The sequence below is a fragment of the Littorina saxatilis genome, linkage group LG12 (assembly GCF_037325665.1).
Source record: "Littorina saxatilis isolate snail1 linkage group LG12, US_GU_Lsax_2.0, whole genome shotgun sequence".
NCBI lineage: Eukaryota > Metazoa > Mollusca > Gastropoda > Littorinimorpha > Littorinidae > Littorina > Littorina saxatilis.
In genome coordinates this window covers 34,758,985-34,831,073 of record NC_090256.1, presented here as the reverse complement: position 1 = coordinate 34,831,073, position 72,089 = coordinate 34,758,985, and the positions used below count along the sequence as shown (strand labels likewise).

The following is a 72,089-nucleotide window of genomic DNA, read 5'->3' as shown; positions in this document are numbered from 1 at the left end:
AACCGGAAGCGCAGCGCCGAAACGACTACCGCCTTTGCTCTGAAACACCCGTGCTCTCGGATTAGGATTGCAAGCGAGGGAAACAGAACAGGAAATGCAAGTTGTGACCATGCCCCTGAGAACTGTCTCCCAAAAGGGAGTGTCCGGTCGCCTCACGAGGGCTGTTGGACCAGTTCAACTTACCGTCCATGCCGACCACGGCAGTAGACGACGAAAACCAGGAAGTAGATCCCTGGAAAACGTCACAGAACGCCACGGAACGAGTATCACCCACGAACGGGGGAAAACGACGCTGGCAAACGGCGTAGAAAGCAATTCTTCTCTCCCAAACTGCGGAACTCTGGAAATAAAGAGCTAAGCAGTATAGACACCAGAGCACCATGCTCCGATGCCTAAAAGAGGGACAGCAAGAAGAAAAAGAAGACAAAAACAAGCTAACCTGCCCCCAAACACATGTACATTTGGGGCAGAATAATTAACGGACATAGCGGTAATACCTGCTTAGTCCGAAACAACAACAAATACCAAAGGTCTGGAAGACCCATGACATATAGGCCTTGCCATGTTTAACACTCTCAGCCAAGCTGACCCACAAAAATGGCGGCCAAACAAAAAGTTGCTAGAAATGTACAAGTCCAAACAGACAAAAATTCAGCAACAACGAAATTCCTGTCAAACTAATGACCAAGAATGAAAGAGTTTACCAACTAACAAAGCAGAAGGCAAGTACGAAGGTAAAATAAAGTTTACCTAACCGTCATATAGGCCTGGCCACATTTTAATGCTGTCAGTAAAACTGAGCAACCAAAAAAGGCGGCCAAACAAAAAGTTACTGGAAAAATTTTGCAGTCCAAAACGGACGAAAATGCAGCAACTACAAAGAAATTCCTGTCAAACTAATGACCAAAAAGGAAAGAGCTTACCAACTAACAAAGCAGAAGGCAAGCAAGAAGGTAATATTAAGTTTACCTCAACATTACGTTGGCCTTGCCACATTTTACCGCTGTCAGCCAAGCTGACCAACAACAAAAATGGCGACAAAACAAAACAGCTACTGAAAACACAAGTCCAAAACGGACAGAAGTTCAGTAACTAACAGCAAAAAATTCCAGTCAACAAAGACAAAAGGAACGAGCTCACCAACTACAGAAGCCAGCAAGCAGGATAGACAGGTAACGTGGCCGGCAGGTGTCAACCAACACAAGAGTCAGCCACGGGAGTGCGAAAATCAGACAACCTTCTCTCAAGAAGCTGAAAAGTCGTATGATTGTAGCCACGTGGAGATAGAGGATGTGACGTAGGTCATGCCAATGGGAGGTAACTCACGGAGTACCTGCCCATTGCCAGGGGCTATTTTAGCCTTTTTGGTGATGTGGTTGCTTCCCTTTAAAAATGTTAGACGGGTAAGCGTTTTCAGTACCTAGCATCTCAGACTGTGTCAATGCTATATGTGATTCGGAATAAGAATATGTAATTTAATTTATTTTTAAGCAACACGCTAACTAAATGATAAGCTTCCTAAAACATGTTGCAATGATAGTTCAAAAGGTGATCTTCTGAAATGAGTCTATCGAGTCTTTTCACTGTCAATGGTAGAGTTGCATCTCTGGATACTGATCAGGCAAAGTCGCAAATAAAATCACTGACCAGCTAAAGTAAGTGATTGTGGTATCCCAGAGAATGATGACGTTCGATGTGCATGTTAATAAAAGAAAAAGGCATTATCTTGAGCTGACATTCATTTATGCAGTGTCCAGTGACTATACTCGATACAGTCGGAGCAGCGCAGTTGCTTGGGCATTTGGAGTTAATGGTACCATGTACTGTATCTATAGCCTGCACCCGTACGAAATGAACATATATGAACATATAAGAGACATATAAGAAACCTATAAGTTTCTTATAAGAAACATATAAGTTTCATATATGACAAGCAAAAAGCTATGTATGTCAGTTGTAGGAATAGGTTTCTTATAAGTCTCTTATATGAAAAAGACCCCAATTCATATAAGAATCATATATGAATCATATATGAGAACCTGCACTTCCAGAAACCTATAGTTCTCTTATATGTTTCTTATATGAATCTTATATGACTCTTATATGAATCATCACTTAGTTTCTGCATGGGAGAATTCAGGACTTAGAAAAAATATTGGACAATGCTGAATTACTGGCAATACTGGCTTTCATATATGTTTCATATATGAACAGGAAGTGGATGGTTTGCCTTGAGCATTATCTCCCCCTGACTCAACGGCCATCTTTGTGACAGCAGCTCTGTGAGGATGTTTAGCAGAAAATCAGTGAAAGAGCAGGACTAAAATACAAAGTTCTTACAGAAATAATTGGACTTGATGTATGAACATGTGAAGAGAATGTTTATGTCATGCTGATGTTTGTGGGTGGCTGGCAGCCCAACCAACCCAACAGCTTGACACTGACAGGTTAAATTTGTGTTTTTATTCAAAATCCAGAATTTCCCTCCATTATTTGTTTTACTTTACAGTTCTGGTTCTGCATCAGGTGATCAAATCATGTTTACCAGCACTACTTTGGTTCAAGCAACAAGAAACTGTGACAGCTGTGCATATTCAAGAAAATTATTTGTGGCTTTAACTTGTTTGTTGTTTCTTGTTCATAATTTCAAGTTTCAAAGTATTGGATTTGAAGAGGACAATGCATGTCTTACTCCTCTTCTTGTGACCAGTGATTTAGAGATCTGTTTGTTTTTGCCCTCAAAATAAACACAACTTCAGTAAAGATATGTATATATACTGAACCAAAAGGTATTTTGCAGTTGGATTCATTATAATTCAAAGTCAAGACAGTTAAATTGGGTTAAGCAGGTGTTATTTCTCTTGTAGGTCAAGGTCGTGTGTCTAGTATGAGACATATAAATATCATATATGAGACATATAAGAATCCTATAAGGGAGATGTAGGTTTCATATAAGATTCTTATAAGTCTCATATATGAACATTTCATATAAGAGACCTATAGCTTTCTTATAAGAGAATATAAGATTCATATAAGAGATATGAGCTCAGGTTATAGGTTCATATATGATTCATATAAGTTTCTTATAAGAATTTACCTCATTTGCATTTAAAATACCTATAAGCCACATATATGAAATTGTCATACAAGACTCTTATAAGAATCTTATATGAAATTGGGTCCAATTTCTTATAAGAACGTTTCGTACGGGGCAGCATCGTTTCTATGCCACAAAGAGTACCCACAACTTGCCAAGAAGAACCTCAAGAAACATTTACAGCCCGTTAATTTTCCATCTTATTCATCAGCAGCAGTGAGATCCCCTCACGCGATTTCTGTGCACGCGATTTGCCAAAAATAACTTGCCCATTTCATGTAATCGGCAGCTAGTCCGTAACATTTTGTGTCCAAAATAATTGTGTTTGTATATCACTTTAGCTCCATCTTATATGTTATGATCTGTCTCAAGCATAACTCAGAAAATGCTTGAAAAACTATACATTTTGCTGTAACTTATCGATTATTTCAATATTTATTCTTTCTAGCATGTAGCTGCCTTGATACTCAACACATTTGAGAACTTTAAAACCCAAAATTGGCAGCCAATTTCGCGAGATGGGCAAGTTTTAGAATCCTTTCCGCATTTTCAGCAAAACTCTGGCAAATTTCACGAAATGGGCATCATTTTACCAATTAGCAGAACTAAACATAGCAACAAAATTATTGCTACAATTTAAGCATTAACTCTAGTGTCATTTCATTCAAACTTTCTCTGCCATTTAAGGCCATCCAATTGACTATCTGGCACACTTTCCAGATCAAAGATTTTCTTTAACATGGATCACGTGACTACCACCCAAATAAGGGTACATGACTACCCCCAAAACCGACGTGACAAAAATGGAAGGGAACAATTAAAAATCACCGAAAAATTAAAATATGCACAACTTGTCAATGATTACATACGAGGAAAAATCAAAATCAATTATCTACCCACAACATGTTGTTTTGTTTAGCTGGCTTGCATATTTCGTGTGTTAATTATGCTATTCCTACTGATGCTATTCCTATCCTGTTTCCGACAGGCAAGAATTGGCGAGTGAAGTGAGGAAGTACCGTTTCTTGGGCAATTCTTGCCACAAGGAACGCTGGGATTAGGCGAGAAAACGCCAGCATGCCGTGGAGGGGCTCGCTGCGTGAGAAAAAATGGCCACCGAACTGCTGCCAATCAGATTGGCTGTTCATGGTGGTTTATCGAACAGTGTAGACATTACCTTTTCGGTATCAACCAACGATTTTTAATTCTGGCGTAGCTAGCCATCCCACCGTTTCATTATATACACTCTCGCCTAAAAGAAACACGCATCTGGTGTCGATCGCATGAGGGGTCAAACACAGGAAGTTTAAGTGCTGCAATTTTGAAGGGTGCCATTATGAAAAGTGCTGTATTTCAGCAACTACGCGGTGTACTGCTTTGAAACTTTCAGGATACAGGGGTGGGACTCTCTTGTGATAAAAAAAGAGGAAATCCCTTTTTTCTAGGGGGGTTCAGGGGCATGCTCCCCCGAATTTTTTTTAAATGGTACACAATTTAACTCTCAAGCCTCCAGAGTGAGTGTTCCGTTCCATCTTCACTCCTCGCGTCTCCATATCTTTCAGTCAACAAGTTATAGATACATGTACTGTGATGAAATTGGACCCGGAAAAATAGATTACTCCAGCGGAATTCGTAAGTTGTGTCCGCGTAAATCCGCGGAAAAGTCCCATTCCTGGGATATTATGTCTACAAACTTGAAGTACTTCGATTAAAATTTGGTATTCTTTTAGGTATTTGATCAAATGTTATGCAATGTAATGCAACGATCACAAAAGATTTTAATGGACTCTCGATCGAAACAGAGTTTAATTAGGAGGTAAGCTGGGATAAAGCAGACTAAACTATGACTCCATAGTCCCTCCAACATACAGGTCATGATTAAGTGTCTCCTTCAGGTAACACTGCGTATCGCAAAGAATTACCTTGTGAGTTAGCTCCTCCAACAGCTGTATGCCATGGGGTACAAACTCCAAATGTGCGGGTGATATCTTCAGACCAGAATGCCTGGTAAATCAATCAATGACAAGAGTTAGTAATTCAGAGCATGTTTGTTTGTGCACACACAAAATCATGTATGTGTGCACGTCCATGATACTGGGTAACTGTTATAAAATCAGTAAGTTACTAACTTTGCTGGTCTTTAAACTTGGTCTCACAAAACCTTGGACTCAGTTGATGGTTTTATGTGATACATACACATTTGACTAAGCCTACCACAAATCAATCAACAAAAGAAAATCATAAAAGCTAAGATGTGCTTCTCCCTTGACAAGTTTGAAGTATACAGTGGAACCTCCGTTTACAACCCCTCTCTTTTACCGGTCCCTCAATATTACGACTGACTATTCTGACGGATTGTTTTCTTCTTCTTTGTCTTCGTATTTCTCACCAATATTACACCCCCCTCTCTAATATGACATACAAGCTGAAGCCTCGTTTTTACATTTAGTCAAGTTTTGACATTATATATATATATATATATATAGAGAGAGATATACATGTGTATATATATATTCCAGACCTGTATCACTTTTATGTCTTTCTCGTGACAACAGATGTAAACATCCTTCAGTGAAGATTTAGGCATCTCTTTGAAGAAGTCCTCAATGGCACTGAACATCGTCTGAGCAACCCTGTGTGGAGGGTATTTCAAGTTGCCAGTCCCAAGAGATGGAAAGATGATGCTCTCAAACCTGTTGGCACTGGCAAGGGTGAGGCAGGAATGTACGTGAGCCGTCAGTGTTTGAAGCAGCGAGTTTTCTAACTCCGAAGTCTTTCCACCCTAAAATTTAGAGGAACAAATTTAATGCTCAAAATGTTCAGGTATGACAGTCTGGAATTTGGAAATACTCCGCAATATAAAGACAGCGTTTTTTGTTTTATAACATGAAGGGATGTTCTTACTGTGATCTTTATGCAAAACTTTCTCACTAACTGTGATGTAGATATGTAGTTGGAATAATTATCCAACATTGTGTGGGGAGGCACACCTAACAGCTCATTCTGAAAAGAAAATCTAAAAGGACAAAATGTTGATATCCACATGAGGTGTTACATGTTTTCAACAGGTTTTAAAATTATTACAGATCAGCACTTAAATTAGTAGAGAGATGGACAATCGAAAATTTCACAAATAAATTTTCATTTGATTAATATACTTACCCAAATCTCATATATAGCAATTTACTTCAGTTTGAGTGCTAGACGTTGAACTACGCTTCCCTGGTTACCTTAAAGGGAAACAACTCCTCTAAAAAAACGTTGTGACTGACATAAGATCACGTGGTCCATAAGGGTAAGCTCCCCTTGTCGCCGTGGCGCGGCCATCTTATCCTCATTCCAGCTGATAAGCCTTAGGAAACTTATAGTGGGGTAGGAGGGAGGGAATTCACTATGAGATTTGGGTAAGTATATTAATCAAATGAACATTTATTTTTGAAATTTTCGATTAAATTACATATTCTTACTCCAAATCTCATATATAGCAGATTGCTAATTAAGGCGGAGGGATTACTCACCCTAAGATCTGGGTAGAGCTTGCCCGGCCACTACCACTGCGGGTAGCACACTGCTACTATCATGGCGGGAACCCGCCACGTCACGTAGGTAGAAGTTGATAAAGACGTCATCGGACTTCCAATTGGCAGCTCCGAGGACCTCTGAGAGTTTTCCAGACTTTAGGACTGCGAGTGATGAGGCCCATGCTCGGGCTTCATGCGTCCTTGCCGATGTGAGAGGGAGAACGGACTGAACGGCACCTCCACACCCTTTCTGTTGCCACCATATGTAAGCTTGCGTGATAAGAGTGGAAGCCCATCGTGCCAAAGTAACCTTAGCAATGTCCTTGTTTCTCACTGTGTTAACTGAGATGAACAAAAGTTTCTGGTCCTTGGACCTGATGGGAGCCGTGCGAGCCAGCTAGGAATTAAACTGAGAGACCTAACTGGGCAATTGGTAATGTCTGAATCACCAGGGGCTAAAATACTAGATAGAGGAGGGATCCGAATAACAGGCGATGGCTGACCAGGTTTCTGATTTTTTGCCAGAAAATCTGGTCTGAAATATAGTAAAATTGAGCCATCAGATTCTAACGCAATGTCTTTCTGTAGACCGGAGAGAGCATGAACTTCGCTACCTCGCCGGGCTGTGGCTAACAAAAGCAACATAAGAGTTTTGCGAGTAAGATTATGTAGACTTGCGGAATGTAAAGGTTCAAACTCAGAGGAGCTAGGAACTCTAAAATAAGAAAGAGGTCCCATGCAAGGACTGGGATTCTTGACTTGAATTAATTGATCGAGGCGCCTTTTAACACAGCAGCTATGGCTCCGCTAAGATTTATTGTATGCCCTATCTGCTTAAGTGTAGCCGAGATAGCTGACCTTCTGACCCTGAGGGAAGATGAAGAGCAACCTTGGGAAGATAGCCATGACAAGTGGTTGGCAACCTGCATCGAGCGTGGGGAAACACTGAGGATTGACCCCATTCGCTGTGCACCATTTATTCCAAGAAGACCAGTGAGAGGTATAAACAGAGCTAGTAGAACCTCTATGAACCTTTTGAACTAAGTCAATCGTCATGTCGGACGCGCCAGAGTGGCGCAGTGCGTTCCTGACAACCTCTAGCCGTGCAGGTGCAGAGACTGCGGATTTTCGTGAGGAATGCCCGTACTGGGCTGGAGTAGGTCTCCCTTGACCAGATTGAGTGGTATGGGAGGGCCTTGAGAGAGACGAAGAAGATCGGGATACCAGTGTTGGCTGGTCCATATTGGAGCGACTAGAACGAGAGAGGGTCGCTCCAGGTCCGCTTTTCTGAGGACTTCGCCGAGGAGAAGAATTGGTAGGAAGGCGTAGGCCGACAGACCTGACCAGTTCACCTCCAGAGCGTTCACTGCCCAGGCTTCTGGATCCGGAAAGGGGGATACAAAGAATGGGAGTCTCCTCGAAAAGCGAGTCGCAAACAGATCGACGAGAGGTTTGTCGGTTTGCGTCCAAAGGCGCTGAAGCGCGTGATGTGTGACCATTCTCCTTAGAGAAGGTCGGACTGTCCAAGCCACCGTGTCGAACGTCATGCCCAAGTATGTGAACACTTGGGCAAGAGAAAGCTCCAACTTGGTTTGGTTGATCGAGAAACCCAGATCGTGAGACTGTTGCAGCACGAGTTGGGTGTGAGCATGGCAAAGTTCCCGCGTCTGGTGCAGGATTAACCAGTCGTCGAGGTAAGCCCGCAGGCGTACCCCCTGTTGCCTGACAAGAGCGCAAAGTTGTCGCACAACCATGGTAAAGATCCAAGGTGAACAGGGACAAGCCGAAAGGCAGAGCTCTGAATTGATAAACTTTGCTTCCCCAAAGGAACCTCAGCCACTTCTTGTCTAGATGGTGAATGAGGATATGAAAGTAAGCATCGGTGAGATCGATGGATGTCACCCAGTCGCCCGGACGGAGGCCATCCCTGACCGTCGCTGGCGTTTCCATTTTGAATTTGATTTCTTTCAGATATATGTTGAGAGGGGACAGGTCCAGAACGGGCCGCCATCCCCCTGATGCTTTGGGTACAACAAAAATCCTTCCATAAAACCCGGGAGAGGTGTGGTCTAACACTTCCTCTATAGCCTGTTTTTGTAAAAGGGCGAGAATCTCTGTATGAATAACTGTTATTGATTCCTGTCTGGTCGGAAATTTGAAAAGAGGTAGGACTCTGGTAAGAGGCGCTTTCTCGCTCTTCCAGAGCAACCGGAACCCCGATCTCACTATCCCCACAATCTATTGGCTGTCTACACACTGTACCCAGCAATGGAGAGCCCGGGAGGGGCCGCCCGCCACCAACGGAGTGGAGGCTGTGGAGATGAGAGGATAGGGGTTGCTTCATTGGGGGTTGGGCTTGCGCCCAGACCCCTGAGACTTGCCGAAGGAGGGCTTCTTGTTAGAATAAGGAGCACTCCTCCCGCGACCTCTAGACGAGTTAGTTTGTTGAGGTGTGTTGCCACTCTTAGCCGTAAAGGCCATTTGAGCGGCTGGTCCGGACTGTTTGCTGTGTGATTGTTTGAACGGACGTTGAGTAAACTTGGCAAACTCTATGTCCTTTGCCTCCTGTGTCTCCTTGCAGAGGGCGTCTAGAGAAACAGGACCCAACAGTGCACCCTCTACAAAAGGAGAGGAACGCAGAGAGTCAAGGGTCGTTCGCTCACGATTTCTGGACTCTGCGAGGAAGTTCTCCCTCCGAGTGAAAACTGCGTATGCATAAAGCCAAGCCGAGACTGTCATCTGTTGAGCTGTAACCTTAGCCAGCGCAGACAGAAGTGTGGCCACATCCTGTTCGCATGCATCTTCCCGGAACGCAAAAGGTTCGAGAGAAGAAGCCACCGAGCGTGAGAGCGAACGAATCAGAGTTACTGAAAGAGAAGCAAGCTCCAAAGCCGATTTCCCTGTTTCTTCCAGACCCAGAAGAGAAGACTCAGGCTAAATAATAGCCTTATTCTCACGGAATGCTTCAGTACGGAGAGTCTCAATTTCCGGTGTAACCGGCAGAGGAGCTCTCGGGAGAGCAAAGGTCTCACACGGCTGCATCGTAGCTGACACAGAGTTTCTGTGCCTGGCAGCGCTGAGCGCGCCAGTGCAGAGAGCTTTTCCCGCATAGCCAGTTGCCTCCATAAATAACACAGCTGTGGACAGCGATAAGTCCCTGGCAGATACGCTCCCGCTCAAAACCCATAAAGAATGATAAGTTTTGTGTTTTACTATTTGTGCTCGGCGCGTTCATCACATCGTAGTAAAATACACATAACTGGAAAGTACACACTCTGGCCTACATGCACATATGCATTTTAATAGCATTGACTGTATATGTGTTTGTCAAGATGCATGTGAATAAAGGTACGCACCAAACCAAGCATTGCGTTTTTCATTGTTTATGAAAATTCGGTCAAGTTCCATCACTCCTCGACAGCGCATCGCAGTACATACATCAAGGAAATAACACACACTTTAAGTTCAACATGCCTAGAACAAGTTCAGCTTACCACATTGCTCAAGCGGCGAAGGGGGTGACAGCAGGAGGGTGGGGAATGCAGCCAGTAACGCTGACGCGTCGCGGTTTGTACTCCATTGAAACTACACCGTTTTGGCTGCGCGCGCTGTGCGTGCGGGCAGTAAACAGCGCAGGGAGAAAGACACAACACAGTTCGGACAGGCCTACACAGTATGTCACTAGAATGAGTAATCTTGCTGCTGATACTCCACCTCACCTATTTTGTCACTGACACAAGCGCGATCTGTATGGTTTGCTGGCTACAAAATAGTCCTTGTCAAAACAAAGATATAAAGTGAATCAATCACTGTTTGGGTACATACTGATACACCTCACACTTAGACGTGGCCGCGTAAGTGAGCATAGATTGTTTCAAAAACACAGAAAGTTTGCAGTCACATTTCAAGTATACGATGCAAAGCATTGAATTCTCGCATCGGTCTTTCCACATGCACCAGTCTTTGGTCGACCCCCTCTACCGAGTTGTTGATGGTGAAAACACACAGAACACCCTAACACACTGAGGTTTGCATTAAATTCAGTCCAGATCAACTTTGAGGATTCAAGATCGGTCCGAGCATTGTGTTGCATTTTTTCCGATGAAGGCATTGCCTCGATTCTTTTCATCCGTCTATAACAGCTCCTGCACATTCTTTTTGAATGTTTTGTGTCGACATCTTCTTCAATGTTCAATCCATGAACCTGCTTGATAACACATGTGTGATAGCAACATTTCATTGAGGCAGATGCGGCTTCATCCCTTTTAATAGATTTTCTGCCACACACTCTACAAAGAGAATGTAGTCTCTGTTCATGTAACTGTTCTGTATGCACTTGGTCCACTTTATTTGCCATTACACGGGTGGTTACTCACTTCACTAAACCGCGTAACATTTCACTACACGCTGATAGTAGTCTTCATGAGACATATAGAGAATGAGAAAAGAAATAAAACATACGCAATCAAAATCATGTGTGCCACCTGAGATACTGACACTAGCATCGGATTAACACTGCTGGCTTAGCGGAGGTCAAATAAAACACCGAGTCACTTTTGAGTCAATAAGAAACACTATGAAGCACATCACATATTCTGGTTTTACTTTTATTCAGAATACATGCCCAGTGAACAACGTCCACGATGGAAGTGATATCGTTAGCGGGCCGGATGCGCCCCTTTTTACTTAAAAACAATTTACATTCCAGAGATAAACTCTGGCCCCTGCAGAGACAAGCGAGCTGACGAGACTATAAACATTAGCCCAGGTGCGGCGCCACGCTGACCCTTTATCGCACCTCCCCATCAACACCCTTTCACCGCTTAGGAAAATTATTAGGCTGTGCTTGTTCTACACATGCTATGCTTTGCGTGGGTGTACACATTTTAATTGTGTTTAATGCGATGCGATGTCCACGGACGATGGAAGTTGATGATATTTTTAGAAAACGAAGACAACACAACACGGTCGCAAACATTTACCTTTATTCAAATGCAAGCTTACGCACACAACCATGGTCAATTCTTATAAATTTTATATGAGCGTGTAGGGCAAAGGGTGTACTTTAAGATTATGAATGTTTTAGTACTGATTAATAAACGCATAGAGCAACACAAGTGAAAAACAAAGCCAATCAGTTTATTCACAAAGACAGCGGGAGATTGCCTGTAGCATTAACGCAGCGTGACTCATCACAGTACGTGCCTCCAGCCGCGTAAAGACTGGCACACAGCGCAGCATACAGACACGGCTCGGCTGGAAACTAACTGTTCACCCCCACCATTGCGGGAAACAGCCGTGCTCAACAAAGTTGCGAGGCGTGGACAGCAAGACCAGTTTCTTATGCGAAGAATGGCTAAAAACTGTAGCCTGCTGTTCAGTGGCGAGCCACGAATCCGCTGAGGAAGGAGTGGGATCATGTGCCAAGAGAAGCAGAACAGTCCTGACAGGCATGTTGCTTCCATGAGGTGGGACTCGAGCCAAAACCTTCGACATCTCGTATGCAACAGATGGAGATTCGCAAAACCGAAACCCTCTTGAAACGGCAAAAAGTCGTCAACTGCTGTAGGTGGAGGAGCAGCCGAGCCGAAAGCTGAAACCACTCCTTCCAGAAAGTACCGAGAAGTAACCTCAGCCGCTAAAGCAATGGAGAGGTTAAACTTCGATGGCAGCCGGAAGTTGTCACTATCGTCTGCAACGGAAGAAGAATCCCCGTATACAGACGAAGTGTCCTGCTGAGAAGCAGTATTGCATGCCGGAAGTGCACCGTGGTCAAGAAGGTTAGTGCCACTGACTGCGGTAACCGGAAACGAGGACGACCTTACACCAGAAGTGTGTGTCTCAAAAGGTGTCTCGTATATGCCTTCTTCACGCCGCACAGGCGGAAGTGGAGAAGGTTGTGTCACCGTAGAAACGGAAATAACATCCCGTCCTAGGTGCACATCCGGATACATGCCCGCGTCAACGTTCGTAAGCCCTGTGTCATGGGCAGCCCCGACTTCTGTCTTGTGTGTGGCGCACGTTATATGTCAAAGCAGCACCGCCCTGATATGGCCCTTCGTGGTCGGCTGGGCGTTAAGCAAACAAACAAACAAACGGGCAGCCCGTGCGGTAACAGTGCCCCTATAAGCTGATCCCTCATCCAGCCTGGCTGACGCCAAAGCATGGACTCACAGCTGCCATCTACTTCCGCGGGACGGAAGCTGGCAACTTGTGACCGGAAACACGTACCTTCAAGGTTAAGCAAATCGGAAGAAGATGAAGTGAGAGGACGAAGACGCTCGACAGAGCCGGAAGCCAGAACTCCATCCCTTACGTCAGCCGACGTAATGGTGGAAGAAGGCAGCCTGACGCGGGATAAAGACTCAACCCCAACCCCACTAGGTGGAAGAGGGAGAGTGCTGTCACCCGAAGCTTGATGCTCAGCTGCAAACAGTTCCGTCATTTGCATGGCAAAAAATTGAAACATTTCTGACATTTGACCCTTATCTAAAGGTGTCTCGCCCGAAGGCGTGCTCCTAAGTTCTGAAGCAGGAGAAACGATGGCTTATCAATAACAACATCGAATGAATCAAGAGTAGAAGGGTCCAAAACTTGAACGACCGTCTTCTGCTTTGGCTTTTTAGCCGCCCGCTTAGAAGGAGTCTCTAAGTCCACGTGCGTGGCGCTAGTTCTTTTCTTATCCTAATCGGACATAACTGCGGAATGGAAATAAAATCAAGAAAATATTCTGAGTAAAACTTCCAAGCAGAGCTAGCAACAAAACAATAGAACGGTCTCACCCAAGACGAGAGAAGTAGAACGAACCAGGGAGAAGAGCCCAAAAAGGCCGCAAAACCGGGCAAGAATGTCCAAGCGTAGCTCCAAAAACGTACGTCTGAACAGCTCAGGCGTTGAAGTTGGAGTGAGGATAAGATGGCCGCCGCGGCGCACGCGGCGACAAGGGGAGCTTACCCTAATGAACCATTTGATCGACGTCAGTCACGACGCGGTTTTTTTTAGGGGAGTTGCTTCCCTTTAAGGTAACCAGGGAAGCGTAGTTCAACGTCTAGCACTCAAACTGAAGTATATATAAATATATGAGATTTGGAGTAAGAATATGTAAGTTAATCTTATTTAACCATCATTCAAACAACATAGCTGACAGAGGGCTGAAAAACTTATATAAGCCCCAAAAGCTGCCCATGCTATATGTTAAATTGTTATGCTAAGTTTATTGTCTCCTTAAAATTCAGGTTTCCTGTTCTACCATTTGCTACCTTTTCCTATTTTGGTCATCGCTGTTAGATGCATATCACATACTTTGTTCATGTTTGTAAGCTCTCTGACAAGTGGAACAACCATACCTGTTCAGGCCATAAGTCCTGTGGAAGAGCAATGTGAAAAATTTTCTTGACGTTTTTTGCTCCAAAACTGTCAGAAACAGCAACTACATTTCCTGCCATTCCACGTCGATACAACTGATGACACTGTTGCTCCAAGGCTTGTCCTGCTTTCTTCAGCAGCAGCTTTGAGACCGTTCCATGGACATGGTTCAGTTGAGGGTCTGTGGAGTTGACAAACACATCTGCCTGCAGAAAGACACAGAAATATGTGGGTTATTTAAATCTGTGACATTTATTCATGCTTTCCTAACTTATAAACTACCGGCACGGTTGGTCTAGTTGTAAGGCGTCTGCCCCGTGATCGGGAGGTCGTAGGTTCGAACCCCGGCCGGGTCAGACCTAAGACTTTAAAATTGGCAATCTAGTGGCTGCTCCGCCTGGGGTCTGGCATTATGGGGTTAGTGCTAGGACTGGTTGGTCCGGTGTCAGAATAATGTGACTGGGTGAGACATGAAGCCAGGTGTGCTGCGACTTCTGTCTTGTGCGTGGCGCACGTTATAGGTCAAAGCAGCACCGCCCTGATATGGCCCTTCGTGGTCGGCTGGGCGTTAAGCAAACAAACAAAAAAAATCGTATAAACTACGTCAGGGCTCCTCACCAACGGTCTTCCTAGAGGGTCCCCAGACCCCTAATCTTATTCTAATGACCCCCTCAACGAACTTTAGGGGGTCCGAAGTTTAGGAGGACTTTGGAAGTTCTGTGAGACCTTTGAAATGGCGATCGGTTTGATTTATCAAATTATTAATGTCTGTCCATACTTTACAAGTTTCTCTACTTCGAAATCTGGACAAGTTAAGGTACGTTCTTGTCCATTCTGTATGGAAACTACCAGACAATCACAGTCTTAAAACAAGAAGAGCAAACGCTCGATCGAGTCACTTTCGCAGTTCTGAATATTATATGAGGCATCAGATGGACAGGAAGAAATTGCTATTCACAACACAATGAGTCACGTTCACATAAAATTTGAGCCCGGTCACTTTTATAGTTTCCGAGAAAAGCCCAACGTTAAGTTGTGTGTTGCCGAACAGAAAAGGCTAGTTATCTCCCTTGTTTTTCTGATAACGTTCGTAAAAGGCTACAGATGTAAATACTTTGATGTAAAGAATAATCCTACAAAGTTTCAATCACATCCGATGAACTTTGTCAAAGATATAAAATGTCTAATTTTTCCTTTGACGCTGACCTGTGACCTTGAAAAAGGTCAAAGGTCAACGAAACCATCGTTAAAGTGTAGAGGTCATTGGAGGTCACGACTAAACAAAATATGAGCCCGATCGCTTTGATAGTTTCCGAGAAAAGTTTGTCAAAGATATAAAATGTCTAATTTTTCCTTTGACGCTGACCTGTGACCTTGAAAAAGGTCAAAGGTCAACGAAACCATCGTTAAAGTGTAGAGGTCATTGGAGGTCACGACTAAACAAAATATGAGCCCGATCGCTTTGATAGTTTCCGAGAAAAGTCCAACGTTAAGGTGGTGTCTACGGACGGCCGGCCGGACGGCCGGCCGGCCGGCCGGACAGACTAACACTGACCGATTACATAGAGTCACTTTTTCTCAAGTGACTCAATCAGTACTGATGGTACACATATCATAAATTAGTGCGTCTCGGGACCTTCTTCATGAAATGTTAAAACTTATACAAAATAAGAATTAAAATGTAAGGACTAGTTTTGACGGATGTCTTCATCAGCACCAAATACTAATGGAAAATTTCTAAAGTAAATTTTCATTTCATTAATATACTTACCCGAATCACATATATAGCATATATAGCAGTTGACACCGTCTGGTATGCTAAGGTACTGAAAGCGCTACCCATCTTTAAAGTAATTAAAGGGAAGCAACCCCACACCAAAAAAGCTGGAACTAGCATATGGTAGTGAGCTACCCCCTGGGAGTTACCTCCCATTAGCTACTTCCCATCCCACGCACGTGGCTACTTCATTCCGGCTCAGAGAAAAACCGAAACAAACAGCGGGGCAGGCGGGAGGGACTTCGATATGTGATTCGGGTAAGTATATTAATGAAATGAAAATTTACTTTAGAAATTTTCCATTAAATTACATATTCTTACTCCGAATCACATATATAGCAGATAACATCAACATGGCGGTGGGCAAGAAATAAATCAAACTCACCATCACATTCTGGACAGGAACTGGCCGGCTGCTATAAGGGCAGGTAGACCGCGAGATCCATCCTGTCTGAGTGCAGCCACGTCTCGAAGATAGTAATTAATGAAAATATCTTCTGAGCGCCAGTAAGCCGTCGAGAGCACCTCGTCAAGCCGTTGCGAGCGAAGAACGGCCAAAGACGAAGACCACGCCCTAGTCTCATGGGCTCTGGCCGAGACCAGGGGAAAGGCAGGCTGAGCCCCCCCCCCACTTGTGTGACACCAACTGTAGGCTTGCCGAATAAGGGACGACACCCACCGGGCCAACGTAACTCTTGAAACGTCTTTCTCCCTTGAAGTGAGAAGAGAGATAAACAATAGCTTTTGTGAGGAGGAACGAACCGGCTGAGTCCGAGCCAAATACAGACGTAAGGCCCTAACTGGACAGTTGACCGAATCAGGGTCATCCGGAGCCAACGCGTTGGTCAAGGCCTTGACGCGAACCAACGGAGAGGCCTGCCCCGGAGCCTGATTCTTGGCCAGGAAGTCGGGACGGAAACGAAGAGATACTGAGCCGTCCGACTCGAACAAAATGTCACCTGGCAGACCCGACAGAGCGTGGACCTCGCTACCCCGTCGGGCCGTAGCCAAAAGAACCAGAAAAAGAGTCTTGCGAGTGAGATTGTAGAGACTCGACTCGCTCAAAGGCTCAAATTCCGCGGACCGCAAGAACGCTAAAACAAGGAACAGGTCCCACTTAGGAGCGGGCAAACGAGACCGGACCTCCTTGAGAGCAGCGCCCTTAATGACAGCAGCGATCACCCCCCCCACTTGAACAGATCGGCCGATCTGCTTGAGAGTAGCAGAGATCGCAGAGCGCCGGACCCTCATAGAGGAGACGGAGGCACCCTGCGAAAACATAAACGAGAGGTGGTTGGCGACCTGCATAGAGCGAGGAGCCACTGCAACCACCCCTTTAGCGGAACACCAGGAGGCCCAGGCCCTCCAGTGCGAGGCGTATACGGACGAGGTGGAAGCCCTATGGGAGCTGCCCACCAAGTCCAGCGTCGGAGAAGACGCACCAGAGCGCCTCAGTGAGTCCCGAACAACATCCACACGTGAAGCTTCAGAAGACTGGGCTCCTCGTGTGGAATGCCTGTTCGGGGCTGCACTAATTCCCCTCTTCGCAGAGAGAGAGGAATGGGAGGACCTTGGGCGAGCCGAAGCAGGTCTGGGAACCAGTCCTGCGACGGCCAGAGGGGCGCGACCAGAAGTAGAAGGGCCGGCCCCTCCAGCTCCGCCTTTCGAATTACTCGGCCGAGTAATGGGAAAGGCGGAAAGGCGTACGCCTCCAGACCCGTCCAGGGAATGTCCAGAGCGTTCACTCGCCAAGCCTGAGGGTCCGGGAATGGCGAGACGAACACCGGGAGCCTCTTCGAGAACCTGGTGGCAAACAGGTCGACGAGAGGCTTTGGGACTTGGGTCCAAAGGCGAAGCAGTGCCCCGTGAGTGACTGTCCACTCGGACTGAAGCACCCTGCCGGAGCGACTGAGAGCGTCCGCCAGAGTGTTCAGCCTCCCTGGAAGGTACCTGGCGGAGATCGAGATGCGGTGTTGGTAACACCACCTCAAGACCTCGCAGGTCCTGTCCGAGAGAGACGGGGACCGCGAGCCTCCCTGCTTGTTGATATAAGCTGCCACTGTCGTGTTGTCTGTAAACAGACGAACATGCTTGGCCTGCAGGGAGGGCAGAAACCGGGTGAGAGCTAGAGCTACTGCTTCTAGTTCCAGCCGGTTGATATGCCACTGGCTCTGTTCCACCGACCACAGACCTGACACCGTGTGTAGGTCCGTGTGAGCCCCCCACCCCAGCAAGGACGCGTCCGTGAACAGGTCCAAGTCCGGGGGAGGCAAGGCAATCGGAACCCCTCTGCACACCCACTCCGTGTCCAACCACGGGAGGGTGGTAGACTGGAACCATCCCTGGAGAGGGACGAGGACGTTCCAATCCACCCGAGTCGAGCCCACAAACGGCTTCAGAGCTGCCTGAAAAGGACGCTTGTGTACCCGACCCAGAGGGACCAACAGAGCCATGGATTCCATCTGTCCCAAGATGGAGGCAAGAGAGCGAAGGGGCGCCTGCAGGAGGGGCAAAGTCGAGCGTATCTGAGCTTGGAGCTTGTCCACCCTCTTTTGAGAGGGGCGGACAGTCCAAGCGACCGTGTCGAAGGACATCCCCAAGTAGGTGAACGTCTGCGACGGGGTCAGCTCCGACTTTGACGCGTTGATCGAGAACCCCAACGAGTGGGCTTCCCGAAGAACCGTCTGGGTATGCTGCGTGCAGCCTGCCTGGGACTGGTTCAGAACGAGCCAGTCGTCCAGGTAAACCCGCAGGCGGATACCCTGAGACCTCACCAGAGCGCCCAGCTGTCGGACCACCATGGTAAAAATCCATGGTGCGAGCGACAGACCGAAAGGGAGGGCGCGGAACTGGTAGACCTGCTCGTCCCACCGGAAACGAAGCCATTTCCGGTCGGACGGATGCACCAGGATGTGAAAGTATGCATCTGTCAGGTCTATGGAGGTCGCCCAATCTCCTGGGCGGAGAGAGTCTCTGACCTTGGCGGGCGTCTCCATCTTGAACTTTATCTCTCTCAAGAAAGTATTGAGAAAAGATAAGTCCAAGACCGGACGCCACGCCCCTGAAGCTTTGGGCACGGCGAAAAGGCGCCCGTAAAATCCCAGGGAGCTTTGGTCCAGGACCCTCTCCACTGCCCCCTTCTGCACCAGGGAGGCAACTTCCGTTTGCAGAACGGATCTTGCCTCCTGAGAGCAGGGGGGCTTGAAGCGTGGCGGATGTCGGGAAAGAGGAGCCTTCTCCTCCCGCCATAAGAGACGGAAGCCCGATCTCACAACTCCCACTATCCATTGGCTGTCTACTGAGACCATCCAATGGGTGAGTGCCCGGGAGAGGCCCCCCGCCATCACCAAAGTGGAGGGCGGGGGGGGGGTGAGACCGGGGGCGCTTCATTGGGGGTGAGGCTTGCTGTTAGAGCCGCCACGCCCCCTTCCCGACACTGTCTTCTTCTTGCCACCTCGAGAGCTCTGCTGAGCAGGCCTCTTTTGAGCAGGCTTGGGCTTGGAACTCGGCTGAGACTTCCCCTGCTGGGAAGGCTTAGCCTGCTTCGCGCCCTGTAGAGCCATGTCCAGGAACTGAGCGTCCTTGTTGGACTGAATCTCTGCCTGCCGAGCGACAAGCGCCATGTGGCCGAGCAGCGATCCCTCTACAACCGGAGACACACGTAGTGTGTCTCTGGTAGCCTGATCGGCAAACTGAGAGTTGGCAAGAAACAACTCCCTCCTTGTCAAGACCGCATGCGCGTATTGCAAAGAGGAGAGACGAGTCTGTTCCTCATTGACCTTCGCCAGGGCCGTAAGCAGGGAGGAGACATCATCCGCATTTTGCTCCTCACTGAGGGAAAAAGGGACAAGAGAGTCGGTCAACGACCGAGACAGTGCCCGCACCAGCGTCTCGGAGATGGAAGCCAGCTCCAAGAGCTGACGACCGATCTCCTCCAGGGAGATAAGAGTACCCTCCCGCACTGGCACAACCGAGTCAGACTTGACTGGTTTGACAAGCAAAGCCTGCAGCTCCTGCGTCACCGGTAAGATGGCACGCGGGAGAGCAAAGGAAGTGGTGAGGTTGCGGCTACGGACAGGGAAAGCAATCCTCTTTTGTGCAGAATGCACAAAGGAAGAGGACTGCCCTTCATCCGCAAGCCAACCACGAGCCCGTTCCGGAACCGGCCCAAAAGGTGCCAGAAGAGGGAACGGCTCAACCGGAATACCACTGCTCCGTTTGTTCGGGTGCACCAGAACTTGGGACAGGTGGTATGAGACAGACGGAGATTCCACAAACCGGAAGGAGGAAGCGTCATCCTTATCCGGCAGGAAGTCTGCCATAGCTGAAGGCGCCGCCGAAACGGAAGTAGCGGAGGTCGCTACACCTTCTGCAAAATACCGCGAAGTCACCTCGGCTGCAGAGTCAAGAATGGACTTGAGCTGAGAGGAAAACACAGTACGGGTGTCTTCGCTGACCACTGACTGCAGTTCAGATTGATCCATCAGCGAAGAACGACCGTAGTCATCAACCACAGTGGCTGAAGGGTACTCTGGATGACCGGAAACCGGAAACCTGTACCCACGAACATCGTCCTGGTTTAAACCCTGCCCAGTAGGGAGAGGGTAAACCGGAACACCGTCCGAGAACGCCGGATGTGGTTGGGCGGAAGTCAAAACCTCAGCAGAGGAAAGAGACGACCGTCCGTGCTGAAGCACCGGAAGTGCAAAAGCATCACGCTGTTGTTCCCTCTCCGCCATCCAAGAGGAAGTGGACGGTAGAGGGACAGCGTGTCCGGCCGAAGCCGGAAATGCAGACACCATAACCGCCGGGGGCGGAAGCGGTGAATGCACGAACTGCGGCCGGAAGCCGTGAAGCCCGTAGGCCAGCTCATGATCCATCCCATCGCGGCTGGCATTGCGAGCAAGCGTGGGGGGACCTATGCTTCCGGCGGGAGCCGGAAGCGCAGTAACCGTAAACGGTCGCCGCTGCTGGCTAACAGAGTCCTGCTCTACAAGAGGAGGCCTGCCGCCAGCCGAAAGCAGGGAGTGACCCTGCGCACACGAACCGTTGCCCGCACGGGGCTGTCCAGGCGCTTCACGAGAGCAAGAGGACCGGTTCAACTTACTTGTAACGTCTCCACCCGAGACAGGAAGTTGAGGAGCGGAAACAGAAGAAACCTTCCCGGAAGAGAGGGACTGAGTGTCCCCCCCCGAAACCGGAACGGCAGCGCTAACTGGAGTAGACGAGCGCTGCATCTCTGTCTGTACCAGAGAGCGAATCTCCGGGATAAGAGTCTGCAAGAGAGAGGACACAAGCGTCCCCTGGTCCGACGCCGACAAAGCAGAGGGCGCAGAAACAACAGTAGAACTAGCACAAACGGGGGTGCTAGAAAGCGGAGGTGAAATAGGCACTGACAAAATTGTGTTGCGTGCAGCGTCTGACACCAATACAACAGGCTTAGAGCTAGAGGACTTGGGCTTAATCTTGCCCTTAATGTCTCCTTTACCCTTACGTTTATCCTGGTCTGCCATGCTGACCAACAACAAACAAGAAACAAGCGAAAAAATTTCACAGAAAAAGTTACTGAAAACGAAAGTCCTAACGGACAGCTAAGCAGTAACTACAGCAAAATAAAAACGAACCAAGCTTGCAACACACAATGCACAAGCGTCAGTGAACACGCCACAAAATACAAGCCAGCAAAGCTAACTGTAAACAAAATGGCGAAAGCACAACCGGTTACTGACGAACAATGTCCAAAGGACAACAGACAGCAACCAACGCACAAGTTCGAAAACAGAAAAATACAGAACGAGCTCACCAAAACAGGCGCCCGCACAGGAGACAAGATGAGTTACGTGGCCGGCAGGTGAACGAAACAGCACAAGGCAGCCACAGTAGCGCACAGAAAATTCAATGACCTCTCACCAGGACAGCTGAAGTCGGAATGAAGTAGCCACGTGCGTGGGATGGGAAGTAGCTAATGGGAGGTAACTCCCAGGGGGTAGCTCACTACCATATGCTAGTTCCAGCTTTTTTGGTGTGGGGTTGCTTCCCTTTAATTACTTTAAAGATGGGTAGCGCTTTCAGTACCTTAGCATACCAGACGGTGTCAACTGCCATATATGCTATATATGTGATTCGGAGTAAGAATATGTAATTTAATTAAATATAACAAGTAGTGTGAAGCAAAATTAATACATTTAGTCATTCTGTCAAACTCATATTGTCAGCGTTCATATCTTTAAGGCATTCTACTTTGCTGTCCGAAAGCAGACGTTGCATTTGATCATGGGGCATAATTTACTTTAACTGGATAAGAACATCTGCTGTAGTGTTTGTATCCAATTTTCTACAATAACGCTAAGTTCCTTCTAAGATTTAGAAAATTCCTGCAGTTATTTTGAAGGCAAAGGTAAGCAATAAAACTAGAGCAGACTTGATAGATGGCAGTTGTGCAAAGTACGCTAACGACTGCGGTAGCCATATGCTAGAATAAACCATTGAAGCGCGTGTACGGTTTAAATGTGCTTATTAGCCACACAAGAGACAATATATGTGTGCATCATAAAATAGTGTTGAAGGCCCTACAAAGTGTGTTTCATTGGGCTTCTACGACTTTTTCTTAAAAAGCTTTATACTCAATCTGTGAACCTCCTGCAGACCTGTTTACCCCCCCAAATGTAATCAGGAATGCAACGAGTACTTTTTCAGTAATTTGAGGCATCTTTCAGTAATCTTTTTTATCAACCATAAACCAGCTCGCAAAACGATTAAACGACACGTTTGAACACGCTACCATGCAAAACAAGTACAAAATTTATGATCACCATGTTTAACAGTATTAACTACACACGCAGAAGCTCACACACACACACAACAACACAAGACACCTTATATATTCAAGTTAACAACGATAAGTTTACTTTATCTAAAAATTAAAAATAAACAGTATTTACAGTCAAGATACATGTCAACAAAACCACCTTACATTCAGTCACATCAGACATCCTGCATTAAAACCAGTCATGATAACACTCTTTCAAAAGATTTTCTTTTCAGTTTTTCAATTCAATGTGATCTTTGCTATATTGGAAAAAGATTAATGGAGATCAGTTTTAGACTCAGAAAGACTTGAATTTCGGCAACAGCGCAAGTCACTGATAGCGCTACTGACCGTAGCGAGAGATCGGTTTGCAGGTCTGAGAGATTCCGTCGAAGCACAGACATACGTCAAATAAACTCGACGCGAAGCAGGCACATGTTTTGCCAAACACAATTTGGTATTATTTTTGTTTCCATGTTCATTATTTTGTGTACTGCATTTTGTAAATAAACCTCGGAACACGTTGCTTGGTTCGCGGACGAACGGCTATAGTGTCGCGACGTGACTCGTGACTGACTAGCTTTGTTGTTGCATTGATCTCAATTCGATCACCAAAATGCATGTGATTCGTTCTTCTTCGACTTCGCCAGACACGGCCACTTGACTTGAAAGTTTTGCCGATATTTCTGAACAACTTTAACTTTTTTGGTTGGCATTTGTCCCCAGAGATATTGGCCTTACGCTTCGGACCCATGTCTATCGGACTGAATGCACAAAATTTGACTGACAAATACCTTGTTGGGCACATGCGCAGACAAGGCTGTTCCGGTCAGCCTACAGCTAAAAGGGTTTTCGGGAAATCACAGTCCCGGTGACTACCACAATTTTGACTTTGAATTTTTGCGCACGGAAATGGTTCTCACGACCGAAATTTCTGGTAAATTTCCGTAATACCGGAATTTAGACCCCAAATCCGTAATAATTCCGGACAATCCGGGAGGGTAAACACGTCTGCTCCTGGGAGGCGGAGTAGGTCTTTAAGTTTTGAGTTAATATTCAAATTCGCATGTGCCATCTCCCATCAGTATCTCTATGAACAGTAGAGACAATAAAAGTTTCATTTCACTAAAACGAAGAATGAGCACAATCTTCTTGACAGATAGGGCACAGGCACATACATACAAAATGAAGGCATTCATGTTAGCGCAGCCAGTCCTGGAGTGTGCTAACAGATTTAGCACATTCACTCCTTCCAATTTAATGCCTTTGTTTGATCATGTGACAGTAAGTATTTACTGAGAATTGGTTTCAAAGCAAACATTCCTACCTGCAGTTTCAGGAAGTCTTCGACAACAACCCTTACACGATCACAGCTAGTACCTCTTGTTTCTGAAACAAAAGAAGAGAAATACTTGTAATGACAACAAGAGGTCATAATTATTGCATGCTTTCCAAATATGCACATTTGAATGCTTGGTCATCAGTTCAGAAATCTAGTACAATATAACACATGCATCATGTATAGAGATGGCAGAATACATTGTCAACAACAGTTCTGACATTGAGAAATATCCCCTTTTCAGAACAATATACCGTAAAGTACCGAGTACAAGCCCATAACATTGTAAACGCCCATCCCCCACCTTAGAGCAAAATCCGTGCAAAAGGTGAAGTACCGAGTAAACGCCCACCCCCCACTTTTGCATGGCTAAAAAAAAAAAAAACCCGAAAAATCGAGAACAGGGAGAGAAAAAAGGAATGCCGAAGAATGTCGTGTCAGAGTTTCTTCCCCTTGCTTTTGGCGCTTCTTTCCAAGAAAATGCCGAAACGAAAATCTTACTCAGTATTTTGTTTGTTTGTTTAACGCCCAGCCGACCACGAAGGGCCATATCAGGGCGGTGCTGCTTTGACATATAACGTGCGCCACACACAAGACAGAAGTCGCAGCACAGGCTTCATGTCTCACCCAGTCACAATATTCTGACACCGGACCAACCAGTCCTAGCACTAACCCCATAATGCCAGACGCCAGGCGGAGCAGCCACTAGATTGCCAATCTAAAAGTCTTAGGTATGACCCGGCCGGGGTTCGAACCCACGATCTCCCGATCACGGGGCGGACGCCTTACCACTAGGCCAACCGTGTCGGTTTTACATTGGATAAGAGCCTCCTTTCATTTGTACACATCAAGTACCGAGTATAAGCCCACCCCCCACTTCTGTCCGAAATTCATGCAGAGGGGGGGTGGGCTTATACTCGGTACTTTACGGTAAATACATGTTTGATGGTTACAGACCCACTTGTTCTAGCTGTTTCATATTTATGGACCGAGGCAGGAGGCAATGGTTGAACAAGAAAAAACAGAAGGTAACATTCTCCCCAACAAAGACCAACAAAAAATGTGATCTGTCAACAACCCATCAAACATTGTTTTTGTCACCATTTTCTTTGTGCAAAAGTGCAAAATCAAAGCCAAATCAGGGCCTCACAAAACTGTTAATTGACAGTTAATTGTTCTCAGTAGGTCAGCCAGTCAAAGCAAGTCATAGTTGTTTTCCACATTTTGAGTGTATGCATGTTAGTTTTTTGCTTAGCTTTTCGATAAACCGACTGCGTTTAGGATCTTTTCATCTGTATGTCATGTATCTGAAGGTCAGGGGGTCAACTGGATCAACTTGCAAGCTCTCCCAACACGTGTGACGTGAACCAGAGATATAAACCCGTGACACTCGGTCGTAGGTGTTTTTTTTCTCCAGACATTACGTTCTTTCCTCTTTGGAATTAAGTGAGAAGAGTAGAAAAAACTCATAGCATTTCCATTGGGTCTGCTTTTAATAATCTATATGCAACCATGGGAACGACATTTGTTACCGAATAAACATTGTTTGATGTTACTCAGCTCATTATGAATGAAAAGTTGTGAAAATTAGCACAAAGTATTTTGTCAGATAATAATACAACTGTCCAGCAGTTATTCAGTTTTTTAGTTTTTTTCATAATAATCTTAATATTATACCTGTAAACACACAACAAAAATCACAGCTGCATGTAAGTACTATAACATTCACAATCTTTAGTGATGTTTATACTCGAAATCGAAAATTTTAAAAATAAATTTTGATTTGATTAAAGGACCATAACAGGCTCTTTTTAAGGTCAGATAAAGCAGTTGGGGTTGATTTAATGATATAGGTAAGCATCTACAGATGCTAAAACCGATCAGTAAATCTCAGGTTTTGTGTTGCATCAGTCTAATTTTACACAAAGTGCATGCTCAAAAAGCGACCAAATTCGTCTGCTACGCGAGACTTCAAATTCCCCGCGGCGGCAAGCCCTTGGCTGTGACGTCACAGCGGGAGCCAGAAGCGAAACTAGCAACGCTCGGTGTGCGTCTTTGCTGCAGCTGTGGATGCGCGCGTGCTCCCGACATAATGCCGAGAGAGTGTGCTGCTGCCGAATGTTCGGAGTTGCAACAAAAAAGACTCAGGCTTGAGTTTTTATTTGTTTCTATCCGACTGGGTAACAAATAAAACGAAGACAATAACACTGACAACAACTCGAAACCCAAGAACAACTACAATGTCAACAACAACAGCTTTACGCTGATAAACTGTAGGTGGAACACGATGGATTTGACCCGTTACAACCTTGATTTCATCTACGACGACGACAACAACAACATCAACTTAAATTCGAGAACATAATTATACCGTCTTCAACACATAGCCAACAACAAATCCGATAGAACTTCAACAACACTCACAACAGTGATCATGGGCTGCCTAATCTATTTGCTGAGTCTGGCAGACATTTTACTTCCACCCTTGAGAGAGAATGTTTTTTCCTCGTACACTTTGTGCCTCAAACCTGACTAAGAGGATACAATTCTACATTAATCCCCGATTATCAACCCAAATAGGTGGGACACTTCCGTCTCAACTCGGACGCCGCTGTAAGAACGATCTCCAGTAACAGACGCTGATAACGATACAGCTATCTGCTCGCTCCTAAGCCACTCCCCCAGCCTGTATGTCTACACACTGGCACCAATTAAACCTCCAACTGAGCTGTTAACCCGTGGTTTGTAAAAATGTAAAAAATATTGTACAAATTACGTCAAACCTAAATCAGCGATTTATAAAAAAAAAAAAAATATCTCTATTCAGCCTATTGTCCCATCGCTGGGAAATTCGGATCGCTTCCTCCCAGTGGCTAGCAGTAACAGAGTCGCGCTACCCCAAAGTCAAGGGATCCATTAGATTTGTTTTTCTTTCTTTTTCCATTTCGTTATTTTCCTTCATCGCTGGCGAATTCGGATCGCTTCCTCCCAGTGAAAAGTTAGCAGCAACAGAGTCGCGTTTGTGGTCCAAGTTGTGGAAATTTCCAAGTTGTGGAATGTGTCCAAGTTGTGGTATGTGTCCAAGTTGTGGTATGTGTCCAATATGTGCAATGTTGTGGTACATGTCCAAGTTGTGGTATGTGTTCAAGTTGTGGTATGTGTCCAATATGTGCAATGTTGTGGTATATGTCCAAGTTGTGGTATGTGTCCAAATTGTGGTATGTGTCCAAGTTGTGGTATGTGTCCAAGTTGTGGTATGTGTCCAATATGTGCAATGTTGTGGTATATGTCCAAGTTGTGGTATGTGTCCAAGTTGTGGTATGTGTCCAAGATGTGGAATGTGTTCAAGATGTGGTATGTGTCCAAGATGTGGAATGTGTCCAAGTTGTGGTATGTGTCCAAGTTGTGGTATGTGTCCAAGATGTGGTATGTGTCCAAGTTGTGGTATGTGTCCAAGATGTGGTAATGTGTCCAAGTTATGGTATGTGTCCTTAATGTGGTATGTGTCCATTAGTTGTGGTATGTGTCCAAGTTGTGGTATGTGTTCAAGATGTGGTACGTGTCCAAGATGTGGTATGTGTCCAAGATGTGGAATGTGTCCAAGTTGTGGTATGTGTTTAAGTAGTGGTATGTGTCCAAGTTGTGGTATGTGTCCAAGATGTGGTATGTGTCCAAGTTGTGGTATGTGTCCAAGCTATTGTAATGTGTCCAAGTTATGGTATGTGTCCAAGTTGTGGTATGCGTATAAGATGTGGTCTGTGTCCAAGTTGTGGTATGTGTCCAAGATGTGGTATGTGTCCAAGTTGTGGTAATTGACCAATTTGTGGTATGTGTCAATGACGTGGAAATATCGTCATGTATCCAAGTTGTGGAATGTGATGGGACAATAAAGAAATGGAGAAAAAAAATATAAGAGATTCACTGACTTTCGGGTAGCGCGACTCTGTTGTTTCTAGCTTTTCACTCGAAGGAAGCGACCCAAATTTCCCAGCGATGGGACAATAAAGACAAGTCGCGTAAGGCGAAAATACAACATTTAGTCAAGTAGCTGTCGAACTCACAGAATGAAACTGAACGCAATGCAACGCAGCAAGACCGTATACTCGTAGCATCGTCAGTCCACCGCTCACGGCAAAGGCAGTGAAATTGACAAGAAGAGCAGGGTAGTAGTTGCGCTGAGAAGGATAGCACGCTTTTCTGTACCTCTCTTTGTTTTAACTTTCTGAGCGTGTTTTTAATCCAAACATATCATATCTATATGTTTTTGGAATCAGGAACCGACAAGGAATAAGATGAAAGTGTTTTTAAATTGATTTGGAAAATTTAATTTTGATCATAATTTTTATATATTTAATTTTCAGAGCTTGTTTTTAATCCGAATATAACATATTTATATGTTTTTGGAATCAGCAAATGATGGATAATAAGATGAACGTAAATTTGGATCGTTTTATAAAAAAAAATTTTGTGTAACAATTTTCAGATTTTTAATGACCAAAGTCATTAATTGAAAATTGATTATATACTTACCCAACTCACATAACGCAATTTACTTCAGTTTAGTGCTAGGACGCTGAATAGCATCGCCTTGGTAACAAGGGGAGGTCACCCTAAAAAAGAGCTACCTTGACCCCTTAACAGGACAAAGTCACGCGTGACTTCCTGACCTTGCCGCCATCTTTGAATCATTCAATCGAAGGCGAACATAGAAAAATTTCCCTCTTTTTTAGGAAAAACCCCCATAAAACCCCAAAAGCGGGGCAGGAGGGCGGGTATCCACTATGTGAGTTGGGTAAGTATATAATCAAATTAAAATTTAGATTAAAATTTTCAATTAAATTACATATCTTATCCCAACTCACATAACGCAGAATGCTAATGAAGGAGGTGGGAAAACAAATTTCCACTTGTCCAGCAGCGACAATGGCTGGAAGGGAGCTACTGCCATCATGACGAGTGCTGGCCACATCTCGCAGGTAAAAGTTGATGAAGACGTCCTGCGATTTCCAGTAGGCAGCGTCTAGGACCTCTGCCAGCCTGCCTGAGCGGAGGACTGCCAGAGAAGTAGCCCAGGCTCTGGCTTCATGAGTTCTTGACGACGTCATAGGAAGGACAGAATGCCCAACCCCAACTTGTCTGTGCCACCACACATACGCTTGTTTAATAAGCGTAGAGACCCATCTTACCAAAGTGACCCACGACACGTCCTTGCTCCTTTCAGTGTTAATTGAGACGAAGAGCAGTTTTTGGTCCCTAGACCTAAAAGGCGTGGTACGGGATAAGTAGCTGGTAAGAGTACGAACAGGACAATTGACCATAACAGGGTCACCAGACGCAAGAATCCTACTTAAAGGAGGAATGCGAATAACAGAGGAGGACAGACCAGGTTTTTGGTTTTTGGCAAGGAACTCCGGCCGAAATCTTAAAACAACAGAGCCATCGCTCTCAAAAGAAATATCCTTAGCCAGGCCTGAAAGAGCGTGCACCTCACTGCCTCTACGGGCAGAGGCTAACAAAACGAGGAACAAGGCTTTACGAGTCAAGTTAGCTAAGCTCGCTGAAGCTAAAGGTTCGAAATCCGAAGAGGCTAGAAACTTGAGTACCAAAAAAAAAGTCCCACGCGGGAAGAGGGGACTTAGCCTTCGCAAGACCAATCGCTGCCCCCTTAAGAACACTAGCAATTACACCGCCCAGGTTAATGCTATGCCCTAATTGCTTCAGAGTAGAAGAAATGGCTGAGCGCCTGACTCTCAAAGAAGAAGGAGCCAAGCCCTGAGCAGCCAAACACGAGAGATGATTTGCTACATGCATAGAGCGAGGTGAAGTAGCAGTAACTCCATTCTCCGAGCACCACTTTGTCCAAGCTGACCAGTGTGACGCATAAACAGTGCTGGTCGATTCCCTGTGGGCCTTTTGGACAAAGCCTAAAGTAGCGTCTGAGGAGCCAGAACGGCGCAGCAACCTAGAAAGAAGGGAGGGCCGTCTGCGAGGCGAAGGAGGTCGGGGAACCAATGTTGGCTGGGCCACCAAGGGGCCACCAACACCAAGCAAGGCTGTTCCAGCTCCGCCTTCCTGAGAACCTTTCCCAAGAGATGAAACGGGGGGAAAGCATAGGCTATCAGACGCGACCAGTCTACTTCGAGGGCGTTTGTTTCCCACACCTCTGGGTCTGGAAAGGGGGAGACAAAGACCCGAAGCCTGCGGGAGAATCTTGTCGCAAACAGATCGACTGTAGGCTTGCCGAAATGCCACCACAGACGTTGTAGGACCTGATGAGTCAGAGTCTACTCCGTGTGCATCGTACGCGACGGGCGACTGAGGTAGTCCGCAAGAACGTTGAGTTTGCCTGGGATGTACTTCGCTGACGACAGAATAAGGTGCTGTCTGCCCCAGGCCAGAATCTGACCTGACCTGACAGAAAGAGTGAGAGACAAAGTGCCTCCCTGTTTGTTGATATAGACCGCCACGGTCGTGTTGTCTGTGCGAACCCGAATGTGTTTGTTCCTGACCATAGACAGAAACGATTGGAGTCCCAGGAAAACAGCCTCTAACACTAGGGCATTGATGTGCCACCCACTCTGCGTCTCATTCCACAGACCTGACGCAGTATGAACAGAAAGATGGGCACCCCAGCCCTCCATAGACTACTGTCTCCCAGCCCTGAAGAGAAGGCTTCCACAGCGAACTCAGGGCAGCCTGAAATGGCCGCTTGTGGACTCTGCCTAAGGGCACAAGAGTGGCCATCGATTCCATTTGGCCAAGAAGAGAGGTCAGAACACGTACAGACGCTTTCTTTTTCAAGGACAGAGTACAAATCAGACTTTGCAACTTGTCCACCCTTCTCTGTGAAGGGCGTACCAGCCAATCGACGGTGTATGTCTTTTGCGTGTGGAAGAAAAACAACCCCAATGCTAAAAACGTCTGTGCCAAACCTAGGTTTAGCCACATGATGGTGTTTTAGTTCTTTCCGTAACCTCTTAGAAAGAAAAGCTGAAACTAAGGAATTTCTGCGAGTCCTTTGTGCTGCGCAGCGAAAGTCGCTGACAGAAGCTACTGCCTCGAGAGGTAGGCTTAGCCGGAAAAGTTCCGACTGAGAGGTTACGAGCAGTGACTCAGTGAGCCTAAAAAATTTTAGTCAGAATGTGAGCCCGTAATTCGGACATGTTCTGGCGACTTGTCGGAAACCAAAGCTTATGACTCTGATGAGAAAGCGCAATTCCGTAACCCGTAAAAGCTGAGATTGTTTTAACAGCTTGCCTTGTTTTTCTCCACTGAGGCAAAACCAAAAATTGCGGCCTTAGCAGCTTCACCCGAGAAGGTGAAAAATAAGAGGTATGCCGCACCAAAGATGGGCGTACATACCGCGAGGCTGCCTAAGGCAGAGGGTTTAACCCAATGTTTGTTTGCTTAGCTTCGTTATCTTGCCTAATTTAAGGCAAAATGTGGCAAGCTGACGCAGATCACAGCTTCTCCCAGAAGATGGGGAGGGATGCACCGTAGCCTAGACGTGCGAACACTCCCCTGATGAACCACAAAAAGCAAAGAGCGGAGTAGATCCGCCTCTTGTTTGTAACCTGAGCCAAGCAATGTGCCAAGAAAAGCGCTGGGAGGCTCCGCTGTTCAATAGACTTTAGCCAAAGTAGCTAGAAGCGACATGACATCCTTCTCCCGTGCGTCACGACGAAACTCGAAGTTGACAAGAGCAGAGAAGATAGAGCGCTATAAAAAATCTTTGCAAAGTTTCCGAAAAAGAGGATAACTTGAAAAGATCATGAGCTTATTCCCTCAGAGACAAGAAAAAGGACTCAGTATAACGTACTGTTCTACTGTAGCCGTCTTCCCTACCAGAATAGTGACAACTTTCTCTACCGCATCGTCACGAAACCTGAATGGGTCTAATGACGACGCGATCGATCTCGACAGAGATCTCTGCAAAGTCTCAGAGAGAGATGATAACTCAAGCAAGCGTAAGCCAGTTACTCCAAAGACAAAAGAGAATTCTCCGAAAACGGGACTACTCTGTCTCTGCTGTATCATCTTGCCGAAGAACTGCAAGTTCCGGTGTGACCGGAAAAGTGGAACGAGGCAAGGCAAACGAGTCAATCAAATTGACTGAATTATGCGGCAGTGTAAACTTCTTAGCCGAACCAGCAGGCAAAGCTGAGGCTAAACACAAAGAAGCACGGTAAGGCTGCGCTGAATCAGGAGCCAGACCGTGAGCTGTTAACCGCGGTACAGCGTGAAACGCACCGCCATGCTGACCAGTAGTCAGTAGCTTAGACAGCTCAAACGCTACCAACGGGGATTCCCGAAAACGGAACTGCTGTTTCTAGTCCTTCGCAGAACGGAAATCCCCCAAAGCGGAAGGAGGTTGGGCAAACAAACCTACAAGTGTTGCCACACCCTCCTCGAACTACCGTGAAGCAACTTCCGCCGCCAAAGCCAGTGCTAGCGGAAGTTCAACCGGTACGCGGAAGTTGGCATCTTCGTCATCCTGAACTGAAGCACCAAAATCCGACTCATAATCCCGCACATCCGTGCAACCAGGCAACGAACTTCCGCCCTGACTACAAAAGTCAGGCGAAGCGTCACCCAGAAGGGACGACACACGAGGGATGCGATACCCAAGCAGTGTGTCCCTAGGGACTGCTTTCCTGCCCAGAGGGCGGAAGCGGGGAATGTCACCCCCTCCTCAAAATACCGAGAAGCCACTCCCTCCGCTAAAGCCAGAGCTTGCGGAAGCTTAGTCGGTATGCGGAAGTTGACATCTTCGTCACCCTGGACGGAAGTGCCAAAATCCGACTCGTAGTCCCTCACTTCCGTGAAGTCAGGCAAGACACTTCCGCCGTGACTACCATAGTCCGACGAAGCGTCGCCCGGAAGAGACGCCACACGAGGGATTTTATACCCAAGCGGCACGTCTCTAGGGACTGCTTCCTGCCTGGAAGGCGGAAGCGGGGAAAGCTGTGAAAGCTGTGCTGCCGCACCGACTGCTCTTCTGCGTGTCTGGGCTTTTCCCTCGACCTAGAAGTTCACTCGATCGGAACGACGTAGACCAAGGGCCTAAGCTTTCGCGCACACCTACCGGTGTGGCTACTCTCTCCAAACCACGCACTTCGTTTTGGCCGGAGAACCCGGTTACTGGCGAAGTATAAATACCTTGATCGTCGTCAGTCCAAGAGGCCTGGGAACGCAGCAGGGAAACACCACGGCTGCCATCAAACGAGGCGTGAACGTCGGCAGACGTAAAGGTGGAGGAAGGCGGAACACGCACCCTGGCAAGGGAACGCACACCTCCCACACCGGAAGGCAAAGACAACATCTCAGCCTTGGTAGACGATTGTTTGTTTGTTTATTTGTTGCTTAACGTCCAGCCGACTACGTAGAGCCATATCAGGACGAGGAAGGGGGGGATGAAGGGGGCCACTTGTCAAGCGATTCCTGTTTACAAATGCACTAACCCATTATACTTGTGTCCCAGCAGGCTTTAGTAAAACTAAATTAATACCTACTGGAAGATTACCAGTTTCCAGTATGTTAAAATAGGCTTAACCTATCTACTGCTGGGCTTACATCAGAACACTAACAGATTAAACTATACATGAATCGCGAGACAAGCGGCAAGAGAAGAGATTTTTTGGAAAAAATACAGGTGAATGAGCAAGAAGGCAGAAAAAAGAAAAGAATTCATGAAGAAAAAGAGAGCATGACAGGAAAGAGGAACCAAAAATCTACCTAACAGCAAACTAGAAAGCTCCTGCGGTTCCAAAAACAGGAGGGGCCTTTAATTTCATAACCGCAGTGCCCCACTGCGGGATTGGTAGACGATAACTCGGCTGAAAGAGAGGATATCTGAGCACTCAAGGAGTGCAAAATAGCAGAAACATCCTGCTTCTCGCTAACAGGACCTGAACCGGACAAGACCGGTGAAGCAGCTGAAGGCAAACTAGGCATAGCCGGAGAAGTAGGTAAGCCTATCGCAACATCAAACGAGGATTTAGTCAAAGGGTCTGTGACTTTAATCGAAGCTTGACCTGCCGAACTCTTCGACTTACGAGAAGGCTTCTTTGTGGGAGAAGGCTCGGCCACTGACTTAGCATTTTCTTCTTTTCCTTATCCGACATGGCGAACGGAAAAAATGTAAACAAAGCTAAGTACTCGACAAAACCTAAGTCACAAAAACGATAACAAACGACAAAAAAGCTCACCCAAACACACAGTAGGAGCAGAGGGACCGTGTGCAAGTACCAAGGCAGGGTCTGACAAAGGCAGAAGTCAGACAAACCGGCTGAAAGCCGGAGCAAAATCAAAACACGTCTGTAGACACAGACCGCTGAAGAGTGAATGATTCAAAGATGGCGGCAAGGTCAGGAAGTCACGCGTGACTTTGTCCTGTTAAGGGGTCAAGGTAGCTCTTTTTTAGGGTGACCTCCCCTTGTTACCAAGGCGATGCTATTCAGCGTCCTAGCACTAAACTGAAGTAAATTGCTGTATGTGAGTTGGGATAAGATATGTAATTTAATTAATTTTTAAGACACCAAGCTGAAATGCAATACCGAAGTCCGGCCTTCGTCGAAGATTGCTTGGCCAAAATTTCAATCAATTTGATTGAAAAATGAGGGTATGACAGTGCCGCCTCAACTTTCACGAAAAGCCGGATATGACGTCATCAAAGACATTTATCAAAAAAATGAAAAAAACGTCTGAGGATATCATACCCAGGAACTCTCATGTCAAATTTCATAAAGATCGGTCCAGTAGTTTAGTCTGAATCGCTCTACACACACACACACACAGACAGACAGACACACACACACACACACGCACATACACCACGACCCTCGTCTCGATTCCCCCCTCTACGTTAAAACATTTAGTCAAAACTTGACTAAATGTAAAAAGGAAGAAAAATCCCATAGATCTCCCTTGACTTTGGGGTATCGCGACTTTGTTGCTGCTAACTTTCCACTGGGAGGAAGTGATCCGAATTTCCCAGCGACGGGACAATCTAGTAATGATATGGAGAAAGAAAACAAAATCAACGGAGTCGCGCTACCCCAAAACTCAAGGGATTTTGTTTTTGTGCCTTGACTATTGGGATGACAAGAAGATATCGGGAACATAAACGTGATTTGTAAAAAAAATGATTACAAATCACGGGGCGCGCAGACCCTTGATTTTAACTCCCCAGGATAAAAACTGTAAGGTTCAGCAGCTAAAGTTGCTTCTATGAATACCCGTTCTGACGTCATCGAAAATTTTACCCAGAATTCACCACTTCCGTACTCTCGCGGACGTTCGAGATACAATGGCCGCCAGATCGGAACGCGAAAACGCTTCGCTTCAGCCACGAAATTCGTCGGATTATGGCCTAAACGATTCCGAAATAAACTAAACCCTGTGAGGGAAGGTGAGAAAACAATTTCCTACGGCATGCATATGTCTGGTTAACCTAAGTCACGCCAAAACGCAAATAAACGCGTTTTTGACACCAAAAATAGCCTGTTGGGGTCCTTTAACATACTTACCGGACTCACATATAGCATTAACCTTCGGTTTAAGTGCCGAGACGCTGAAACTACGCTTCACCCCGCAAGGGGAAGTAACTCTAAAAAAGAACAGCCTTGACCCTATAAGCTGGGTCACAGGTCAAGGCCATACCGTCACGTGACTGACCACGCGAGACCGCCGCCACCATATTGGAAATAGTTCACTCGAAACGAAGCGAAACCTTCATTTTTTGGGGTAAATTAAAGCGGGGTAGGCGGGAGGGTATTAACGATGTGAGTCGGGTACGTATATTAATCAAATCAAAATTTATTTTTTAAATTTTCGATTAAATTTAAATTACATATCTTATCCCGACTCACATATAGCAGATTGCTTTCTTTTCTTTATTTGGTGTTTAACGTCGTTTTCAACCATTCAAGGTTATATCGCGACGGATAGCAGATTGCTAAGGCAAAAAAATAAAATAAAAAAATAAAATAGGTGTGGTTAACCCCTTGACTGCCTTATGACGGGTATACCTGTCATGCGCTTGTGCAGCTGCAGCGCCTTAGGACGGGTTTACCCGTCTTCTTCGTTCCGGGATTTTCCAGAAATCCTACGTCACTGCTGACACACAAATAGCAGCCAATGGCTTGGAAGGATACCTCATTCTCAAGAATAAACATAAATGGTGACGCGGTTTTGCGTCTGAAGGCTATTTTCGGCATTGGCAACAGGGTAGGGGAGAGAAATCTCGACACGTCAAAATGGCTAACGGTGACAGTCGACTGGGCCCTAGTAGGGAAAAACAAAGCCGGACTGACGCTACAGGCGGTGCAAATGATTATGGATACTGACAGGGGAAGGGGGAGATCTTCTTTCGGACGATTCGTTGGAAACAGGTAGATGACAGTCATGATAATCCTTTCTTGGAGCAAGCAAAACAGCCACCTGTGTTTGATCCACAAGCACCGGAAGATGCGCTGGACTGATTTTTCAAAAGTTCATATTTAAACATCATTATAAGCCAAACTAATTATTATTTCCATGATTAGACATTAAAAACAGATTCTTGGTTCAATTTCCTTTAAAAATACCATAGGTTTTACTTACCTACCCACTGCCAGTTTAGGGCTAGAATTTTTTGTGAATTATTACACCCCGAACTCCAATATTCCCTGGCAGTCAGGAATGCACATACGCAAGTTTTGATTGGCAGCGAAAGGGGTAACATAGCCTAAAAAAATAGGGTCGGAAGGTAGGCAATCACTTTTTTTTTTTTAACTTTTTTTTCTAATGTGTACAAATTAAACCTACTTGACAGGGAAATAAGTGTGCGACTCGAGGGCTTTCGCTTTCATTGCGTTTTCTGCACTCGTTTTCTTGGTTTTTTGGTTATTTTTTTGACAAATGTAATAAAAAGTTATAGGGTCGGCCCCTAAAAATAGGGTAGGTCGGGTTCCCTATTTTTTGTTTTTAGGCCTAATGTAGGTGGTGGGAAACTCACTCGAAGAGCTGGAGAGAACCTGCCCTGCGGCTACCATAGTCGGTAGGGTGCTGGTCCCGTCCTGGCGAGTACTTGCGATGTCCCGCAAGTAGAAATTTATAAACACATCCTCGGACCTCCAGTAGGCAGAATCCAAAACTTCTGCCAGCCTTCCAGACTTGAGAACAGCAACCGAGGAGGCCCAGGCTCTGGACTCATGAGTCTTAGCAGATGACAGGGGAAGAACTGACTGCCCCCCCCCCCCTTTTTTTTCTTCTTGCCACCAATTGTACGCTTGTCTGATCAGCGTAGATACCCATCTGGCCAGGGTGACCCTAGACAGGTCCCTGCTCCGGGCTGTATTGATCGAGATGAAAAGGAGTTTCTGATCTTTTGAACGAATAGGAGCCGTACGCGACAGATAGCTGCTGATTGCTCTGACGGGACAGTTTGAGATATCTGGTGCCAAGATTGTGGATAGCGGTGGGATTCTTATTATGGGAGAAGGCTGATCTGGCCTTGGATTCTTGGCTAGGAAATCTGGTCGGAAACGAAGTCTGACAGAACCGTCCCTTTCAAAAGAGATGTCTTTAGCGAGACCAGATAAAGCATGAATCTCACTGCTTCTTCTAACAGTGGCAAGTAACGTAAGAAAAAGCGTTTTACGGGTCAGAATGTGGAGACTTGCTGCATGCAAAGGTTCGAAATCCTGTGAACCAAGAACAGATCCCAAGCTGGGAATGGTGACTTAGTCTTTGCAAAGCCTAAGGACGCACCCTTGAGGATGCTATGACACCACTATGCGAAATTGTGCGGCCCAACTCCTTGAGTGTAGAAGAAATTGCAGATCTCCTGACCTTCCGAGAAGCAGGTGATCGGCCCTGTGATGCCAACCAGGACAAATGATTGACCACCTGCATGGAACGGTGGGAAGTAGCATTCACTCCGTTGTCTGTGCACCACTTGCACCAGGCTACCCAATGCGAGGCATAAACAGAGCTTGTGGACTGTGTGAGTCTTTTGCACTAAGTCGAGGGTCCTGTCCGACGCACCAGCGCGGCGCAGAGAGCTCCTTACAGTCTCCAGCCGTGAAGACGTAGAGACTGCGGGTTGTCGTGCAGGACGCCCGTGCGTGGCTGAAGTAGTTACCCTTTCCGAAGATGTAGCGGAATGGGTGGACCTACTGCGAGGCGGAGTAGGTCCGGGAACCAATGCTGAGAGGGCCACATCAGTGCCACCAGAATGAGAGATGGACGGGTAGGGGAGATAACCACTACGGACCATGCCTTATATGGCATGTGTTTTTTGTTTTAGAGTTATCTCCCCATGTTACCATGTAAGAGTGCTTCAATGTCTTAGCAACCAAACGAAGTTTTTGCTATCTATGTGAGTTGGGTAAGAATATGTAATTTAATCGAAAATTTCAAAAGTAAATTTTCATTTGATTAATTTCATAAATGCATTGACTTTGATCTCACATGCTAGATGTCGAAAAACTACTCAAATTACCTGCCCTTGTAGGGTGGTAACCAAGTTAAAAAAGACGCCATGGCCGTTGCTATGGCCTGACCTAACCTGGTTACCCACAATACCCCGCGCGCCACGTGGGAGCCGGCATCCTGAAGAATCATTCGAGACTCTCAAAAAAAACCAGGCAATTAAGTTAGCGGGGATGGATGGGAGGGTATTAACTATGAGAATTGGGTAAGTAATATTAATCAAATGAAAATTTACTTTTGAAATTTTTGATTAAATTACATATTCTTACCGCAATTCTCATAAATGCAGATTCCCCCTAAAGGTGGAGGGAACTTACTCATGTCCTAGAAAGAACTTGTCCTGCCGCGACTAAAGCCGGCAATGCGTTAGCACCATCCAGCCGCGTGCAGGCAATATCCCAGAGGTAAAAGTTGATGAACACATCATCAGACCTCCAATAGGCAGTTTGCATGACGTCGTCAAGACGACCAGAACGCAACACCGCCAAGGACGATGCCCAGGCTCTGGATTCATGAACCCGTGCCGAAGCCAGGAGGACTGACCGCCCCCCCCCCCCTACCCCCTTCTCACCAAGCCACCACTCGTAGGCCTGCCTTATGAGAGTCGCTATCCATCTTGAAAGGGTCAATTTGGAAATGTCTTTATCACGTTTCGTGTTTAGAGATACAAAGAGGAGCTTTTGGCTCTTAGCTCTACCAGGCTTAGTACGAGTCAAGTAGGCGTTCAAGGCTCGAACTGGACAATTAGACAAATCCGGATCGTCCGGAGAGAGAATAGTCTCAAGAGGAAGAACATGAATCACCGGGGGAGCTTGACCCGGTTTCTGGTTCTTTGCCAGAAAATGTGGCCTAAAATGCAGTGAAACGGAACCGTTAGGCTCAAACGACACGTTCTCCGGTAACCCTGAAAGCGCATGTATCTCACTGCCCCTGCGGGCTGTGGCCAGGAGCAATAGGAACAGCGTCTTACGAGTAAGGTTAAGCAGACTGGAAGTCTGTAAAGGCTCAAACGCAGAGGACCGCAGGAACTCCAAGACCAAAAATAAATCCCAAGCAGGAACAGGGGTCCGCCTCTTGGATTCCTTCAAAGAGGCCCCTCTGATCACGCCCTCGATCTCACCATGAACGATAATGGAGCGGCCAATCTGTTTCAAGGTAGCTGAGATAGCCGAACGCCTGACCCTCAGAGAAGAGGCCGAGCTGCCCCTAGCCGACAGAGAAGAGAGGTGATTAGCCACCTGTATAGAGCGAGGCGCTACCGCGTTGACCCCGTGCTCCATACACCACTTTGACCAGGCCGACCAATGCGACGCATAAACCGAAGAAGTAGAGGACCTGTGTGCCTTCTGCACCAAGTCCAGTGTCAGATGATGATCAGAAGCACCTGATTTCTGTAACGCTGACCTCACAACCTCCAGCCGTGTAGGCAAAGGGCCTGCGGGGCGTGGTGCGGGATGCATGTTCTTGGTTGAACCAGATCTCCCCACACAAGATTTAGAGGAATGGGAGGTTCTTTGGCCAGACCTAACCGATCGGGGAACCAATGCTGTGCTCAGCAGAAGAGCAGGGCGCTCCATCTCGGCTTTCCGCACCACTCTGCCGGGCAGAGGAAAGGGGGGGGAACGCATAGGCCTGAAGGCCTGTCCACAAGATCTCCAGGGCGTTGACTTGCCAAGCCTGCGTGTCCGGAAACGGGGACACAAAGATCGGCAGCCTTTTGGAAAATCTCGTAGCAAAGAGGTCTATCAATGGTTTGTCCACCTGCACCCACAAACGCTGAAGAGCATTGTGCGTGATGGTCCACTCTGTATGCAACACCTGAGAGGTCCTACTGAGAGAGTCGGCCAGGGTATTGAGCTTGCCGGGGAGATATTTCGCTGAGATGTTGATTTGGTGCGAGTGGCACCAAATCAGGATCTCGCAAGCTCTGTCTGACAGGGGGCATGAACATGCTCCCCCCTGTTTGTTGACATAGGCTGCCACTGTGGTATTGTCGGTATGCAACCTGACATGCCTGCCCACAAGTAGATGGGGAAAAGCCTGCAGACTGAGAGCAACCGCTTCCAACTCCAGGCGATTGATGTGCCAAAGGAGTTGTGTTCCAGTCCAGAGCCCCGAGATTGTATGATCTCCGATGTGGGATCCCCATCCGGACAGAGAGGCGTCCGTGAAAAGATCTAAGTCCAGGGAAGGAAGAGCGATGGGAACCCCCTGAGCAATCCAATCTGAATCCAGCCAACGACTCGTCTGACTGAACCAACCTTGGAGGGAGACAATCTTGTCCCAATCCTGAGAAGACGGGTCCCAAAGGGACTTGAGGGAAGACTGAAAAGGTCTCTTGAAAACCCTCCCCAAAGGAACCAACGTGGCCATTGATTCCATCTGTCCCAGGACAGAGGTCAAGACCCTCACCGAGGTCTGCTCCCCTGCCGCCAAGGCAGAAACTGGTAAGCCGGTAACGCTCTTGACTGAGGCAGCAGCCCAGCAGTTATCACCCGATCCGGCCCGTAGGGCGGGAAAGAGTGACCAACTGACACATCCCCTTGCCCAACCTGTGGCAAAGTAGAGGTATGTAACGTAGCCCGGGAAGGCCGTACAACACCCCCGGGCTGTGTATGAGCAAAAGAAAAACCAGACGGGCGTGAGCCCAAAACCTGGTAGTGATCGGGTAGACCACACTCACCGTGCCCTCCCACTCCCCCTTGAAAAGGGGGCTGCATGTCCAACAAAGCTGCGCTCGAGGCGAGGTAAGAGGACAGAGGCAGGCGAGGAGCCGACCCCCCTCCAAAAGGAGAGGGTGCTCGCGACCAACACCCACGCTACCTGAGGTAGAAGGGGTTGGACCGAGATTGCCAGGAGCACTTGGCCAGTGCGAAGAAGAAGCAGAGAGGCCCGCCAACGCTGCCGAAGAGGCCAGTACCAAACGTGCCAGAGAGGAAGAATCCCCAACAGACGGGGGCAGTGCAGGCACCGCCTCCCGTGAAGCCAGCTGCTTAGTGATAAAAACACAAAGTTCATCCTTATGCGAGTCTAGGGCCGAGGGCCCAAGCAAATTATCTTTATGAGGAGATGCGTGCTGAGGGGGAATGGGTAGAACTGTTAGCAGGGTCTTCAACCCGCAGAGCGGGTAGGTCAACCTACTTACAGGGCTAAGAGCCAAGTCACCTTCCTGCCTCGCACTGAGCTTGCTATCGGCCATAATGGCTTGACTAAGTCAACAAACAGTCACCCAGACAAAATTTCTGCACGTGTCTGTTAAAGCAAGCAGATAATACAATTACAAAGCCAAACAAGTCGCATAAGGCAAAATTACCACATTTAGTCAAGCTGTGGAACTCACAGAATCAAACTGAACGCACTGCATTTTTTCACAATGACCGTAGTCCGCCGCTTGTGCAAATCGGAGTGAAACTGACGAGCCTGTTCAGCGCGGTAGTGGTTTCGCAGTGTGCTGCATAGCACGCTTTTCTGTACCTCTCTTCGTTTTAACTTACTGAGCGTTTTTTTTAATCCAAACGTATCATATCTATATGTTTTTGGAATCAGGAACCGACAAGGAATAAGATGAAATTGTTTTTAAATCCATTTTTGACATTTAATTTTGATCATAATTTTTATGACAAGACTAACAACCATGCAACACAAATATCCCCCATCATGCTAAAGGGGGATAATCAATGAAACACAAGCCTTATGATCAGTCAAGTTCATTTTTACTGGACTGATAAATCAACATAGGTAAAGGTTTTGACATAAAATGGGCACGGATTGGCGGAAGATAAGCATGGCTAAGGGGAGGGGGGGGGGGGGTAACTGTTACGACTCAACTCCAAACAACTCTTGTTTAGCCGAGACTGAAATATTTTGTTGCGCCATTAGGGCAAGAGTCTACGAGACCTTGGAGACATGTAGAAACGAAGTAATGACGTCACTAGTATGAGAATCTACATGTTGGATCAACGTCATTACTGCGTCATTAATATGCGAATTTACGTAACTCATGGAGTTGCATTGTGGGATGCAAACAGTTATTGGGGAGAAGGCAACGGAACCGCTAATGGAACAGATCTAGAACCATTACGGTCGCTCTATTTGCCGGGTTCTGAGAGGCTATAAGTGGGAAACAAGACACAGGATAGTGCCACAAATGGAAAGAAGATTTGCGTGAGCCGTAAAGCAAGCCGTAAAGCAAGTCGGAACAAGAATCCTGTTGTAACCACCGATGAAAAGCCGCCGGCACCCAAGCTGCCATCCCAAGGCCTGAGATGTAATCCGCAGCCGCACAGACTCGTATAGTAGTGTCCGGAAAGGAGCATCAAGAGGTAAGGTGTCGTTGTAATATCGAGCGTCCATCAAGGAACAGCTATTATACACTCACATCTATATCGCATATATTTGTTTTAGAATGTTTAATGAAGTTAATCATAAACGTACATGCTGCAAGTTAGTTCGGCATATAGTATTTTATTCAGTAACCATGCTTGGTTTGTCTGCGAACCGCCCGACATGAAGATAGGGCAAGAAGTCAAAATTAACCTTGATCCTAGGATACCGTTGTTAATAACAAGTATTACCTTTGATCCAGGGGTTCGAGCGTCTAGGATCCGCTGGGATAAGGGTGAACTAATCAAGCTACGCCACCAGTGTGATCCACCAGCGAGGAGCAAAAGGAGCTCGTCTACTAATTATCATCATCATCAAGTGATCTTCATCAAGTTCGTCACTGCTACGGTCATCATGTGAATCCAGGCTTCCATCAGGACATTCGGACTTTGTAACTAACCAGCCCATTTGAGATAAGTCCTGTTCGACATAAAACTAGCTGTCAATGCAAGAACAATTAATTATGAACTCGAATTCGTTAGATCTAAAAATAGAAATAGTTTGTTAAAGAATCCAAAATTTTAATAATAAATTTTCATTTAATTAATATACTTACCCAACTCACATATAGCAATTAACTCTAGTTCAGTGCTGGTAACGCTGTACGCGTTCCCCTTGGTAACAAGGGAGACCACCCTAAAAAAGAGTGATCCATCCCATAATATATCAGACCGATGTCCGGTCCAACATCCGTATGCGTGCGCATACGCCGCCATTTGTATCATTCGAACGAAGCCCAACTCACTACTTTTTTAGAACCCAATACCACCACAGCGGGGAGGCGGGAGGGTTTAAACGATGTGAGTTGGGTAAGTATATTAATTAAATGAAAATGTATTATTACAATTTTGGATTAAATTACATATTATTACCCAACTCACATATAGCAGATTGCTACTATAGGTGGTGGGTATATAGCGAAATTATGATATTAGAACCTGCCCTGCGACTACCACAACAGGTAACGCGAAACTGCCGTCCTGTCTCAAGACGTCTCTGAGGTAGAAGTTAATAAAAACCTCCTCAGACCGCCAGTAAGCCGACTCCAGTACTTCAGCCAAAAAGGCCCGACCGGAGGACTGCCAAAGAGGAGGCCCATGCCCTTGCCTCAAACGTTCTAGCTATAGTGAAAGGCAAAACTGACCTAACATCTCCAGACTGTGTTAGTCAACAGGTAAACACCTGTCTGACCAACATGGAGACTCACTTGGTTAAAGTCCCTTTCGCAATATCCTTACACCTGCTGTGTTAAGTGATATCGTAAAAGCTTCTGACTTTCTGACCAAATGCCGAGTCCGTGACAGGTACCTTCTGAGCGTCCTCACGGGACAAATAACCACATCAAGCTCCCCAGGAGCAAGAATCCAGTGTAGCAGTCCATCTAGGTAAGGTTGACTACAAAACGTCATACCTCTACCAGAGTAGATAGACCTACTTCCCTCCTTAATTCAGTGTTTAACGTCGTTTTCAACCGTTCAAGGTTAAATCACGACGGAGATAAAAGATAAGGCAAATGCCCTTTGATTCAATGATCTAACAAGGTCCGTGAAAGACAGAAAAATCCTCGAAACTCGAAATGCTAAACTGGCTAAACATGACTCTAAAGGAACCAAACTCATGCTTCAAGAATTGAAAGTGCAATTGGAAGCTGGTTGCCCCCATTTACCGCTTAAATGCCGAGGTTAAATCACGACCGAGATGAAAGATAAGGCAAGTGACCTTTGATTCACTGATCTAACAAGATCCGTGCGAGTCAAAAAAATCTTCGAAACTCGAAAAGTTTAATTGGCTAAACGTGACTCTAAAGGAGCCAAACTCTTGCTTCATGAATTGAAAATGCAATTCGAAGCTGGTTTTCCCTATTTTCCGCTCAAATGCCAGAAAATTTCAAAGAAAACCCACAAGTCATAGATCAGTCTTTCTTAAAAGAGCTGTCCTTATTCAAAATAGCCAGAAAGCACGCTACTCCCACTTCTCACAGAAGCTACTAGAGTAAGCTTGGCCGTTTTCCGTGATAAATCGCCAGGCTAGCCTTGAAAAAAGGGTAAAGCCAAGCTGCACCAAGCCGTACCAATGTGACAGAAATCTCATAAAGTCTTAAAATAAGACATGGAAGACAAACGGAAACCCAAAAAGAAAGGTGGATAGCCACCTGCAATAAACAGAAAGAAGAGGAGTTCTTTCCGTAAGAAATAAGCACTTTGAACCACGCCAGTCTAAGTGGCAAGTGAACAAAACACAAAAACCCTATAAAGCCTCTGAACCAAATCCAGAGTCGAGGCGGAAGCCCCTGAGTATCTCAAGGATACCCCTACAGTAGACATCCGTGTAATTCGAATGTGAAAAAGCAAAGATGCCTTCTTGCCAGCCTTAAGAGGTCTGGAAACCAAGATTGCAAAGACCCGTCTGTGAGACCAAAAGGTCGCCGAACAGATCTATGAAAGAGCCCTGTGAAAGCGAGGGTATCGAGCCAAAGCTAAAATAGACAACAGCCAGCCTGAAGCTTTTCGTTTAGAAACAAAAAACCGCCAAGGCCTGCCTAACGCTTTCCCTTTTACCGTGAGCTTTTCTTAGTAGGGAAAACCCCGCGTGCATAGAGGCGGACTCAAAGAGAGAACTTTCAAACGAGAAAGAGATTAAAGTCTCGCCAAAAGAACAAAACTTTAAAGGCAGAGGCTTACTCTTAGGTAAAAGACGGCAAAGCAACATCCTTTGTATCTGCGTCCTGTAGGACCACAAAGATAGCCAATCAGAACGTAACCGCCCAGGCGAGAGAAAAAAACAAGTTCAAAAGAGCCCATCATAAAGAAAAGATGCGACAATCTACCCGAGCTAGGAGATCTTGATCTCACAGACAGTTTCTCCTTGCTATCAAAATCCCGATGGATGTTTGCCAAACCCGAGGGCGGTTCTGTAGAACGCAAAAAGAGAACCTAAGTTCTTAAGCCTGGAGTTAACCGAATCCTACAGAAAGCGCTCCGTGAGTGACACGCTACTTGAGCGTACGAAACAAGCTAAAGCACCCTCGCCGCAGGTATAAAGTTGAGTGTTGTCCACCAAGGAAGTGGTGACAAAGAAGACTCGCTTGTGAAAACTTCCACAAGCACAAAAGGACCCAGACAGAGGCTCTAAGGGCTTGACACCCAAAGATTCTCCTCAGAAAGCTCAAAACCACTACGAACTGTCGCGAACAGCGACACAAGTGAAGTAAGAGCCTCCCCATTTCCTCCTCCTGTTCAAAAGCATCATAACGATCATCGAAATGATGAGAACCAGTCACCCATCCCGATAAGGCGAAACTTGCCAAAATCGGAAAAAATTTTCAAAATTTTCAAACACCGGAACTTCATGACCAGGTCTCCATCCACCTGTCCCATGCCAGCTAGAAGACTGGAAGAGGAAGTGGATACCGCCTGTATAACAGCAAAGGACCCGCAGTAACGGAACCGGAAGCCAAAAGCTGAAAAGTGCCGACCACCAACACCACAGTGTTAACGGTAGAAGGCTATCCCATCCTGTAACCGGAAGACGCAGCCGCAAAAGCGGAAGCGAAACCGGCCGTGGATTAGTAAACGTGAGAACCAACCGGTTGCATAGAAACACACCGGACGATTCCATTGAACCTCGAACCATTTCAGCTGCGAGCGCCACCGCCCTTGCTAACTTGAAACGGAACCTGAATTCAGTGCTAATCGTTAATGCGGAAGCACCTTCATCTGAACAGCCGTCAAGCACAACCGTGCAATCCGGAAGCTGCCTTCCTGTTTGACTTAAATTATCCAACAAGGAACCAGCCTTACTGCTCACTTCCTGCCCCCCGGGAGGAAGCGGAAGTCAAAACTACAAGACATATGCCATCTTCAGGGCAATGAACGACAATTCCCGGCCGCGGAAGTGAACTTTCTGTTCCTCCGAACTCCGGAAGTCGTCGAACAAAGATAGGGGTGGACGAAGCAAAAATATTTCTCAGCCACCCCTTCCTGTCAAGTCCTAAATGCCGTTTTCCACTGCCCACGTCACTGCGCTGGACAACTTGAACGGCAAGTTAAGCTGGGTGTCATCCACCACCGTGGACACCTCTCCAAACATCACCTTCCTACTCGGTGTCAAAGTTAGGAAGGTGACCCCCAGAGAGACTCGCATGGCCAATCCAAGAATCACCCAGCCCAACAACTTCCTGCCCCCAGGGCGGAAGCTTACGTTGCCCAGCCACGAAAATGCGTGCTACATTCCTCGTGCGAACGTACACCACTTTCACCGGAGAACCCGGCCACACGCGGCCATTTGCCAACTCCAGGGCAATGGACAACGATCTCCGGAAGTTGAAGAGAACATCCTGTTCCTCCGAACTTCCAGAAAACGGAACCGGAAAGAGGTGGAGTCAGTTACACCCTGCTCTCAACCACCCCTTCCGGTCAAAACTTAAATGCCGTTTTCCGCCGACCACGTAACTGCGCTGGACAACTTGAACGGCAAGTTAAGCTGGGTGTCGTCCTTCTTCTTCTTCTTCAGCGTTCCAGAATGTTCTGGTTACGTGGGAGCTCGTTTGCCCAGTTGGGGGGTGTCGTCCATCCCATGGACGCACCCTCGTTAACCTTCCTGCTCGCCATCGTAGTCAGGTAGGTGACCCCAGAATGACACCCATGGTCAGCCCCAGAGTCACCAATAACTTAAATGCCATTTCCGTTAGCCCACGTCACTGCGCTGGACAACTAAAACGGCAAGAAAGCTGGGTGTCGTTAGCCTTCCTGCTCGCCATCGAAGTCAGGTAGGCCACCGCGGCCTATTCAGTCACACCGTCCTGCTGGAAACCAGACGCAGGAGGTTGACCTACAGACGGACACCCGCGGTCCGTCACTCAAGGCATCCCCGTCATCCGCCCTACCCTCCGACTCGAGCTCAAACTCAGACCCAGGAGGCAGAACTTCAGACAATTTATCGTCGGCAGAACCGACCACTTCCTGCCCCCTGGGCGGAAGAGGACTAAAACGGTCCCCGATATTCTCGTCAAGAGACCTACGGATACGTTCGTCCTTTCGCTGCTCATAAGAACTCTCAAGGCCTCCAACGCACAAGAGAGCCCCCTGAGCTCGCACACCGCTTTCGCTAGAGGACCTAGCTACACGCGGTGTAGACATACCTTGAACTGGCGTCGACACATTCAGCAGAGACACCAAGTGGGTACCCCCATCCTGCGAAGCATGGACATCAGCCCGAATCACGGTCGCTGAAGCCTAAGCGGAAATCGCAGCGGAAGCTGCAGGAGACAGCTGGATCCTGGCTAAAGAGAAAGCATCAGACACACCTGCCGGAAGAGAACGCAATTCCTCCCGAGTGGAAGACAATTCCGACGCTAACGTCGAAACCTGTGCGCTAAGCGTCAACAATAACGCCGCAACATCAGCTGGTGCTAACCCAGGGCAACCAGGCGAAACAGAAGCAGTAGATGCTACACCAGAAAGACTACCCTTGTCAGAAGGTAAACAAGTCTGACCGGACGCTGCTTGAACGTCTGCCAAAACGGGAGACTAAACGGAAGATGGCTCTGACGATAAAAGACGCGGATATCCCTGCGCACTTATCTCTCCTCGAGCTTCTTTTCGAAGGCGTATCGTCAGGTACCTGCCTCGAACTATGCCTCCGTTTAGCGCTATCAAAGAGCGCAGCCTCCGCCATAGCAAACAACTCACGAAAAATTTTCACAGAAAAAAATTTCACAAGTACAAACAAGCGACGAAACGTCGCTAAAGTTACAACAAAATCAGAAAGACCTCACCACACAGCATAGGTACAGGTGTAAAGCTAGGCGGCGACCAAGGGGAGAAGCCAAAGCCAAAGACTCTGGCAAAAAGCTGAAAACAGCCGGAGCGTACGTCAGGAGCGTCCAGTCCACTTGAAACGCTGAGAGAGAATGATACAAATGGCGGCGTATGCGCACGCATACGGATGTTGGACCGGACATCGGTCTGATATTATGGGATGGATCACTCTTTTTTAGGGTGGTCTCCCTTGTTACCAAGGGGAACGCGTACAGCGTTACCAGCACTGAACTAGAGTTAATTGCTATATGTGAGTTGGGTAATAATATGTAATTTAATCCGGAAATATTACCAACCAATAAATTATTCATCAATCTAAATCATCAGTGTTTTACGAGATTGATTTGAAGCATGACTGTTGTAAAGGATTGAATAGAACTTTGGTGTGTTCTTAGATATTGTATATCTAAAACACAAGGTAAAAAGTGGAACTGCAACAGTAACTGCTTTATATGCGCGATATAAGCCTCATTGATTGATTGAAATTCCATCCCTCCAAAAGCTGGGCCTAGTTTAACTGGCAACAACGGGTCTGAGATCCACAGCAAACCTTCATTTGCCCCTGAGTCAGCATGGTCGGGGTGTGAAACCATTACCATGACGCTTGCTTTCCAGCACCCATGCTGCTGTTTTGCGGGGCTTTGCTACCAGCCCCAGGCCTCAGATCTGGAGGGAGCAGGGTCCCGAATCGGCCACGGGATATCTCATCCCGTGGTTACGCTTGCCACATCCCCTGGTTCGCTTGGGCTCACCTGTGGACCCTGCGTAAGTCCGGTAACAATCTACCAAAATACAGCAGAATGCAGTGTCCTCCTTTACCATGCCTATCTCCCGCCACTAACAGCTATGTATTAGGTGTTCCGCCAATCCGTATACTAGGCACTTCTAACGTCTAATTTTCGACAATGTTTGTGAGTTGCTGCTCCAAGTTTTCTTTGAACAGTTCATTTCCCCTATGGTTGAGGTGGACACCATCAGGGAGGAGGCAGTCCATGCCAATGTTCTGGTGATAGATTATTTTGCCGTTCTCCTTCAGGATTCGGCCCCTGGCCCTCCGATTGAGTCTTTGACGCGAGTTTTTCGCACCTTGCAGGGTGTGGGCATGCCGCCATGCCAAGCGGGGTAGCATGTCCGACCACACCAAGATTGCCGCCGGATAGTACACCCTGATGAAGCAGACAAGTTCATCAAGTTCCTGTAGCCACTGTTTTTGGTCTACCCGGGCGATGTCGTTCGCGCCCACATGCGGGACCAGGTAGCGCGGTGGGGTTCCTCGGATGGTGCTGAGCAGCTTGTTGCGGGCCTGGGGAAACCCAAGGCCTGGCTGTCCCGCGAGCAGTACCGACTATGGTAGTCGCAGGTCTTCCCGCGACCTGTCCAGGTGTTGCTGCAACCTGGTTATTAGGCTGGACCCCACCGAATGGAATAGAACGCCAACTGAGTAGCGATAAGCCGTTTGAGAATGACTTGTTTGCTTAAGCCCTTCTCAAACGGCTCACTTGCAGGTTGCTTTCGCTTGATCATAAACTCATTTATAGCTAAGGCCGAAATGTATTTATATTTCTAATTTTCAGAGCTTGTTTTTAATCCAAATATAACATATTTATATGTTTTTGGAATCAGGAAATGATGTAGAATAAGATGAACGTAAATTTGGATCGTTTTATATAAAAAAAAATTATTACAATTTTCAGATTTTTAATGACCAAAGTCATTAATTATTTTTAAGCCACCAAGCTGAAATGCAATACCGAAGTCCGGCCTTCGTCGAAGATTGCTTTACAAAAATTTCAATCAGTCAATTTGATTGAAAAATGAGGGTGTGACAGTGCCGCCTCAACTTTTACAAAAAGCCGGATATGACGTCATCAAAAGTATTTATCGAAAAAATGAAAAAAAAGTCCGGGGATATCATTCCCAGGAACTCTCATGTCAAATTTCATAAAGATCGGTCCAGTAGTTTGGTCTGAATCGCTCTACACACACACACGCACAGACAGACAGACAAACACACACACATACACCACGACCCTCGTCTCGATTCCCCCTCTATGTTAAAACATTTAGTCAAAACTTGACTAAATGTAACAAGTCGCGTAAGGCGAAATTACTACATTTAGTCAAGCTGTCGAACTCACGGAATGAAACTGAACGCACTGTATTTTTTTCACCAAGACAGTACAGCTTCGTCAATCCCCGCGAGAAGGAAATCGCTCACCTCCCACGTGCAAAACGCAGTGATATGCACACGCCAGAATAGCGCGGTAGCGTATTGTGCTAAGCAGGAAAGCGCGCTTTTCTGTATTCGTGTTAACTTTCTGAGCTTGTTTTGAATACAACCTATCATATCTATATGTTTTTGGAATCAGGAAACGATAAAGAATAAGATGAAATCATTTTTGGATCGATTTCTTAAATTTTAATCGTAAGACTAATTAATCTATTTTCGTTAATTGTGATCACATTTTAAGAGTAAACATGACATATGTATATATTTTTAGATTCAGAATGTCATGAAGAATACGATGCAATCAATTTTAAATCTGTTTGCGAAAAATCGATTTTAATGACAACTTTAATGAGCAAACTCATTAATTAAATTGTAAGCCTCCAAGCTGAAATGAAATACCAAAGTCCGGGCGTCGTCGAAGATTGCTTGACGAAAATGTCAACCAATTTGGTTTAAAAATGAGAGCGTGACAGTGCGTGACAGTGCCGCCTCAACTTTTACGAAAAGCCGGATATGACGTCATCAAAGACATTTATCAAAAAAATGAAAAAAACGTCTGGGGATATCATACCCAGGAACTCCCATGTAAAATTTCATGAAGATCGGTCAAGTAGTTTTCTCTAAATCGCTCTACACACACACACACACACGCACATACACCACACCCTCGTCTCGATTCCCCCCTCTACGTTAAAACATTTAGTCAAAACTTGACTAAATGTAAAAAGGAAAGGTCTCACCAAAACGGCGAACAGGTAAGACACCAGCTAGTCCAACAGACAGGCCAGTAAGAGAAGGCCGCGAGAGTAGTAAATCCAAACACCTCCGACCGTGAGTAGTCGAAAGTCGAGAATGATTCTTCAGGATGCCGGCTCCCACGTGGCGCGCGGGGTATTGTGGGTAACCAGGTTAGGTCAGGCCATAGCAACGGCCATGGCGTCTTTTTTAGCTTGGTTACCACCCTACAAGGGCAGGTAATTTGAGTAGTTTTTCGACATCTAGCATGTGAGATCAGAGTCAATGCATTTATGAGAATTGGGGTAAGAATATGTAATTTAATGATTTTAATCGAAGAAAGTTTGCATTCTTGGCTGAGCAAGTTCAGCCCGCTCAAAAATGACTTCCCTTCGACGTGTGACACATATGCAGGAATTGACAGGGTGGAACATGTTCATGCGATGTAGTTGGCGCTTCCCTTCGACGCGTGACACATATGCAGGAATTGACAGGGTGGAACATGTTCATGCGATGTAGTTGGCGCGATCGAGGTGTTTTAATCTTGCCCTCAAGTACAATTCACGGGTGGGTGAAGAGAAACTAAGGACTGGGTCCAGTAGTTTTTTCAGAATTGCTCTACACACACCACCACCCTCGTCTCGAATCTCAGTCCAATATGCTAAAACATTGAGTCAAAACTTGACTAGATGTCTTAAAAAGTGCTTGTAAATGTAGACTTCTCAGTGAAGACGCGCCTCAGGGCTGCAATTTCTCCATTTGAGATAACAGAGTTCATTTGATTCACAGATGCAAATCCTCCTTATATCCCGTTGCTATCTCGTTGGTCTGTTGTGCAAGCGAAACTGACCAGGCTACCACTGCCATGTATGTCACGCTCTGCTAGCGGCAGTCTGGTCATGCGCGACATTGACCCCATCACAGCAGAGGCACTGGGTCAGCCTCAGTCAAAGGAAATGCCCACCAGAGCCTCGCGTCGGCTTCGCGGGCAAACTGAGTCGACAACGCCCCCTACTTCAGACCCCCCCTCCGTCGGTCAGTCTGACACACCCACCCACCCATCCGATCATCTCCTCCCTTCAGTCCTTGAGTCTGACCAAGCTGCACCAGTCCGTGGCGACGAAGACGAAGTCAAAGCAACCTCCCCTGGACCCTCCCCCGGCTTACTGTCTGTATCTGCGCGACCCTCTGAGGTCACCGTTGCTGACAGCGAAAGCGTGGTTGGCCCTCAGATATCCCCATTGGTGCCTTCCGCTTCTTCTTTGACTCATGCCGGGCAAACTGAGTCGACAACGCCCCCTACTTCAGAGCCCCCCTCCGTCGATAAGCCTCACACACCCACCCACCCGTCCAATCATCTCCTCCCTTCAGTCCTTGAGTCTGATCAAGCTGCACCAGTCCGTGGCGACGAAGACAAAGACAACGCAATCTCCCCTGGACCCTCCACCGGCTTACTGTCTGTGTCTGTGCGACCCTCTGAGGTCACTGTTGCTGACAGCGAAAGCGTGGTTGGCCCTCAGATATCCCCATTGGTGACTTCCGATTCTTCTTTGACTCCTGCCCAAACCCTGCCTGAGGCATCCCCCACGACAGAGGGCCCCACTCTCACTTCCCCTTACCTGCCAGACCTACTGCAGAACTATCAGATGATGTTCAGTCTCTGATAGAAACTGCAAAATATCAAGTAAAGGCGGACCTAAAACAACACATGAAGGTGAAATTTGAGAAGGTTTACGAAATCATGGACGCACTCCAACGAGAGAACAACAGACTTTCCAAGGAAATGCATGACCTAAAATCCCAGTTAGGCGACTGCAAGAAACAACTGCAGACACAGAGTGAGTCTCACCAGAAACCAAAGACGTCTTCCGTTCACACAGAAACGGACGGCCTGCCTGATGCCAGCGCATATGATTCTCCTGTTGCCACGGAGTGTGTTGATGTCTGCACCGTCAGTGTTGCAAACATGTTTTCTGTGCTCTCTGATCGAGATACTCTTTCCACCTGCACAGGCAATACAGAGGTTGTCGTGCGCAACGCAAACCAGGAAAAGCTAATGACAGGTGACAAACCAGAAGCAACAGCAGCAGTCAAAAGACACGCAGTCAGCAGGCCCATGCACACCGTGAAAACACCGCGACAGCGACTAGCGGAGTGCAGAGTGGCCCCAGAAACCACGCACGTGTTGATTGGAGACTCTGTTCTTTGCCCTGTCAGACCAGAGCTTACATTTCCAGGAAAACGTGTAGAAAACATCAGTGTTTCTGGCCTAGCCTTGGACGATATAGCACATTGGCTTAAGCATATTCCCCAATGCCCTAATGTGCTACTTGCTGTTGTGCATATCGGCATTAACACATGCCGAGAAAATACAATCACCGAAACAAACTGGAGTGCCATTATAAAACAAGTGAAAACAGTCTTTCCCAATGCACGCCCTCACTTCTCCTCCATCGTCCCACCATGTGGAGAACATCCACTGAAGAAGACCGTCGCATCGTCAAACGACGCCCTGGTCAGGGCCTGCAGCAAGGAGAAGGTGTTGCTGGTCGACCACACCCCGACCTTTCTCACCAGCAATGGAGCTCCACGAAAGGCCCTGTACAAGGACGACATTCACCACAGTCGTCAGGGCACCGGCAGACTGGCGTGCAACATAAAGTACGCTGGCCAGCTGTGTAATGTCATCCATAGCGGTACCCGCAAACCATTGTTGGAGACCCCCGCACATAACCCTGTTCAGGCCCCCGCATAACATCCATATCGCCGTGCTGAGGTTACAGAACACGGAGCGCAGGGGTAGCCACCGAGGAACGGTCCCGGTCATGTCCGGTTCTCTCCACCAGCGAGACAGCCATGGCAGGGTCGTAATGACTGCGACAGCCACATGCCACTAGTCAACCGAGACAACAGACACCGTCTCGTTAGTGGACCAGCCTCTTCATTCGAAAGCCCCCCGGGCTTGCCCCTCTCGCCGCCGCCTTACTGGTGGCATACAGCTAGGCGACTTCACCCCCAGCCCTGGCCTGGGCCACACCCCTTCTCTCCTCATGGGAGCGCTGTGTTCCCCTTGGGGTATGGCTGTCCACCTCCTGCCTTCCCGCAACACTACCCCTACCAGGGCGGCGTGATGGCCGCTACACTTGTTTAGGTGATCATTCGTCAGTCTGTGTGACTTCGAAAGAGAGTATGTTCCGAATGAAAACAATGAATTGTATATATGTGTGTGTGTGTGTGTGTGTGTGTGTGTGTGTGTGTGTGTGTGTGTGTGTGTGTGTGTGTGTGTGTGTGTGTATGTGTGTGTGCGTGTGTGCGAGAGCGTAACTATGTTGCGAATACCACTCTGTATGATGTGTGTTTATGTGTGCGTGCATACGTGCGTGCGTGCGTGCGTGCGCGCGCGTGTGTGTGTGTGTGTGTGTGTGTGTGTGTGTGTGTGTGTGTGTGTGTGTGTGTGTGTGTGTGTGTGTGTGTGTGTGTGTGTGTGTGTGTGTGTGTGTGTGTGTGTGTGTGTGTGAAACAGAAAGAGAAAGACTCATAACAAGTATACCAATACCAGTATTCGTATAAATGTGCGAATTTCAAATGCTCGTGGCCATTGACTATCGGAGAGATTCCTTAATAACCAAGTAAGTGGGTGCCCTCTCTGCAGTGTGTAGTTTGCATCTTGTCCTATCCAAAGGGCCAGATGCTAAACGGTGACATTGTCGATATTGTGTGTGTAGTTTTAAAACTACAGTGTTTTAGTGCGACCCTTGACTGTGTTCAATCAAAAGTGACCCGAAAACTGTGAATTTACACTTACTCCAACGTGTGAAACCTTTCTTCTTATACTTTGAGAAGTCAGGTTGATAATAACTGTGTGCTTGTGTCTACTGATCTAGTCACAACTGTGTCGTTATTCGCGATCATCCACGTTCAAGTGTGCGTGTGTCTCATTGTTTGACAACAGTCTTCAACTGAAAGTACGAATATTAACTTTATCACCACTTTTGGACAGTCTCGGAGACGTCGCCCTTTGCTTATTGATTGTTGTTGTCTGCGATCGCTATTACAGTATCACATTTTACTTACTTATTTACTTAATATTAATTAGTAACTTACTTCTTCGTTCAAAGTAGTTTATTGTCTCCTTTTTCATTATTACAGTGTCTATTCCTTTTTGATAACATATTTTTGTGTTTCTTAATTGCTTTTTTTTCTCGTTTGCTATTTAGTTTGTTTAATTTCTACCAAGATATTTCAGTAGATATATCGATTCATTTTAACGCTCAGGAGTTAGAACGCTGTTATACTGTTCAAAAAAAGAAACGCATAGCTTGTAATATTTGGTTAATTTAGTTATATGGCTACAAGGATATCCACCAAACTGCAGAAAATGTTTATCTGGTCGTCGACCTTTCGTCCATTGCCACAAGTGAGCTCTGCACGTGACGCATGCGTTATCAGTGGCTACAATGTCAAAATTGCTCATTTGGCATGACCACTCGTCATGCTTCAGTGTAATCTCGTGAAACTCGGGGAATATTGAGCTCTCACCATGTCTTCCAAAACCCATAAAAGCGGATTGTTCGCCACAAAGAAATCAGACGACAATTCAGCGACGAAAGATGGCCCGATTGAGCAGAGAAGACCGCCAAATTGCATTGGGTCGTTTACAAGCAGGCCAAAGTCAAAGTGCAATCGCCAGGCACTTCCACGTGTCCCAGAGCACCATCAGTAGACTGTGGGTCAGGTTTCAAGCCACTGGCTCCGTTGCTGACTTGCCACGAGCGGGAAGACCAAGGGCGACAACTGCTGCTCACGACCGCTTCATACGGCTCCGCCACCTCCGGAATCGTTTCCTGTCGGCCTCATCTTCTGTCCAGGCTCTCCCCGGGCCACACCGATTATCGGACCAGACCGTGCGGAACCGCCTGCATGAAGCTGGTTTGAGAGCTCGCAGACCTCACAGAGGAGCTGTCCTCACCCGCCGCCATCGCCAGAACCGAGTGCAGTGGGGCAACCAGCACCTTCGCTGGACCGTCCGGAATCACTGGAGACACGTGTGGTTCAGCGACGAGTCCTACTTCCTGCTCCAGCGACATGATGGTCGGAGGAGGGTCTACCGGAGAGTAAACGAACGTTACGCGCCCAACTGTGTGGATGAGGCACCCGTTCATGGTGGTGGAGGCGTCATGGTGTGGGGGGCGATCAATACCGCTGGAAGGAGCACCCTGGTGCACGTCCAAGGGCGCATAACTGCCCAGCGATACGTGGAGGAAATTCTGCGCCCACACGCCCTTCCTCTTCTGGCTGACCAGGATGCCATATTCCAGCAGGACAACGCTCGCCCGCACACAGCACGACTCACCACCCAGTTCCTCACCGACCACCATGTCCAGGTGCTTCCCTGGCCATCCATGTCGCCAGACATGAACCCGATAGAACACCTCTGGGATGAATTGGACAGACGTGTGCGCAGGCGAGAAGAAGCGCCGGCAAATCACCGCGATCTATTGCAGGCACTTCAGGAGGAGTGGGACACCATCCCACAGCAAGATATCCGGCATCTGATCCAGTCCATGCCCAGAAGGTGCCGGGCAGTTGTTGCTGCTCAAGGCAGTCACACCCCCTACTGACTTGACAGCCTCGGCACCCAATCGTATTGATTGACTGATTGATTTGAAGATGCAAATGAACTGTGTGTGCATTCAACTGTGTCCATACCAAATTTCAAACAAATAATCTAAATATTGGATTTTCTGTTAATTTTTTCGAAAAATAAAACAAATTTGGCAAGTAGCAACTATGCGTTTCTTTTTTTGAACAGTATATAATTATAGTTTCACGATGAGCAGCTGTCCAAATGCATGGCCCACTAAAGAGGGTTTTCGCGTGGGACACCTGAATATAAACCATGCAATTAACAAAATGACTGACATATCTACTATGCTTTTAAATTCTGGTTCAAGCTTTCACGTTTTTGGGTTTTCAGAATCCAGATTATCTCACCAGATTTCAGATTCTGATGTTGCTATTCCTGGTTACAATGTATTACGAAGAGACCCACAGCAAAGTAAAGAAACTGGTTTGCTATTGTACATAAGCGAATCAGTTAGTTATACACGATTAACACACCTTGAGCAGTTTGTGGAATCGGTGTGGATAGAAATTAAGTTGAAAAGAGCACCTCCACTCCTTATAGGTTTCTGTTATAGAAACCCTGCAGAGCGAGCAAACTGGTCAGATAATTTTACACAGATGTTAGATGCAGTCTTGCTCGAATCAAAGGAAATAATTATGTTAGGTGACTTTAATATTAATTTGTTAAAACAGAACAAAATGTGGCTTGATATGCTTAACCTCTATAATCTCAAACAAATAGTATGCACACCTACGAGAGTCACAGCAACCACCAGCACTCTGATAGATCATATTTATATGACTGATCATCGTAACATTGTTGAATGTTGTGTTCCAGCTAGTGGTTGCAGTGATCACTTTCCCATTTGTCTAACGTGGTCGAGAAAGGGTGTAAAAATTCCTAAAGCTGGCCACAAGACAATAAAATATAGATCCTTTTCTCAATTCAACGAAGACACATTTCTCCGTGACCTCTGTAATTCCTCTCTCCCTGAGGTTTATAATCATACGAATCCTGATGCTGCTCTAACGCACTGGCTGAATGCTTTCACTAACATTTATGATCAACATGCTCCATGGAGAATTAAGAGTCAAACACATAGTAAAACCTAAGTGGTTTGATGATGAATTACAAGATGCAATTGATCATCGTGATTTTTTAAAGTCAATCGGTAAAGAAGAGGAGTATAGAGAACAGAGAAATAAAGTTAATTCAATGAAACGATTAAAAAAAAGAAAGTATTTTCAAGACCTTGCTTCTTCAAAACAAAATTCAAAGAACATTTGGAAAGCAATAAATGAACTTACAAATAAAACGACTGCATCTACTTCAAGTTGCCTAAAGGACATATCACCTGATGATTTAAACACACATTTTTCCAAAATAGCTGAAAAGGTTGTTATAAATGATAAAACAACCTTAAATAAATTGGAAGTTTTGGAAGACTTCTGTAAATCAAAACAAATTTCATCTCAGTTAAATATTCCTCCGCTTACGGTGCCTGAAGTATTTCACGCACTCGCTCATTTAAAGCAAACGGGTACCCGGGGAATAGACGGGCTTGATGGAAGGATTCTAAAGTTATCAGCCCCTGTAATTTCTGACACCCTCACTTACATTTATAATCTCTGTTTAGAAAAAACTATTTTCCAATAGCCCTCAAGCAGGCTAAAATCATTCCTCTGTTTAAATCTGGCGAAAAGAAAGACCCCTCAAATTACAGGCCGATTTCTATACTGTCAGTATTATCAAAACCACTGGAACGACATATAAACAAACACCTATTATCGCACTTTGACCTCAATCAATTATTTCACCCTAACCAGTCTGGATTTAGAGCTCATCACTCCTGTCACACTGCCTTAGTCTCTCTTGTTGATCAGTGGTTGGAAAAGATCAACGATAATGAATTTTGTGGAGCTGTTTTTGTCGATTTTGCCAAAGCTTTTGATGTAATTGATCACAAGTTGTTACTGAGGAAACTCACATTGTATGGACTCGGGATTGATTCTGTTGAACTTATAACTTCTTTTCTTATTGACAGGCAACAGGCTGTATACGCAAACGCCTAAGCATCAAGTATGCAGGATGTACGATATGGCGTACCACAAGGGTCAGTTTTAGGCCCTCTCCTCTTCTCTATATACATAAATGACCTTCCCCTTCACATTGAGAATTTATGTGAACTTTTTGCAGATGACACAACCATACATTCTAGTAACACAAATTTAAGTCGTTTATCAGAAACACTGCAAGAAAGTTTAAACCAGTTGAGTGAATGGACTGAGCTAAATCACATGTCCCTTAACCCCAAAAAAACAAAAAGCATGATAATAACAACTAGGCAAAAACGCCAGAACATAACCTCAATATTTCACGATCTAACGGTTAATAATAAACTTGTTGAAAAAAGTCGACCATCATAAAGTTTTGGGAGTGACCATTGATAACAACCTGTCTTGGTCACACCACATCGAACAACTGTCTAAACAAGTGTCCAAGTAGGTCTATCTATTATCTAGAATCAAGCACTTTCTGAATTTGGAAGCCAGGAAATTATTCTTTAATGCTCATATTCAGTCTGTTATTGACTACGCGTCTACCTTGTGGGACTCGGCAAGTGAAAATTCATTCAAACCACTAATTAGATTACATAAACGAGCGCTTAAAGTAGTCTTATTAAAGAAAACAACCCTATCTGAGTTAGACTACATGAACTTAGGCATTCTTCCTCTGAAGGCAAGGCTAAGTTATAATAAAGGTACCCTTATGCATAAAATTATTCATGGATGTGTACCTCAAACCATATTTTCCAAATTCACGTTAAAAACTTCACGCCAATTGATGAGACTGAACATGCCTCTGCCTAGGATTGACCTATTCAAATCTAGTTTAGTCTATTCAGGTAGCAGTCTCTGGAACACTCTTCCGACAATCCTACGGCAAACTAGCAGCACAAACGTTTTTAAGACCAGATATACGTCTTATCTCATGAAGTATAAATAAACATCTGTTGTCGCTAGAATGGTTGTTAAAACCAACAACCGGTGCTTTTTAACAATGTATTATTATTTTTATATACACTGATTCTTTCGAATGCAGTGTATGTCAATGGGCATGGCACTTACAACGTTGTGGCGTCAGTGCAATCTACTCTATAATTCTTAACTCATGTCAAATGAACTTACATTTTTCATTTAAGCAATGTATTGTATGTAAATTGATGATATGTTCTTACTTTCATTTCTATTATAATCATGTAGCAGTAGTTTGTTTTCTTTACTTGCTTATTCTTTAGCAATTTTAGACTAGTCCCTCTTTAGGGCGAGGGCCAGATGTAAAAAAGCAGATCACTGCTTACTCTATTACCCTCGTAAAATAAAGAATTGTTCTTGTTCTTGTTGTGCAAGTCGGCTAGTGATATTTCCTAAAGTAAAACAGCAACTTAAAATAAAAGAAGAATATACATACTGAGAGAACCACTTGTTATCCAGTTGTTCTTGGTGAGGTGCTCATCGAAGTTCACAAAATCAAGATCATCTGTCATCATGCCCGGTTCCAGGTACAGCTTCAGCACAAGACCTTGGGTTGGACCCAACCCTTCCTGCAAGCTCTCAACAATCCCATGTAAAATTACCTTGGCAGATTTCCCCACATCACTGTTAGGAATCATGTGCAATGGAATTGCAACTGTAGTATTTGAAGCTGTAGACTTAAGAACTTCTTTCAGCGCAGTCCAGATTTTGTCTTTCAGCTTATTGTCTCTGTTTGAAGGAACTCGAAGCAGGGCAACTTTCTTGTCTTTAAGCTGCCCACTGGAAATCGTCAGATGAAGTACTAGTGTCTTCATTTCACTGGGAGTTGACTCAAATGCTGCATAAAATAAAAAGTGCATGGGGTTAACTATAAAAGAAGCACACGCACACATTCTCTCTTTCTCTCTCTAAATGTTAAAACTAACAATAAAGATATCCATGTCTTAATTGTTGTCAAATCAAATTAACCAGATAAAAACTGCTTCAAATTCTGTTTGTTATGATAGATTGATCATTACTTTCGGCTTACTTCTTCATATAATCTTTCTTTCTTTCTTTATTTGGTGTTTAACGTCGTTTTCAACCACGAAGGTTATATCGCGACGGGGAAAGGGGGGAGATGGGATAGAGCCACTTGTCAATTGTTTCTTGTTCCCAAAAGCACTAGTTCATATAGTCGCTATATATATTTCCCATACCTTTATTTCATGTCAACATAACCATTTTTCAAAAACTGAATGTTCACTATCACTATGTGTGGATAGCACTACTAATTAAATGTATTCAACGCTGTAAATACTTCTCGCTGCAGCCAAATCCTCTCTCACTTTCTCTCCTCTCTCTCACGGTCTCACTCTAACGATTCTCATTGCAAAGATATATATCTTACTATCTCTGTGTCTCTCCTTTCACCAACACACACACATGCACGCAAACACACACACATGTGTGTGCACACGTACACACACACGTGGATACACATGCATGATGAAGCCAGTTTCTTTTTTCCCCTTAAACAAACACACACACACACACACACACACACACACACACACACACACACACACACACACTCACACACACACACACACACACACATACATAAAGACCTGACAAAAACAGTCCAAGAGGGAGATCAGTGAGATTAACAGACAGACTGCAGAGAAAGAGAGCCATCCTATAACAAGATTTTGTATTAGTGTTAAAGTGATAATGACACCTATCGACACACAGAAATAAAGAACGTTTTATACTTTATAGTGACTCGTAGACAAATGATATTTCACAATTATATAAATTAACTAAATGGTAGCAACATATATAGCTGAATTGAGACGTAGAACAAATAACAGTGTAAATGACACATAGTGATAGTGATAACACCCCTTTTTTGTAAAGAACATCCAACTTTAACCCTTACACTGGTGCAATTCTGTAACACATGTTACATAGCCACTGATGAATTAACAGAGAGAAAAATAAAGAAAAACAGTCATATAGGTTTTCGCATCCATGGGAGGTTAATTAGTTAACTGTTGCTTAATGGGTCCAGCGGACCATTTAGGCCAAATCAGGACCCCATCCATGGGAGGTAATTGGAACCGACCAAACAGACTGAGCCAGTAGCGCAACATATGTCATGACAACCAGGTGACAGTATACGTAAAGTAGCGCGACATATGTCATGACAACCAGCCTAAGGATTAATTTCATGATACTTACCTGTGTTTAGAAAAGGCTTGTTTGTAGACCATTCTTTCTGTTCATGGGACAGTGGTATCACCATCAGATCAGCATCAGGCTCTTTCATGTCATCAACACACAAGATCAGCTGATGGCCATTTGGAGACCATGCATGGAGCAACACATGGCGGTCAGGAGTTTGTACGAGAATTGTGCTGTCCTGTGTGTTTTGCATACTTTTCATCCACTCCGACTGTGCTCTGCTCTGCAATATATGGCCAGTGGTTTTGCAAACTGGCTGTTGTCTAAACATCAATGTTTCAAGCCAACAGAAAATGTCTTCCTTGACTGTTTTTGCTCTGGTTTGTTCCACCGACACTGTAAGATAGCCTTGTCCGTCTTCTTCTGTCAGATTACATTCTACCCAGCCTTGCAATTTGTTCTTGAAAACTGGAACATGACTCAAGAGATATCCTGGTAGTGGTATTTTGATCTCCTTGTACCAAAGCTTCCAAAGAACTGGTTGAAGTCGTTCAAAAATGTCGGTGCTGTGAACCAGTGTCCACATCTGGCCATTCACAACATGATGACAGAAGATTGACAAGTCTTTATCCAGGAAAGAAAAGTCATCCTTTGACAAATTTTCCTCAACCACTGTATCAGGAAAGTGATGCATTTTAACGTATTCCTGCAATACTTTGTAAACTGTCTGAAGGCTGTTTTCGTTACCTTGTTTTACAGCAATAACTCCTCTCTTGATGTCTTCTTCATCAATCTGAATACCCTTATATAACAGACTGATTGTAATTTTGTCTCGCAATCTCTCGTTTTTCCTCAATAACTCTACAATTGGGTCTGATTCTGGGAGAGCAATCTGCTTTCCTACCATATCCTTGTCCCCATGGTAATTTGGTCCTCCAGACAACTGAGCGCGATATTGTGTAATGTGTTGTGAAGTGCGCTGTTCTGGTCCTCCAAGCATCTGTGTAGTGTGTTGTCCTGGCCCTCCAGGCATCTGTGAAGAGTGTTGTCCTGGCCCTCCAGGCATCTGTGAAGAGTGTTGTCCTGGCCCTCCAGGCATCTGTGAAGAGTGTTGTCCTGACCCTCCAGTCATCTGTGAAGAGTGTTGTCCTGGCCCTCCAGTCATCTGTGAAGAGTGTTGTCCTGACCCTCCAGTCATCTGTGAAGAGTGTTGTCCTGGCCCTCCAGTCATCTGTGAAGAGTGTTGTCCTGACCCTCCAGTCATCTGTGAAGAGTGTTGTCCTGGCCCTCCAGTCATCTGTGAAGAGTGTTGTCCTGGCCCTCCAGTCATCTGTGAAGAGTGTTGTCCTGACCCTCCAGTCATCTGTGAAGAGTGTTGTCCTGGCCCTCCAGTCATCTGTGTAGAGTGTTGTCCTGACCCTCCAGGCATCTGTGAAGAGTGTTGTCCTGGCCCTCCAGGCATCTGTGAAGAGTGTTGTCCTGGCCCTCCAGTCATCTGTGAAGAGTGTTGTCCTGGCCCGCCAGGCATCTGTGAAGAGTGTTGTCCTGGCCCTCCAGTCATCTGTGTAGAGTGTTGTCCTGACCCTCCAGTCATCTGTGTAGTGTGTTTTCCTGACTGTCCAGGCACCTGTGTAGAGTGTTGTCCTGACCCTCCAGTCATCTGTGTCGAGTGTTGTCCTGACCCTCCAGTCATCTGTGTAGAGTGTTGTCCTGACCCTCCAGTCATCTGTGTAGAGTGTTGTCCTGACCCTCCAGTCATCTGTGTAGAGTGTTGTCCTGACCCTCCAGTCATCTGTGTAGAGTGTTGTCCTGACCCTCCAGTCATCTGTGTAGAGTGTTGTCCTGACCCTCCAGTCATCTGTGTAGGGTGTTGTCCTGACCCTCCAGTCATCTGTGTAGAGTGTTGTCCTGACCCTCCAGTCATCTGTGTAGGGTGTTGTCCTGACCCTCCAGTCATCTGTGTAGAGTGTTGTCCTGACCCTCCAGTCATCTGTGTAGGGTGTTGTCCTGACCCTCCAGTCATCTGTGTAGAGTGTTGTCCTGACCCTCCAGTCATCTGTGTAGAGTGTTGTCCTGACCCTCCAGTCATCTGTGTAGAGTATTGTCCTGACCCTCCAGTCATCTGTGTAGAGTGTTGTCCTGACCCTCCAGTCATCTGTGTAGAGTGTTTTCCTGACCCTCCAGTCATCTGTGTAGAGTGTTGTCCTGACCCTCCAGTCATCTGTGTAGGGTGTTGTCCTGACCCTCCAGTCATCTGTGTAGGGTGTTGTCCTGACCCTCCAGTCATCTGTGTAGAGTGTTGTCCTGACCCTCCAGTCATCTGTGTAGGGTGTTGTCCTGACCCTCCAGTCATCTGTGTAGGGTGTTGTCCTGATCCTCCAGTCATCTGTGTAGAGTGTTGTCCTGACCCTCCAGTCATCTGTGTGGGGTGTTGTCCTGACCCTCCAGTCATCTGTCTAGAGTGTTGTCTTGGCCTTCTTTCTGTATTTGGGGGAGAAGAATCAACAGTTGAACATGCCGAATGTACTTGTATGTGTTCATTTTTCTCTCTCCAAGTCTCTTGTGACAATTTTTGCTGCGCTTTTTGCACCTGCCCCGAATCCAAAGTGCTGTGTCTCTGACCATCAGTTTCTACTGCTGAAAGTATGGTGCTGACTCTGCCAAAACTGCTGTGTCTTTGAGGCGGAGTTGTAGTTTTTTCAGGAGAAATACCAGTACTGTTTTTAATACCTTTGACAACTTTTGGGGCAACTCTGGTATCTACAGCAATATGAAGATAAAAACCACGTTCACTGGCAGGGGTAACTTCAAATAAAGCAAATTGTTCCTTATCAACCATTGTTTGGACATGTTTTAGAGTTTCTAAACTTTCACTCTGATACTGGAAATAAGTTGCAAAATTGCTTAAATCATCTCTGCAGGCATTTTCCTGTTTTGACATGCAAGAACATTGCAAACCATCCTTCTCTTTGGAGAAAAAGCATCTGATTCCCTTGCTACACAACTCATTCATTATGCACTGCTGAACTTCAGATTTTTCAAAGAGCTGTTGCATGAAATTGTTCACAAGGACATCTGCAACTAGAAATGAAGAAACATATTCTCTGCAAAAAATGTCCATTTCTTTTTCCACAACTTCAGAATAATTGAAGGTAGATACTATAGTTATGCACCCTGCTTCAAGATCAAACTCAAGAGTTGCCATGGGATCATCGTATTTTCGCTCACAATGACTTTTAAAGCCTAGAGCTTTCAGCTTCTCGATCTCCAAGCATTCTATTGTGTAGCTATTGTTGACCTTGACATTTCGCTTTTGCCCTACGTCCTTTGTACGACCATGCTTTTTCTGTGCCTCGGGAGTACTGAGCTCGCCTCTGATGGTACTCTTTCCGTCCATTGTACTCAAAGGATTTTGTGCATCCTGTCTTTCCTGCCCCCCTTGTCTACTTCGACGGACTCTTTTTTTATTCATAGTCGTGGTGTTAGATTGCTCGGTTTCAGACTGTGCAGCATGTTCTGTTCCCTCTACACCGTCATCTGGTTTCGTCTTTTTGCCTGATGAACAGATCAGTGACCCCATTGTATCATCAGTGAGAGGATCACTAGTGTAAACAGAATCTGTTGGTTGCTGTAGACTTTCATTACTACTGTCAGAATCATTTTTAGAAACCTCACTGACATTTTCAGACGGACAAGAAATGTCTGTTTCTACTTTTTCACGCTGATCTCCAGTGTTGACTTTACCATGTCCACATTCCTCTTTGCTGCTATCCCCGTTTGCCGATTGTGATTCAGAACTGTCTATCCCACTCTCAAAGGTACTTTCATCAGATACACCCCGTTTACTGTTCTCAGAGATCTGTCTGGTCACATTATCATCTCCAAAATCATCAGTATTCTGATTATCATTTGTGTTATTACTTGGTTTCAGAGCAAGGATGGGCTGTGCTTGACCTGTTTCATTAAGCTGGATTGACGGTTCTGCCAAGCAAACTTGTTCAAATTTAGGGTCAGGCTTTTGGGTTTGAGGTGTAGAGCTAAATTCACTGTCAGATTTAGGAGCAGACTCAGCAGTGTTTGCAGCAAGATCAGGTTCTGCAGCCTGATTGATTTCAGTTTCATTGGCAGTTAGATTATCGGATTCAAGTTTTGCAGGTGAATTCTGACCACTTTCACTGGCAGTGTCAGCAGCAGGACAAGGTTGAAAGCATGGATGCTGATCAGCACCCTCACTCTTCATGCATTCAGGCTCTGTACCCTGATCGTTCCGACTACTGATGTTTGTGTCAACATCTACGCCAAGAACATCAGATGGATTCTGCATGGAGTCACCATTAGCACCAGCAGAGGAGTTAGGTCCTGCAGATGGACTGTGTGCAATTTCACCGTTACCCTTAGTACTGGCAGTAGTCGAGTCTGTATCTGGATTCTGTTCAGTGTCACTGGTAGTAGGTCTTGATCTTGCTGGCAGCTTCCTCACTGCATCCTTGTTTCCTTCAGGTCCCGCAGAAGTCTGACCACTTTCTTCAGCAGTCACAGTTTTACCTTGCTGATCTTTTTCTCTCTGTTCTTTTAAATCATCCGGCTCACTGGTAGGTTTATTACTATCATTCAAATTCAATGCGCAAACTCCTGTCACTATATCGTCAACAATATCTGATCCTAATTGACTATCGGTTTGTCTTTCTTCTGCATGAGATTGTATTGATCCATCTTCAGCCATTGTGTTGACACATGTTGTTACCTGTGGAGAAAAAATTGTGAAGATTATTCATTTTGGTAGGTTGTAATCAAAACAATATGAGATTAAGAATAATTAGTACAAAGAACATGTACACTGTACAAGTGTAAATCACTGAGTAGCTTTTTGGGCATCATCAAAATCAATTTTACTGACTGCAAGAGTGAATACTTTAGACTACTAATTAAGCAGTCAATTTGTTTTTCTAGAAGACTAATACATGTAATAGTATTATTAACGAGTAGTGAATGTTTTAAATGAAGTACATGTACAAATGTGTATGTTACATGTGTCTAACTAACAACATTAGCTGAAAATATTGGTCATTCAGACCAAGGGTCACAAGTCCAGTGTATCTTTTTAGGGCAGCAGCAGTAATTTAGTGAGTATGATAAGAGGTGAGGTATCCAGGGGCCACATGCAGTGGCTAAGTAGTCATCTCGCAGCACATTTCAAGGAACAAACTTAGTTCCACTCTTTCCTTCCTTTTGTTTGTGCCTGAAGCACCTATAATGTGGATTTTTCCTCCTTTTTCCTTAAAAAATTGAGGTTTTGAAAGTATATGTGCATGTGTTGTGTATGTGCGTGTACAACGATTCACAAAACAATACACCACAGATCTTCATGATAATACAACTTTACAAGTAACATTGAAGTTCTTCCATATGATTTTGCTACACATTTTTTTCTAATTTTTCAATACAATTCACTGATGATTTCATATTCACCCATCAAAAAAACGAATACAGTACTGCAGTTTTCAAACAAATTCATTTAAAATTTTGTTAGACACTCTTTCACCTGCGCCGGACACTAGCTGGGATTGCATTTCAGCTTGGAAGAATAAAAAATGATAGATTAATATGAAATTCAAACTTCTGAATGAAATAGATGAATTCTGAAAATAACTCTGTCGGGTTTGTATGGGTTGTAAAAGAGTGAATACCCTTGCTTTAGGGAGACAAACAATCCACATGTTTCTTGTCCAAACATCATCTTTTGAAATTGAAGAAAATACAGACGCGTGGAGCGATATCAAAACATTTTGTCAGTCTGAAACTACACATGTAGTGATGTACAACAAAAAGGCATCACTGAAAACCCAGGATCAAGTCATCCAAACGAGACAAGCCGATTTTGGCAAGACATTAAGTCTCCAGTAATCTCCCAAAAGTATTTGAAAAAACTGAACTGTCTCCCAAAAGTACTTGAAAAAACTGTGCATTAATTCAGTGAAGGATTGGATGGTTGATAACAAATCTGAAGTTGAACGATTCAAAGACTGAAGTGATGCTGTCAGGCTCAAAGCATGCGTTAAACCAGACTGATCGTACCTTTATAACCATAGGTAGCACGCAGATTGCTTTTCAAACCACAATACAGGACCTAGGTGTTAAACTGGATTCTACCCTGATTATGCAACAGCACATAAGTCATGTTTGTAAATGTGCTTTATTTTAACTTCGCAAGATCTCCTCTGTAAGACCTTTCCTGGCACTTCAAGCCACTGTCCATCTAGATTCCTCTCTATACTGAGTCGTCTTGACTATTGCAACTTTTTGCTTGCTGGTCTCCCCTCAGATGAGCTCTACCGCCCACAAAGAGTACAGAACAGTGCCACTAGGCTCATTCTCCAAAAGACAAAGAAAGACCACGTCACTCCCCTACTCAGCGCCCTCCACTGGCTTCCAGTAAAGTACGGGATAGAGTACAAGTTATTTGTGTTAGGGTACAGGCGTGTTGATAATCCACTCCCTCCCCCCCCCATACCTGTCAAATTCCCTCACCATCTATGAACCATCCCGTACCCTTAAATCCTCCTCCAAAAAACTCATCCGCATCCCAAAGATCAGGACTAAAACGTTTGGCGAAAGAACCTTCCGATGTCAAATACCGACTGTGTGGAACGCGCTTCCAATCATCTTTGCAATGCCTGTAGTTTTGCATCCTTCAAAACCCAGCTGCAAACACATCTCTTCTGTAAAGCCTTTACATAATTTTTCCACATGTAGCTGTTTCAGCACGGCACCCTGTACATTATTAGTATGCCTGCGTGGTCACATGCTTGCAGAAGATACAAAAGAGCGAGCGAGAGAGCGAAGATGCGGTAAGAGAGAGAGAGAGAGAGGAAGGGAGGACGCGGTGAGAGAGAGGGAAGACGCGGTGAGAGAGAGAGCATGCATTCTTATTGTAAGTAGTAAGTACGCTTGCTTGCTGAATTTTGTTGTTGTTGTTGTTGACTGTGTAATTGTTCTTATCGCTATATGATGGGTTAGTGTGCTTGTATTTTCTAATGTCACGATTTGTATATCGTTTGTGTGTGTGTGTGTTAATTGGAATTGTAAAGCGCTTGGAACTGTGAATTAGGGCTTGCGCTATAGAAAAGTGATTTATTATTATCATTATTATTATTATTATTAAAAGATACAGGACCTTATTTGCATAAACCGAATTTCTTTAATTGTATGCACATTTTTAGAGAAAAAATAACATATCCGAACATATATTTTTAGACCAGATAATGATACAGAATACAATGCAATAAATTTTAAACTCTGAAATTTGATTTAGAATTTTAAAATGAGTCACGTGAAGCAAAATTAATACATTTAATCAATCTGTCGAACTCAAAGAATGAAACTGAACGCACTGCATTTCACGACGATAGCTCTGTCGACCTGAAACTTCAAAGATCAACACTACCCAAAATGTGTAATCAATAAGACCACTACAGCTAAACCGAGATGCTCTTCGCTAATTTCGGAAAGTCCACCTGCAAATTGCCTTGCTGCTGCGCGTGTTTATCGCTTGAGGTGACAAGCCAGTATAGTGCAGTAGCGTATTGCGCTTCAAAGAAAAGCGCGCTTTTCTCTATTCTTTTGAACTTTCTGAGCTTGTTTTTAATCGAAACATATTATATCTCTATGTTTTTGGAATCAGGAAATGATAAAGAATAAGATGAAATCATTTTTTGAACAATTACTAAACATTTTGATCGTAGTACCCAATTAACCTATTTTTGTTAAATGTGATCACATTTTTAGAGTAACCACAACTTATCTATATATTCTAAGATTCAGAATTTGATGAAGAACATGATGCAATCATTTTTAAATCCGTTTCCAAAAATTTGATTTTAATGACAACTTTAATGAGCAAACTCATTCATTAATTTGTATGCTTTCAAGCTGCAATTAAATGAAATCCCATAGTCCGGACTTAGTCTAAGATTGCTTGACCAAAATAACAATCAATTTGGTTGAAAAATGAGAGCTGGGACAGGCTGATCTTTCTTAACCCAGTGTGGGATTTTCAGTGGGGCGACCACCCCCAACCCAGCGCGTCCCCGGGTGGCGGATAGGGGAACGGTCTTCAGATATGGAGATCAGCCGCTTGCGGCCGCGGACCAAACTGGCTCCGGGTGGGATCCCGGCAAATCCTCCCCCCTGTGCTCTCAGGGTAGGACGTACGGGCCATGAGCTAAGGGTGAGGTAACCCCGACAGAAAACCCTGAATGCTGAAGACGGAGGACCCGGGCCGCACGGCGCATTCTAACAAACCACAGGTACACGCACTTACGCAAATGATGACACAATCAACCAGCACAGATGGAAATGGCGCTCGCCCATTGAGGACCCCCCAGGGTGGAGCAGCGTCGGGTCCCATGCCTCAAAGGGACCCAGCCCCAACTACTGGAGGTCCCTCCCGTCCGTCTTGTCACGCCAGGGGACGCGGGAGGAAAGTGACTGGCACCACCACAACCAGGAAGAAACCCAGTCAGCAGCGACCTTTTCAGGTCATGCACTGGAACGCAGAAAGTATTCTGAACAAGAAGACAGAGTTGGAGCATATCCTGCATGAGAAGAACATCAACATCTGCTGTATTCAGGAGACGCACCTGACACCCCAAAAGTCCTTCAAAGTGAGAGGCTACCAATGCCTTAGGTCCGACAGAACAGACCGAAGCAAAGGAGGAATCCTGACCCTCATCAGGAACAACATCAATGCCTGTTTGATAGAAACGCACATGGAGGACTCCGAATATCAGGTGATTCGAATCCAGACGAAGACATCAGAATTCCATCTTGTCCACTTCTCGCCCTTGACACGATCCCCGCAAAGGCCTCCAACTTCATCGTGGTGGGTGACTTCAACAGTCATTCACAGAGTTGGGGATATGACCACCTGGATCGGAGAGGAGAAGAGGTGGAGAACTGGCAGGACGACAAAGGTCTCATCCTTTTGAACAGTCCCTTTGACTGCCCCACATTCTACTCCAGAAGATGGCACACTACATCAACTCCTGACCTAGCCTTCTGCACGGAAGACATGCACCAGCTAACCAGCAGAGAGGTCGGAGAACAGCTAGGTGGAAGTGACCATCGGCCAGTCTTTTTGACCCTGGGCATGGAGTCCTGCACTGAAGCTTCCTTCCCACGGTGGAACTACAAAAGAGCGAACTGGTTCCTCTTTAGACACCGCACCAGCGAACTCACCAAAGACATCAGAGTCGAGGGTCGAGACATCAACATGGTGGCGAAGGACTTCAACATGAGCATCCTCAGAGCAGCGCGTGAGTCCATTCCCAGGGGTGCCAGGAGAGACTATAAGCCCTACTGGAGCAATGAATTGCAGGAACTGGATGATGATCTGGCAGACGCCAGAAGGGAAGCAGAAGTCAACCCGTCACAAAACAACATCCGCCTCCAGGAAGCCAAAGCCAAATTTCTCAAAAAGAAGCTACAGGCAAGACGGAGAAGCTGGCAAGAGAAAACAAGCTCTCTGAACCTTGAGAAGGATGGCAGAAAGCTCTGGAGGCTCACCAAGCAGTTGAATGATGAGAACACCAGCAGAGGAAAGATCACATTAGAAGAGAACGAGAAGGTGCTAACTGGAAAGCATGCTGCCAACCAATTTGCTGAAAGCTATGCAGCTGAGAGCAACCTCCATGTTAGCCCCGAGAAACAGAGAG

The 72,089-nt window shown here is 45.8% G+C and overlaps 2 protein-coding genes across 2 annotated transcripts in view; both read right to left on the bottom strand.

Moving 5' to 3' along the window:
• LOC138983072 (uncharacterized) overlaps positions 1-7,524 on the bottom strand; it is a 25,261-nt gene extending 17,737 nt beyond the window's left edge. Inside the window, exons 1-3 of the mRNA XM_070356478.1 lie at positions 7,477-7,524; positions 5,619-5,879; positions 5,020-5,101 (exon numbers count right to left, since the gene is read on the bottom strand). Of these exons, the coding sequence (XP_070212579.1) occupies positions 5,020-5,101; positions 5,619-5,879; positions 7,477-7,524 (391 nt within the window). The remainder of the gene's footprint in view (positions 1-5,019; positions 5,102-5,618; positions 5,880-7,476) is intronic.
• A 6,271-nt stretch (positions 7,525-13,795) lies between these two features.
• Positions 13,796-64,445, bottom strand: LOC138983310 (uncharacterized). Its single transcript, XM_070356723.1, has 4 exons — positions 62,434-64,445; positions 60,647-61,048; positions 23,896-23,957; positions 13,796-14,189 (listed from the first exon to the last, which is right to left on the bottom strand). Exons 1-4 carry the CDS (start codon positions 64,430-64,432, stop codon positions 13,926-13,928), a joined length of 2,727 nt encoding a protein of 908 aa, XP_070212824.1. The 5' UTR covers positions 64,433-64,445; the 3' UTR covers positions 13,796-13,925.
• Between the last annotated feature and the right edge of the window lie 7,644 nt (positions 64,446-72,089).

What these genes read in the sequence shown, in the direction of transcription:
- LOC138983310 (XM_070356723.1), bottom strand. Translation starts at nt 64,432, where the DNA reads ATGACTGGAGGGTCAGGACAACACTCTACACAGATGACTGGAGGGTCA. An exon ending in CAAGCCTTTTCTAAACACAG is followed by an intron (nt 61,049 to 62,433) that starts GTAAGTATCATG and finishes TATTTTATGCAG; the next exon opens with CATTTGAGTCAACTCCCAGT. An exon ending in GATAACAAGTGGTTCTCTCA is followed by an intron (nt 23,958 to 60,646) that starts GTATGTATATTC and finishes CTTTTGTTTCAG; the next exon opens with AAACAAGAGGTACTAGCTGT.